The sequence below is a fragment of the Rhopalosiphum padi genome, chromosome 3 (genome assembly GCF_020882245.1).
Source record: "Rhopalosiphum padi isolate XX-2018 chromosome 3, ASM2088224v1, whole genome shotgun sequence".
In the NCBI taxonomy this organism is placed as follows: domain Eukaryota; kingdom Metazoa; phylum Arthropoda; class Insecta; order Hemiptera; family Aphididae; genus Rhopalosiphum; species Rhopalosiphum padi.
The window spans coordinates 43,329,590-43,389,880 of record NC_083599.1 but is presented as its reverse complement, the minus strand read 5'-3'; the positions used below and the strand labels follow the sequence as shown (position 1 = coordinate 43,389,880).

Sequence of the window (60,291 nt, the reverse complement as noted above, 5' to 3'; positions counted from 1 at the left end):
CACCTTCATGGGACACTCCAAGGATGTCCACAAAAATTTTTACAGACTTTCCGAAAGCGCTTTTCAGGTAAATAATTTTAAATACCTGTCAACTCCTAATACATTAGTATATAATATTTGCATATTACATTTATGGTAAATTAATAATAATTTCAACAGTAGACATTATTTTTATTGTTATACAATATAAATATTTTATTTTGTAAAGTGTATGCAACACTATTATGAACATAATATATTAATATGTATTTTTAGAATATATACTTAAAAAATAATTGTGTACATACTGTACATAAATACAATATATACCTATATGTATTTATTGTATATATTATACATAAAGATAATTACTATTAATTATTACATTAGTTTACTATATTTTTATTTTTAGGTTGCCAAAGTGAGCAAGCTCCTTTTGTTGATGGAAAAAGGAGAAGGCCACCATTATAGAGGCAAGAGTTTGGATGAAATCAACATAAGTGTGGACGAAGCAATATCAGACGAAGAAAATCAATCTGACAAAGAAGACTACGAAGAGCAGGAATTATTTGACAACGATGATGATAAAGAAATTGAACATCAAACTTCTCAAAGACCAAAAGATAAATTACATAATCCAAAACACCAGAAGCCATCTAAGCTAATGAAAAAAGTGAACATCATTCCATGGACTGATAAAGAAAAAACAACAGCCATTACATTTTTTAAAAAACATATAGATTTGAAAAAAGTTCCAAACAAAAAAGAGTGTGAGGACTTAATTAAACTCACTCCATCCTTATTTTTAAATAAGCCATGGAGAAAAATCAAATATTTCATTCATAACTATATAAATTCCCAGAAAATTAAATAAATAGTTGTATAGTTGTGTTATAATAATAATAAAAACTTATATATTTACTGAAGTTAATTTAATTGTTGTTATTATTTAATATATATATATAATAACCAATAACTACACAGGTTTCATTATTATAAACTAAATTATACTATATATGCAGTGCCATGTGGGCAAGGTATTGGATCACAGAGTTTTGGTATTTTTAATGTTGGATTACAACTACAACTACTTAACAGTATAATAATTTATTCAATTATATTTTCTCAGTAGCTTTTCGGCCCAATCCAGGCCTGTATGTATATTAAAAATTATGTTAGTGTATGTAAGCGTTTGCCTAATAAGTAACAATATTTATAATATTTTATAACCAGTTACCAGTATAGTATCCAGGTATTCATGTCCCCCCCCATAAAGATATTTATATGATATAAATATATTTTTTATATAAAAAAAATCTATGAGTGTACCTATTAATAATTACGTTTTATTAATCATAAAGCTGATAAATAATTGTATAGTCTGTCTTTTGTTTTGTTTCAACACAAAATAAAATCAAACTTTTATTGCTGTAGAATGTTTGGGATAAATAGACCGGTCACTTAATGCGTAATTCAGATTGAATTCAACTTGGCAACAGCGCATGGATCTCATAAGTTCTGTTTTTTCAAAATTTAAAGTTAGTATGGATCTCATATGATAATAATATCAAAAAATAGATCTTACAACATACCAAATGTTTAGAGGAACACTCTGGATCTCGAAAAGGAGGTTGTAGATTAAATTAAAATTGAGTGTTCTTGTATTGTAAATACCATTCTGAAATCAGAAGTTGTTTTTAATAACTATGCCCTTACTCCAACTTAAAAATTCGGATTATAAATGATGGATCTCATAACAACGTTAACCCCATACAGATCTCTAATAGTACGCCATACCTGTATGTGTGTGTGTGTGTGTGTGTGTGTGTGTGTGTGTATATAAATATTCTCTCCGTCGTGGTGTGTGTATACGTTATACGCATACGTTCTAAAAAAATAGCACTAGGTACACTATTCTTGAAATTAACGATAATGATTAACGACGGGCAATGAGGTCGTAATACAAATGAGAGACAGTCGATCAACAGTCTCCAGTCTAATATTATAGATGGCATATAAAAGTTCGTAGGGGGGAATCACAGCAATAATGGTTTTTGTATAGAGTCCGTGAGACTTGTCTCATTAGTAATATTTGCCATTGCCCATTAGTATAAACGTAATCGGTGTGTATATTTGTAAGTGCGTCGTAAGCTTACCGTGTTTTTAATAAATTTAAAAATATGGAATTAAAACATTGTCCATTAGATGAGTTATTGGACAAAGATTTTCATTTATTTACTTAAGATGAAAAATGTAAATTAAAAAACAAAAAGCCTACTCCATATTTAGCCATTGAATATATAGACGGAAAATTTACCCATAAATTTCAAACCAGTTGGTATAATAAATTTACATGGCTTAGTGGCTGTGATAAACGCAACAAACTTTTTTGTTTTATTTGTGTATTTTTTCGAGGTGAAAAAGAATGGAGTTTTGATGGAATATCTACTTTGAAAAATATAATAAGAAAAGCGGAAAAACATTCAATTTCGAAAACACACCTGAAAAATCAAGAACAATTTCATCTTTTATGGAAAATTCGTATTGAACATGCTATCTCAGAAGGTCGTCGACTAGAAGCACAAAAACATAACGAACAAGTTGGTATTAACAGACGAATATTTCTATTTGGGAAAACAAGAACTCGCTTTTCGTGGTCATCGAGAGAATACTGAGTCATTAAAATAAAGGTAATTATCTCGAGCTACTTGATTTACTCGCCCAAGAACAATTTCTTAAAGAGCATTTTATATCCTCGTCTATTTTTAAAGGCACATCGAATACTATTCAAAATGATTTAATACATTGTGTTACTACCCACACGGCATTTTTCAATGAAAGTATTTGAATAAATATTTGTTTTAAATTAAATTTTAAATATTTAAATTTTAAAATTTATTAAAATTTTAATAAATATTAAAAGAAAAATATTTAAATTTAAATATTTAAAAGCATTTAAAAAAATATAAAATAATTAATATTGAATTATCGTTAAATGTTAACATTTTATCAATTTATTAAAATAAATATTTAACAAACACAATTATTATTCAATGTTAAAAATTAATATTGATTTAATTTTTAAAATATATTATTTAATAAATAACAAAACCCAATTTGCATTAAATATATTAATTATATTTTCTATGCGAGTAGGTTTTTTTTTTCAATTTTTTATTGCAAGAATTTATAGGAAGTGTACCGTAAAAAAAATAAGATGTATGTATTATAATATTCAGTATTGTATGAGTTATATGACTATTTGTCATCTATTTAGTCGTGTACTACGCATATATTCCGCTATATATTATTGTACGTACAGGTATAATATGTTTGTAGAGTTTACTTTATTTATTAAAATTATAGAGCGATATGAGCGAAGAACATATTGCGTATCCATTACATTATATTGTTATAATATAATAATTTCGTATATTATATATTATTATGTCCCTGCAGTAGTGCAGTTTTCATAATTTTAATTTAATATTTAAATAATTAATTAACAATGATATATTATATAGGTAATAGGTATGGTTATAATAAGGAGTGAATGTAATAAAAATAACTTAAAATTATTATAATTTATTGGTCGGAGGTTTTATCTAAAGTTTACGTGTAAGACATAAAATATGGGTATGTACCTACATAGAATAGGTATTAGAATATACTAAATTTACCTAATCGGATTGTTTGCTCATAAAATCTCCTTTGTAAAGTCGATAACATAATATATTAGTTGTAAGTGTAAATAGTGTAATAGCTAGTGTACCATAAAAATAGTATTTAATATTTATAATCAATGGCAATATTAAAATATCCACACTAGTAAGTAGTAAGAAATTGGAATTGGGAAAAATATTGTTTAATTCTAGCTGAAAATCGCTACAGAACGCTCAACGTTAACTATGCGTAATGCCGTAATGCCGTAAATCATCGTAATGCCGTAAGGATCGAAGACCGAACACGACCAGACGCAAGCAAAAGCTGCCGCCTGCCAGCTGGTCTCATTTGTATCATCTCATATTATGTGTGAATACAACTACCCATATAAAACTGCACGTTTAATTTTGAGCGATTACCTATATTGTATTTAATTACGTTTTAAAAACGAAGATTCGAATCGCCTAGTGTGTAATCAGCTCTATTATAAATTTAACCGGGTATTTTGTCTGATATTACTTTACTTATAATAACACACTTTGGGCATTACTATTAATATTATATTGCATGTTTTTGTATAATAGTAACTATTGTAATAATTATATACGATAAGACCGGTTGGTATATAGATATAAACTTCAACGGTTCGAAACCATATTTATATTATTATTATTGGTCTTTCCCCGAAATACGAACACAGTATTATAATATTACATAGCAATAGCTAAATTTAAGTAAATGTTGGTAATTCTTCAGTTGTTTGTGTTAGTTCGTGGCTTCGTGCACTCGTCACTCGTGTCCCTGGCCTCTGCGTACTTGCTAGGTTTAAGTAATAATTTTATTGTTGTTCGCGTGTATATCGGTATCAACATTTAACACTATATTGTAGGTATATAAACGGTTTTTCTTTATTTCACTACGTCGTTGTCGTCGTCGTATAAGTGTACCGCGTCCGACCCGTCGTCGTCGTATATTAACTGCGTTTAGTGCATTATTTTATTTTTTTTTTTTGTGAATTTATGTCATTGAAAATAAGGTAAGTATTACTGTTACTAAGTAATAAGTATTATACTTAGATACCTATAATATAATGTAATGTATAGTCAGTACGTAAAATACTCAAATGTATTTTGATTATTGGCAGAAGCTTATTTATTAATACCTGCCTATAGCCTATAATAATTTGATTTTTAAATATATTATACTGTTGGTACTTAATACTTATGCATTTTAAGTTGTACCTACTTGTATTACACTTTAAAATATAATATTATGTACTTATCTAATTTTTAAAGTGGTAGTATAATAATTATTTATTCTACCAGTTTTGTATTATATTTAAAAATGTTTTTATTATCTGCTGTGTTTGTATTTTATTAAGTCTAATAATTTACCTATTGTTTGGTATTGAACCCTGTATTCTATATTTCTCAATTCACTATTACTTTTACAGTTTATTTGAAATTCATTGTATTAGAACTTCTAATTGTATTCTTTGAAAAGCATATTCTATACTTTATTATGTCATATTCAACCATTAGCAAATCTACTAAGCGCAGAAGGTATTTAGAGGAATTAGAATTGATAGAACTGGATAATGAAAGTATTCATAGTGAACCAGAAAGTATAGTTCAACCAAATGTATCTAGTTGTAGTGCCAGTTTAAATCTAAATTCCGAATCAAACTCTTTACTGTTACCAAATCTAATTCATAATTTACCTCACTTTGATAGTAATAATATCTGTGATGATGAATATGATGCAATTAGTTTTTCATCCAATTCTGATATTGAGGATGAGGATAAATTAAGTTTTACTAATGAATATCCAAATGAACATCACTCCCTAGATAATGAAACAGATTCATCAATTTTACACAATTTAGCTAAATGGGCCGTATCTTATAATATTTCTCAAGTTGCTTTGAGTGCATTATTGAAGGTTTTAAAAATGCATAAGTGTCATAATTATTTTCCTGTAGATGCCAGAACTATATTAAAAACCAAGTCATCTGTTCAACCTTTGCAAGTACAGACAGTGACACCCGGTAGTTTTTATTATTTCTCAATATGTAATAGTTTGAAGAGTATTTCTGATTCTGACTATGAATATTTTGTTGAAGACAAAATCAAAATAGTTGTAGGGATTGATGGTCTGCCCTTGACCAAAAGTTCATCTAGCTGTTTTTGGCCAATACTTGGATATGTTCGTCATCCTGTTTATAAACCTCATGTTTTTTTAATTGGGTTATATTGGGGTAAAGATAAGCCTCTCAACTGCAATCCTTTTTTGTTAGAATTTGTGAATGAAACAAAAGCATTATATGAAACAGGGTTTCAAACAGCATTTGGTATAAAACAAGTAATTATAGATACTATATGTTGTGATTTACCAGCAAAGAGTTTCATCTTAAAAACTAAAGGACATACTGGTTATTATTCGTGTACTAGGTGTTTAATAAGTGGTTTTTATTTTGAACATAGAGTCTGTTTTCCCGATACAGATTGTATTACTAAGAGAACTCACTTAGATTTTTTAAATAGAACTGATGAAGAATTCCATATGACTGATGAAGTTTCTATTATCACTGAAATACCTGGTATAGATATAGTAAATAGTATTAGCATTGACTATATGCATCTAGTTTGCTTAGGAGTGACAAAAAAATTAATTTTGTTGTGGCTTGGATGCATTAAAAATGCACCTGTTTCGGTTAGATTGCAAAGTAAAAAAGTCAATGATATTACTAAAGAACTACTTTTAGCATTGAGACTTTCAGTATGTAGTGATTTTTCTAGAGTTCCTCGGGGGTTGAATGAAGTTAATAGGTGGAAGGCAACTGAATTTCGTCAATTCCTTCTTTATACTGGCCCAGTTGTTCTACAAACCATTTTAAATAGTGAATACTACTTACATTTTCTTTCTTTACATGTTAGTTTTCGAATTCTTTTAGCACCAAATGTTAGCACAGACCTTGTTAATTTTGTTGAAAAATTATTAAAATATTTTGTAGACAAATTTCGTGAAATATATGGTAAAGAATTTATGTCACTTAATGTACACAACTTATTGCACATTGTTGATGACTATAAGAAATTTGGTGCCCTCGATAGTTGCTCATGTTTTCCATTTGAAAACTACATGAAAACTCTTAAAAAAATGATAAGAAAACATGAGAAACCATTGGAGCAGGTTATAAAACGATATCATGAATTTCAAATGTTTGGTGAGTATGAATTGAATGCAAGGTCTGGGTCTAGTATCAATATAAAATATTTAAAAATATATAGCGGTGGACCATTGCCTGAAGACTGCATAAAACCGGAATTTAAAATTGCTATAAAAGATAATATAAAAATTAATATAAAATCATTTTCTGATGCTTACATAGGTTATACTTTTGAAGGCAAACTTAATATTTTTAAAGTTGTTAATATATGTGTTCATAAAAGTAGTAAAAAAAAAGTATTTGTAGCTCAATCATTCAATACAATTCATCCGTTTTATGAAAAACCAATTAATAGTATGAAAATAGGTATAGCTATTGTGAATGAACTGTCTAATCACCTTATTACAATTAATATAGAAACTTGTGATTTTTCAAAATATGTTATTCTAAACAATAGTCTTGGTAATAAAGTTGCTTTTCCTATTTTACATTCATCTAATAACTAGTACAGTAATTAAGAGGTTGTAATTAAATTGTCTATATTATATAATTTAGTTTTTTTGTAAATATGCTCTTAATTTTAAATATTAATATATATAGTAATATTGTAATTAAATTATTTTGAATACCTATTATAATATGATAAAATACTTTATTACCCTATTATAGTGGTTGAGCTTGAATAGTTACTTATTATGTTTTGTTATTTTAAACATTTAATTCTTTAAAATGATATTAGTATTTTTAATTTGTTCCTGATATTTATATTTTAAAATTATGAATTTTGTTGACATAATTTATTTTTCATATCTGCCACTAGTTTTGTTAATTTATTAAAACTTCAGTTGTTTTTAGTTTTTACAAGCATTGAAAAAATGGCCACATATTCTGTTGTTCATTTTTTTGGAGATAATAGTGTAGCAGCCGTTCCAAGATTTTGGTATTCAGATAAAAAAAGTACTTGCGCATGGCCAAAAAAACCTCACAATACCAAAAAATTGATCGAGCAATGTAGCATACCCAACAAAATTGAATATGAGTATTTAGAAGCAAGAGTAATGAGCTCAGGAATAGGTAATAATTGTGTAATTACAAATATAATGTTTATAAGTTAAAATATTTTATGTGTGATTTTTACTTTTGATTAGAATCTTTAGCAGCTGCAAAACAAAAAGCTAAAAAAGCCATGTACATTTCCGATCTTGATGAAGATGAAATTAAACCTAAGACTAAAAAACTTAAAACATCAATTGATTGCCCCGTTTTTTCAGGTAAATATAATAGTAAATAATTAATTAATATTATTTATTAACATATATACTTCATTTGTACAAAGTTATCTATGTATTATCTATTGAAAAAGCTATATAGTGTTCTAATATTATGTATATCAATAGAATATAATATGATTTATACAGTAGGCATTTTAATTACTAATTAAATTTCTATGAATAAATGATTTATAGAAAATTATATTGCTCCTGAAAATCTGTCCGAAAATTCTCTACATTTACCTGGAAGTAATATAAAGAAATGTGAAACTGTAGTCAGTCAACCTTTTGCTGCTTCAAAGCAGCCTTTAATTGATAAGTCACCTGTTTCAATTAGTGGTTGGTCACCATCACCTCTAAAAGCTGCTGCTAAAGGTAACTTATTATAAAATAATAACTAATAAGCATCCCCAAATAAATTGTCTATAAATAATTACTAAACTTTGACTGATTAATATAGACCACATAAAAAATGCATCTACGGATAAAATATCATTAAAAACAATCGATTCATGTACTAAAAAAGTTATCTCCACTACAGGTATGTTCCAAAATATCAGTATTAAACGATAAACAATATATAGTTAATAAAGTGTGCAAATGGTTAATAATATTTCAATTGATTTTCTTTTTAGTTTCAAGAAAACTTGAATTTGGTGATTATAAAGACAAACCATGTAAATATTGTAAATATATTTACAAATATTAGCGTGATATATTTTTATATAGTATAAGATTTAGGTGCTTACAGTATATTACATTTTTTTTTTAATTTACAGACAACAAAAAAATAAATTTTGACATGCTGTCAGATGAAGAATCTTTTGGAACACCAATTATGAAAAATAAAGTTTCTCCATGTACGTTTATGCGAATTATTTGAAATCAATTATTGGATATATAATAATAATAATATTTATTTATTGTTTCTAGTTATAAACAAAGTTACACATAATAATGAACAAACATTAAAGTCCAATACCAATGACCGAAAAAAAAGTAAAAACAAGATTAATATATACCTAGTTATAATCACGGCATTAGAAGATCTACTAAGACCGTGGTTATAAATTAGTTAATTAAAATAACATTTTTTACATACAAAAATATCTGATATTCTATAGTGATATTATAGTGTTTTTTTTTCAATTGCATTATTATAGGTTGTACACCATTACAAACAATTGATAGCGGTTCTCGAATCTGTAGTAATTCGGCAGTTGATAATGGTTAGTTTATAGTATAATGGGTCTATCAATACCTAATAGCAATTCAAACTGTATTACTTTAAACTTCAAACTTATTATAGGTACTCAAAAAATATTGAAGTCTATATTAAAAAATATGGTATACATTCAAACTGACATTAAACATCTAAGTATGCAACAAAAAGAAATTCTATCTAAACTAGATAGTACATCAATGTTAAAAAACAGTATTAAGTGTTCATCTAACAATGAATTCTTAGACAACTTCAACTGGCCAATAAATGAACTTGAATATCTTGAAGTTATCGAAGAAAAAATAAAAGATCAAGATATGCGTGACTATTTGGTATGCAAATAATTAATTAACATTTTTTTTATAAATTACAATAAAATGTTTGTTTTAGGTAAATGACTTGTCACATTTGGGAGGAAATTCTATAAAAGCTATTATAAAGAGAATAGTTTATAAATTATTTACTGATGTCTTACTATCCAATTTTTCATTTACTGGCAAAAAGGGGAAACAGAAGTTTTGTAAACTAAATTTATGTTCTGTTATTTTTGGTAAGAATAATACAGTTAGGTATCTAATTATTAATATACATTTAATTTGACCTGAACATTAAAAGCTATTAATGTAATAATATATCATTACTGTTATGATAGCAGTTCTAGATCATAAACTTTTTTTATAACTTAAATTACAGATATATGTACTTGATTTTAGATGCTGTTAAAAATCAAACCAAGGTGAAGAATGTCGACCAAAATGAAATGGAGGAACGATTGAAATACCATTTAGCACAAGCTCCGTTTAATGTAAAAAGATTAAATGATAAAATTAGTGAAAGTGTATAATTAATGGTTAATAAGTATTTTATATTGTAATAATTTTATTATATATATGAATAAAATTAATATATAATAAATTGTTCATACATCAAAGTAATAAAATTGTTTATTTCTAAATTAAATTCTTCAATTTTCTAGTAAAATATTTAATATTATAATGTTAAAGTGTTCAAGAGAAGGGAGGTGTTATACAAATCTTAATAAATGGGGTATAATTAAAAATAATGAAATAATTATTTCCAAGTGCGTAATACTGATACATTTTTGAGGGAGTTTGAACCCCAAAAAACCCTTTCTAATGTATGGTTTTGTTAGTATTATGTATTTATAATATATTTTCTGTATAATAAATGAATACATATCTATAAGGTCTAAGGTTAATGCAATATTAAAATATAATATTGCTGAGGTATTACAAAGCAATTTTAAATAAAATTTAGTTTTTAAAGTTGGTTCAACATTACAAAAGGGTTCAAACAATGAAATTTAAACTTTAATTAAGATTTAATAAACATTTATTCAAAGAATTTTAAATGTTGATTTAATATATCTTTATTCAATATTTAATATTTAATATTTAATAGGCTTTTATTAAATATATCTATGTTGTGTGGGTAAAGTTTTAATTCTAAAATTTTAAAAGAAATTAAATCTGCAAGTTTTGTGTCTGTACAAGCAGATGAAACTACCGATGTTTCATGTCGATCACAAATGAGCCTAATATTTCGATATGTTATAGATCAAAATATTTTAGAAAGATTTATTGTTATTTTTTATGTATCTAAAGACAAAACAGCGTCGGGCTTAGCAGCAGTGATAAATGCTGAAATTATAAAATGGGAAATAGGAAATAAAATTGTAAGTCAAACTTACGATGGAGCTTCGGTAATGGCCGGTGGAAAAAATGGTGTTCAAAATTGAATAAGACAAATATACCCAAATGCGTTATTTATACATTGTTATGCCCATCAATTAAATTGAGTGTTGCTTCATAGTGCAGTTTGATTGTATTTACGACTTAATAATTTTATTTTATTTATTATGTACTTTTTAATTAAAATTCAGTTCATTTTTTTAGGCATATACATAAATTAATTTGGTGAGACCAACAAAAATGCAAAAATAAAAAATTAAGGGACACCCAAACTTACATATTATGAAAAATATGCATTGTGTAAACGTAGATATTCGTAAATATTCAACAAAAGTACTTCAGATTTTAACGAAGTATCAAGTATATATCAAAATATCAAATACATTTATTTATTTTATATCCATAAATATTTGTAATAAATACATGTAATTTATACGTCAAGTACGTGTTAAATACCAACGATTAATCTTGGTTAAATAGTTATTTTTTGAACTAGTGGTAAATTATCTAAATATTAAATAAAAAACGTAATTTGTTGTTAATAATACAAAACATATAAACATAATATTCGTATGTATGTTTACTGGATAGTTAATACATCAAAAATATAGATTCTTATATGTCTATAATAAGTGGTTCATTGTTTAAATTGCATAACGCGGACACTTTGTACTATTATATACATAAAGTTTATATTAATGTATATAGTAAAAACCTAAGTGTTAAGTGTATATAATGTAAATTATTATTTATTACAATGTAAAAATTAAATATAAAAAAAATTAAATTTATTAAAAACGTTATAAAATATAGTTTATTACTATTAGTCAAAATAATTAATTCAAATCAATTGAAAATGTGTGCAATATAAATATAAATAAAAATAATATAGAAAAATAATCTATGTCAAAAACGAAAAATAATGTTAAAACCGACATATGTATAATAGATGGAATTTAAAAATTCAAAATGTTTTGGTGCTGGTTGCATAAAGTTAATAGTTTATTATTTTCACTGAAATTAGATTTTTGTTTCTTATTTAGCCTATCGCCAAATTCGTCCAATTGTATGCCCGCGAAACTGTCCAAAAACTCAGAGAATGTATAAGATACATATAGATTTACCAAATAATATATAATAATAAATATTGTTTTCTATTCATTTTGTTTTATTTCAATTTGAACAATAACAATGGCCAATTTTATAATTTTCCACTTCATAATTTTAGATATTTTTAATGTGAGCCTAAAAACTGGAGACAAATTCAGCGAATGCTTAAAATCTGACATAAACCAAATAACGACACGATCAGTACTCGTCTTTATGTGTTTACTTAAAAAATATATTCAGAATTAAGAATTAAATAAAAATCATAAAATTAATCAGTTCAATTATGGTTATTAATTATTATATTAATATATATTTAATATACTAAAAATTTTAAAAATTATAAATGTTATCATATTTCAATTGACCATATTAGTAATATGACATTAACCAATAGTAAAAAAATGGTATATTTTATGTATAACCATGATTCATGAACCACATATACATTACAATGGTTGATAAATAGATTAAAAATACTCTCCAAGTCTTAAGGAATTTATTGCTATAACTTTTATAAAAAATAGAGTCCAGTAGATAGTCCCTGGTTAAATGGAAAAAAATTATTATAATTTAATATATTAAATAAACAAATTAAAATGCATAGAAGCTTAGGTAGATTGCATACAAATTAAAACAGATCAATAATTAATCATTCAATATAATTTAATACATAATATTGATTTTATCTGTGTTTTTTTTTTATTTTTTTCTTGTTTGTATGTCTACAATACATAATACATACCTATGTTACATGTATACATATGTGCCGTTGGTGGAAATAACTAATAAACAGCGTCATCTTTACCGCAGTAGACTATAAGTGGCCAATGAAATAACTCTTATTAAATCTAATGTTTATTAATTATTTTCTAGAATTCTAGATAGTTCAATTTTTTTTTCTATTTAATAACAAAAGTATAAATAAGATTATATTATGCTACAGTTGCATAATTTTATAAGCATCTAGTACCTACCTAATTAAAAGATTATTATAAGATAACAAAATTATTATATTTATTATCTTATTATAACCATAATTTAATGGTCAATATTGTAAAATTTAAATAATACATTAATAAGCCTAACATAGTTCAACATTTTGTATATTATTTAATAATTAATTGCTGCTAACTTAATTTCTTATTTTTATTCTTTATTCAGTCTTTAGTAAAATTATTATATTAATTTTCTTATTATTTCCGTCGAAACGTGAAAATGGTTTAAACCGGGAGTCACCAACTAATTTCTATGGAGGACGGAGGTCCGTTTTGAAACTTACCTAACTGGCCAGGGTCCTCAACAGTTTTAATGATTTTTACATACGTTGTAATAAATACCTTTTTTTTTTTTAATTAGTATTTATATTTATCGATTTATTTATGTATTTACCAAACTATAATAGGTAAAATAATAAGTATACACTTTAACACATAGTTTTTATTTATTTATATTTTAAAAATTTTAAAATCTACTCCATGGCATTGTAAAATTGTGTTCAAGTTCAGCAGCCCGCCAGTTGGTGACTCCAAATCTAGATTACCTGACTATGTATCTGTAGTTTATTCAAATTCCCATTTTTACTTCTTCATTTTTTTTCCACGCCCACTGAAATAGCTATTTGAGATTTACACCTGTTTCCGGTCATACAAGAATGATATTAAACAAATTGATTTCTATAATGTATTATCAACATAATTCGATATTAGAAAAAATATTTTTCATAATCCGTGAACGGCGAGAACCGAATGTACACTTTCTAAAATATCAATAACACACAACATATAGTATATGGAATTTACCACCAGATTTTATAATTCCAATGTTAACGTTAATAATAAAGAAGCATAACAAATTTTTAAGCTAATATTGTAACAAATTCACACTATTGTTTCTGTGGACGTAATAGGGGAGGATGGGGCTCAGGAGAGTTTAGAAGTGTTACTAAGTTAATTAATTTTAATACTATAAATTCTAGTTTATAGGTTATCTTTATTATTAATTGTATAATTTATAATATTTATATAGCCAAGTTATAATTATTAATATAATAATAGTAATAATATTATGTTGGTAGAGGTTTTTATCGGAATTTTGTTTTAACGTCCCATAAACAGTTTATGGCTTAAATAATAACGGCTTGCCGCTGTGTTTTACAAACTGCATCGTCGTCTGAATTTCTACATCACGCGTTGAGCAGCGAACGTGTGCGTGCGGGTACACATTCTTTACACATATTATTGTTTGGTGAGCGGAGGGCCAGGTAGTAAGCCTGTGACGTTATTACTAAATGCAGGTGGTGGTGGAAAACATCTACCACCACTACCGCTATCGAAGTGGCTTATAAAATGTTTTGCGGAGGGTACATCACGATCAGTGCGCATTCCATTGACCATTTTACTTTGTTCACTAGTACACCGGTCTTCCCAACACGTTTCTTTAAACCAAATCCAAATATTTAATTTTATTCACGCCATTTGTTTACTGATATTATTGTTTTCATTTTCTCGACCTGCATTTACTAAAACGCAACACCATGACGTCAATAATTGTTGTACTGATAATAACCATCACTATTACCAGTGGCGGGGCCAAGGAAAATACTTTGCCAAGAGGTGAGTACATATATTAATTTTAGTATTTCATTTTTTGTTAGAATATAATTATAAAATTATTTTTGTTATTATTTATGAATACATTTTTACAATTTTGATTTTAAACGTAGTATTTTGATGAATGTACCTATTGTTTTTGTGATGAAATGGCTTTTTTGTGGTGTTTTATCACTTTATGAAGCACTAAAAACGGTTAGATTTTCTACTTCAATATATTATCTGGTAGTAAAACGAATGTAATTATTAATCATCGTTTAAATTTAGAAATTCAGTCTATACATACCATATCTATATAATATACCTATTACGTATATATATATATAAATGAGTCCAACCATATATCATATTCTTTATGGGTGTACATAAAACTACTAAAAACTAATTTCAATAAATGTTTTATCAATATTTGTCGGGATGCGTATGGCTACAGCTAATTTCAAATTTCGGTTTCTAAAGAAAGATTTTTGAATTAATGTTGTTCTTAATCACGAAAATAATGATTTTCTTGTTATTTTTTGGTTCCTTTTGGTAACGGGCGTATATCGATTGCGTCGAAATGACCTTTATACCTGTAAAAAATCTATCTTTTCCGCCAAACTTGTTTATATATTGATTCCGCTGAACATTTTTATTTATTGATTCCACCGGTTATTAATCCGCTGAATGTTTGTAAATTATTTATTTTAATAATAACAAAATGTAAAAGCTTACATTTTAACATAACATAAAAAACTAATTTGCACTTCACTCGTAACAAAATTACGCGTCAGTTTTTATACATCTTAATTAATATAATCTATAATGTTGTAAAAGAGACATATTTTATTACATTTGGTAATAATGGTACAGTGGTATTATTAAAAAAAACCAATTCAAATATTGTCGTCCACAACAAAAAATATAACACAATTATACAGATATTATGACAAAAAAGCAATTAAATACAAAGTAAAATGTATTAAAATAGTAAAACAATAAAATTGAAATACTTAGTTTTTTTATAAAATACTTTATAATTTATTTAAAACACCAAAAAGGCAAAAATAGGTAGTACAGTATAAATAATAAATAATAATTAGTGTATTGTAGTGTTAAGTTGATTTATTTTTTAGAGTAGTTGTTCAATGTCAGTTTTATATACTGAATTAATTTTTTTATTTAAATAATCGTCAAAATTGTTGCTGTATAAATATTTTTCTTCATAATTTTTGTTTTTTCTTATCTTATTACTGTCCATCCCTCTTATTATATAAGAATCAGTTTTTTTCTTAAATTTCATACAAAACAAAAATATATTTGGGTGTGGTTTGTTGAATTGCGTATTAAGTTTCGAATGGAACGATTCGCAACTGTAAGTAGTTCATCAATATAATTATCACATATATATGTATAATTACAGATTTTTTTTATCTTTTACATCAAGAACGTCTGACATAAAATCTTCAATAAAGCTTTTACTTACTTCTTCTACATTTAATTACGGCAAACCAAATATTCATTTCAATCACTATCCAATTTCGCTGTTGGCATTCTTGTACCTATTCAAATATAAACCTAAAATATAGTTAACGTATATATTTAAATGCAAAAATAAAAATAATTAGTAATTACCAAAGTTTTGTATATGTCGCCACCAATTTTGAGTCAGATGATATCTGCATCCAATTATCTTAATTTGTGGCTATATAAATTTCGCTCCGACATGTATAGCTTCTTCAAAGTCAGCAATAAGTGTAGTTAGCTTCAAATGTGCTAAGCGTTTCTTTTTAATGCACTTGCATATGTATTTACATATTTATCTGACAGTAAAAAGTACGACAATGGAACATAATGTTCATTTTTAAAAATCTGGATAGTTAATAGTAGATAAAAATATTTAGGGCAACTATAAAATGTACCATATATTATATAAATATTTTGTTACATGAACAGTCATTTCAAATTTGAAATTGTAGAGTAAAATAAAATATTGTTTGTAGAGTCTGCATCGAGAATTTCTTAATCTTAATTTCCTATTGTTGTAATCTTCCGATTTATCATTACTTCGATGACTTCAGAAATGTTTTTTCAGTTTTTTGGTAACGTTGGATAAGAAGATCGACGAGACTGGTACAAACATTGATATATTATCTATATTATTTACATCAGTACCACTAAATAATTTTTATTGTTCAGAATATTTTTGGATTTCTTTGTTAATGATTTTTGCTGGTCTTTTTATTCATCTACACATTTTCGTTTTAATTGATTTGAAAATATTTTTTTGTTTCTAACAGATTCGGGTTCATTTTTGTGGTTATGTAAGTTTCCATCTTTTACGTTTGTCTTAATATCACGAACAACCGGAACAACATATATTTTTGCAGTACACTTTTTATTAACACATTGCCATTTATAGAAATCTAAGTATTTAACATATGCTTTATTATAAAAGTTATAATCGTTATATAAAAATATAATATTAATTGATTTTTCCATTCTCAATAACGATTTCAAAATTCATTTTTAAACGGTGCAATTAAGACGCGAACAAGACTAGAACTGTCACTAAATATTCATTATTTGGACACAGAACATATTGAAAAATGAACAATATTTAAGTTTATGGTCGATAAGACGTGTGCTTATTTTTATTTCTAATAATACCAATGTACCTACAATCTACATGTAATACAATATGTCTCTTATCGATACAACTTTATAGATTATATTGATTAAGATGTTGGAAGACCGACGCGATAATATGCGATAACTACGTAGATGGGCGATTGTGAACTCCGCCAGTTTTTTTTCTTACCTGAAATGGGTATATGCAAACTACACCAAATCAAAAAAATTCGAAATCGAAAAATAAATGATAGTGTTACAAGATACTATAAATAGGTACACTAATGGAGTAATACAAGACTTAGAATATTTATAAATTGTATTACATCATTTTAGTTTAGATACATGACATAACTAATAACTATATATTTTTGGATAATTAAGTACAGGGCCTCCACATACAATATCGGGCGCCTGTACTAAATGTTTGTCCGGGCTCTTTATAAGACTTTATAAAAGTTACAAATAAATTTCAACGGGCCCCTGTACTCAAGGTCCATCAGCTCCCCCTTCTCCTTGTGATGGCCTTGATTAGGTATAACGATTATCTATATGATTTTTTTACTATGATTTAAATATTTAATCTTAATGTGAACAATATGATAATACATTATATAATTTTTTTTTTAATAATAACATATTCATTTTATACTACTACTTGATTGAGAAAATCTCTTCTAAAATAAATGTATACTGTTAATTTATAAAACTATTAATATTATATTATAACAAGAATGTATACCGTGACTTTACATGTGAATAAATAGACCAATAATCTAGGCTTTTTCAAAATACAATTTTGCATCATACAATAATTATTTGAATATATTAAGAATTATACTTATTTTTAATGGAATTATTTTTAGATTATAAATTATTTATTACAATCAATATTTACTACAACACCCATCATCACTATTATTTACCTTTTTCCACAAATTAAAATTATAGTTAGTTGTTTTTAGTTAATTACACAAATATTTTGAGTAATTAACTTTTTTTACAAATAATTTTTCTAGCAAGACTCCTGCTTAATCCATCATAAAAATCAAATGAACTGATTTCCTTTATTTACTATGTATTACAGTTGCTCCACCAATCTATGATAGTTGCCCGTCACTTGAATCTGCGGAATATCAAGTAACCATGATAGATTCGGTCAAATCTTTGGTTAGTGGTTGTGCCTACATCAGCTACAATTATTCTCTGAACTCAGTCTCACAACAATCATTAAGACTGTGGTTTGGTACTGTAGAGTATAACAGCCAAAGTTGCCATTATCAGGGTACGTATAACAAATAATAATTTTGGTAAAATACAGGATTCTGCACTGTGACCGTGATTAGGAAAACTTTTCCTGTTTAATAATAATAAAACTCGTAGTAACGTGAGTTAATTAATTAACAATTTAAATTACCTAGGCAATATTAAATTTTCCAATATACAGTAGAACGTTGATTATCCGCACCACAAAATTGTAGTACAAATTTATTTTGTGTTTAATTTAATTTAATTTAGTTTTATCGTGGATTCGTGTATAAATTATGAAATGCGAAATTATTTTATTATCTACTGCTGTTCACTCAAATGTACCATGTACGTCATACAAACGGTAAATTAGTTTTTAACTTAATTTGATTCTCCGTAAAATATAATATGTTATATGACAGTTAAATATAGCTAAAAAATTCAATATCATACTTGATGGTGCCGCTCTTTATTATATATATATAAAAAAAAATAATAATCGCGTAGTTAAAAATGTATTTATAGAATAATTTCACATAAGACTAAAATAATTTGTGTCAATAAAATATTATTATTTATTTATAAATGCCTATTGGCTATAGAGTACAGATATAATAACTACATGATGCAAGTTATTTAGGCAAATATAAAAGAGACAAGTTACAAGGAGCAAAACATAAAACATTTATGACAATATTAATCAAAAAATATAAACTACAAAACACAACTATAATGTAAAGCAGGGGTTCCCAACCTTTTTATCATCGAGTACCACCAGATACTTTTATAATCAATACGCGTACCACCTCGATTCTAAAACTAAATTAGGAGTCAAATTTTTTTAGCGTATATTTTTATTATTCATTCAATTCTTTACATTTTTATTATTCCATATTTATGAAAGTAAAAAATCATATTTTTTAGTTAAATCTAAATATTTAAATTTTAAATTACAATTTTCAAATTAATAAAAAAAAATAATAAATATAAATAATAATAAAATAAAATAAATAAAATTAATGTGATATTTGTTGTTGTTTATTTTTTACAAGAACATCAATATCAGGCTGAATGGAACTAATTTTCACTCTTAAGTCACTTTGAATATCGAGCCTACTTCTGTACTTATTTTTCAAATACAGCAATTCAGAAAATCCACTCTCACACAAATAAGTAGTGACAAATGGGGTTAAACATTGTAATGCTTGCTTTAAAAGAGTTGGGTATTCTATTTTTGTTGACATCCAAAATGAAACCAATGTTTTGTCTTTAAATGTGTCTTTCATTGAGCTGTCACTTACCATATCAATGAATGGTTCTTTGTCTTCCACGTCTTCTGGAACTTCTTTGTCTGAGGATTCTAATCCAATTTTTCTTTGAATAGTCTTCAGAAAAATATTTTGAAAAATTCATCCTCAGTGCTTCCAAATGTTTAAATATGTTAGCATTTAAATCTTCCTTCAGACAGAGTTCATTTTCATCAATAAATGAGGAAAGATTAGGAAATGCAGAAATGTCTTTTTTTTTTAATTGCGATTGATATAGATCCAATTTTCTTTTAAAAGAATTTATTTTATCATAAACGGTGAATATTGTCATATTTATGCCTTGTAAACCCATATTTAAAGTGTTGAGCTTATCAAAAATATCAGCCAAGTAGGCTAATCTAGATAACGTGAATTCATCGTTGTTGAACAAATTCTTCATGTCATCGTCTTTTTCAATCAAAAACAAATTAACTTCAGATCTCAGCTCAAACAATCTATTTAAAATCTTGCCACGAGATAACCATCTCACTTCAGTATGAAATAGCAAAGTATTAAATTGCCCTTCCATTTCTTCGCATAACAATTTGAACAGTCGAGAATTGAGGGCTCTAGCCTTAATGAAGCTTATGACCTTTACAGCGCATTTCAAAACAGAGGATAGTTGGTCAGGCATATTTTTGGAAGCCAAAGCTTCTCTATGTATCTACAATGTGTGCTTTTGCAATATGGCGCAACTTTCTGTACTCTCGATGCGATAGGCTTGTCAATTTTCCACACATAGCTTGGGCTCCGTCTGTACAAATGCCAACACATTTTTCCCAAGGCAAACCTATGGTTGAAAAATAATTGTCGATGATTTTAAAAATATTTTCAGCGTTCGTGTTTGATTCAAGTGGTTTATAAAATAAATACTCCTCATTTAATACATTGTGAAAATCATACCGAATGAAAACAAGTAGCTGTGCCATATTTGTTATATCTGTACTCTCATCTACTTGGAGAGAAAAATTGGAACACATTTTTAGTTGAGTAACCAGTATTTCTTCAATATTTGAAGCCATAGTATCAATTCTTTTCTTAACAGAATTGTTTGATAGTGGAATTTTATCCAATTCTTTAGCTACTTTTTCTCCTAAAACCGTTTGTACCATATCTTTAGCTGCAGGTAATATCAGCGTTTCACCAACTGTATGAGGCTTTCCATCTTTAACAATCCTAAGGCTGGCTAAATATGATGCTCCTAAATATTTACTGTCAATGTTAGTGAAATGAGTCATACAATTGGATTCCTTTTTAAAAAATTCCGTTTTTCTTTGAAAAAACTCAATTGGTTTATTTTCCGTTTCGGGGTGTTTAGTTTGTTGATGACGTTTTAAAAGCGAAGGTTTCATACTTTGGTTTGAAAGTGTCTCTTTACATATAACGCATAGGGGAATAGGGTTTTCACTATTTTGTGTTTCCGGTTTAATCACAAAGCCAAATTTCAAATAATTTACATCGTACTTACGATTTGGCTGTGTTTTTGATTTTTTACTAGGATTTTCAATGGAAGTAATATCTTCACCACACTTAAGAAATCTCTTCATAATTAAATTTTACGTACAAATTAAATTTAAAATAAAAGTTCTGTAGAATAAAACCACTAAAATATAGATCATTTAATACGACATACAATACGTATAGCGACACACTAAAATAACTCATTGACATTTCTTACGTATATTTTCCAATAATCGTTATCGCCAATTGAGTGGCCATAACCATATTATATAAAATATAATATAAATAACACAAACGTTAAAACTATAAGAATGCGCTTTATCGATAAGAACTATAATTAACTTAAGAGTTTATCATTATCTAAAATTCTAAATTGCTACGATTACAAACCCCATGTTATCGACATTAAATTTATTTTGATAAAATAATAATTTTATAAAATTAGCTAATATTAAATAAACTAAACTATATAATATTGAATGCAAATAGTAATAAAAAAATTTCTTCGCGTACCACCTACGAGCCTTCCTGGTACCACGGGTTGGGAACCTCTGAATTGTAAAGTATATGTTAAATAAAAAAAAAAATTATGAATATAATTTGGAAATATTTATCTTTTAACTTATTATGAATTTTGTTTTCTATTAATAAAACGATACCATCAGGTTAAATTAAACTTATAATATTATGGAGGTTACTCCGCTAATTTAATTTAACGATTTAATTATAGTACATTTCATGAAATCAGAGACTCGACAATAGCGCGACAGGTGGTTTATAATTTCTTTAAACGCACTATAGTAATAAATATATCTTATTTATGGTTGTAACTCTCTTAATATAACTTATAATTTTTTTAATCGTCGTGGGCACATTATTTAGGAATGGAATATTTTAATTTTTACTGCATGGGAAAATTACCTTCGCCAACAGAAGACACCAAAGAGGGACGTATGAGGTATATACGGTTATATGATGCAGATGCTAACAAGGCGGGAAACTCAGATCACAGATGTGCTGTAAGTATATTTAATTTAAATTTAATATGATTTAATAATCAGATTGATTATCCCATTTTTCAATTCAACAACAGAATTAGTCTATTTGACTAAAAACGTGATTTTCTCTAATTTGAACTTACTTAAATGATATCGGTTAATATTATTTTTATTCATCGCAGTTGTACAAGACAGGCATCGAAAACGCCACTACATTTCGGATGGCGGTTAGCGAGAACACTTCGTGTGATGGCCTGTTAAACATACTTTCCCGCCCAAAGATGAAGATTCCCGAGTATAACAAGGGATCCATGTTGTTATTGTTTAACAAGACCAGACTCAACACGTTGGTAACATCACCTCTGCCTGATACGACAATCACTGAGTCAATGGAGTCAATAGCCATCTCTGTTGAAGGAGACTTCCTTCAACATTTTGGAAATCGACTCAACCAATTTGGTGGCTCTTCCGCCTTGAGTACAGCGGTTCAGAATAAAACTAAAAGGTTAGTCTCATAGCAAAAACGTCTAATCAATTGTTTATAATATAAATAGTATTGTTGTAGAATATAATATAGTACTGAGTAGCAACCAAACTTAACATACTAGAAAAAAAATAACACTATAGTGTTTAAATATAGTTACAAATAAAATAAGAAATATTATTTGATCACTTTTATTTTATTACAAAAAGATAAAAATGTTTTTGTACTATTAAAGTATTATTATTTTGCCGTTTTTATTAATTATTTAATCAGTATTGTTGTTTTTTATTTTTGTATACTCAAAAAGGGAACAACGACATGCCTTACCTTACGCATTTGCTGGAGTTGGCGGACGTGGTTCAGTAATGTTCCTCTATAATTCGCAGTCGGCTATGAATGAAAATGAAGATACCGCAAATACAACCACAACAACGATGGATAAAAATAGGTTACGTGAATCATTGGAAATCGAACATATTCAAAAAAGGCGAAGGCGCTCAGTATCAAACGTTAAGTCAACATCCAAAATCGATGTTCCAGTGCTGGCAGGCATTAATCCTTTTTCTTTAATTCTTGTTAATCGTGGGCACAATAATAAAACGGGTTCTATAAAGCCACTTGGATTATGGGACCAAATTACGAAGTTATTTAAAGATTGATTAGCTATTTTATTTGAAGTATTTGTTGCAAATCGGCATAATACTATTTAAGATTTTATCTTTTGTAAACTTTTTCTACAATTCAAAATAAAAATTTTCGGAAATAAACAAAATGGTTATTTTATTTATTTTGTAGTGAGTATTTACAAACATTTATCATCAACTTTGTCTAGCGAGAATAAAATTAAATATGGACGTATTATTCTGTTTATTGTGATAATAATATTAAGACAGTGTACCAAGGTCGTAACTGGAAATTAATTTCGAGGGTGGTGGAGTTTTAGAAAACCCACACACACGTGAATATATTTAGAACTATTTATAAAATTTAAGTTCAATATTTATTTTTATATATTTTTTCGTTCGTGTGTGGCGTCCGTAGCATGCACACTGGTTTTGCTACGCTCCGTCATTTCATTCAACATTACATTATTTTACTTACATTTTTTGCGCCTAAAAGGTTCAATTAGTGTTAAAATGAATATTCAAGTGTCAGTTATATCTTATTCATGTAAAACTTGTTCTTACATCAATATGTGAAGATTTTCTGATCTAAACGTAACGTATTAATATTTTATATTTTAATTTTTATATTACACATTACAATATTAAATATTGTCGCTAGTGCTATTGCTATTTGTTATCGCTTCGGTCACTCCGTCGTCGTTATCGCGCGCCGCGCGCGGCGGTCTATAGAGACTTTGCCCCATACCTGCAATGCCACTATCTCCTACACTCCCATTCAAGGACAAAGATAAAATTAATAATTCTAAATTAATTACTACTAAGAAAATTAACGGCGACTCCAGTAATCAACGCACAATCAAATTTAATAAAAATAAATCAGCTGCTTTGAACACCTCTGATAAAATGGACACTACAAATAATGTTAACTCATCGTCGGGCGAATGGACTACATCTACTACAAATAAAACTAAAAGAATTCATTCAAATTCTTCCGATCCGAGTTCACCACGATCACCGATAAATAAAAACAAAAAACTATTCTTTTCCACAAATCGATATGAAGTTTTATCGCAAGACGATCCTCCGTCCGCACATCCGTCGAATGATAACAATGATAACAATACAGTTCCTATTCAAAATCCTACAGATACTATGAATGTCACACCAAAAGTTCTGCGACCACCTCCAATTTTTGTAAGAGGATTATACAACTTTCCTGACCTATGCACTAAGCTTATCAAACTCATCGGAGTAGATAATTTTTGTTGCAAATCATCGACAGATCGAGTGAAAATAATGACAACAAACCCAGAATCGTATAGAGCATTGGTTCACTTTCTGAAAGACCAAAAAGCAGAATTCCATACTTTCCAACTTAAGGAAGACAAACCATTACGAGTTGTGATTCGAAACCTCCATCCAACTACACCAACTGAGCTGATTAAATCTGAACTCGAAATGCGTCTATTTGAAGTTAGGCAAGTCTCAAAGGTTCTCCATAAGGTAAACAAACATCCATTACCTTTATTTTTTGTGGACCTGATCAGTCCAACGACATCTACAACCTCACGTCATTACTTCATACGTTAATAAAGGTGGAAGAGCCATACAAGCCCAAAACTATAAACCAATGTTCAAACTGCCAAGATTACGGGCACATTAAATCTTATTGCGGTTATCCAGCACGCTGTGTCCGCTGTGGTGCTCAACACATGACGTCCGACTGCCCAAACTCCAGAGATGCTCCTCTCAAGTGCGCACTTTGTTCCGGTGATCATCCTTCAAACTACAAAGGCTGATCAATCTACAGGGATCTCCAACGACGTAAAAAACCAATGTCAAATAATAAGGTAGCTAATAATTTTAATCCTAAAAATATACATGTACAAGAAACACAACCAGTGAAAGCCTCCTCGACACACCCACCCACTGCAAATTATACCTACGCCCAAGCTACTTCCAACTCCAACGCCAATAATACAGTTTCTCCTCCTCCAGATATTAATTTACTATTAGCGAGTTTCATGAATGAGTTTAAACAATTAATAAGCCCATTAATAACTCTTCTCACTAAAGTAGTTTCAAATCTTTTAGATAAAGAATAATGACCTCTTCTACAAGTAACTCTATCTTAATTCTCCAATTTAATGCCAACGGTCTTAAGAATCACATAAACGAATTGCAACTAGTCCTTCAGGAAAAGCGCATAGATATTGCGCTAATTTCTGAAACTCGTTTTACTAAACACTCCTACGTTCCCATTACTGGATATAATCTTTTGAAATCAAACCATCCGGACAATACAGCCCATGGAGGTGCTGCGATTTATATTAAGTCCTCCCTGCAGTATCAGTACCTCACGAACTTCTGCCAACTCTATTTACAATCATGTGCCATTCTACTTTATCTCAATAACATACCAACTAAAATAGCAGCAATCTATTCCCCTCCAAGACATAATATGAACATACAAAATTATGTTGATTATTTTAGTACCCTTAGTCATAATTTTATAATAGGGGGTGATTACAATGCCAAGCATATTAACTGGGGCTGTCGTGCAAATAACCCCAGAGGTTTGGTACTTTATAATTACACAAATCTGAAAGGCTACAATATTCTAGCTCCACCAGGACCAACATACTGGCCTACTTCCCTACGTAAAAAGCCTGATATACTAGATATCTTTGTCTCCAATACACCATCAAACTTATTCCTCACGACTGGAAATCTTCTTGAACCCACCTCGGATCACTCAGCCGTACTTTTAACAGTAAGTGCTTCACTACCTAAACTATTTCATCCGAATACAGATAGGCGTAGATTTCACGATCTAGTTGATAAAAAATATAGATATGAAAGTTAGTCTCAAATCACCTCAAGAAATTGACGATGCAATAAATAAGTTCACAAACGTAATCCAATCAGCAGCTTGGGAGGCTATACCTACTCAAGCGCAGCTTTCAAATAATTCCTTCTCAATTCTAGAACATATCCGCATCCTGATAGCTAACAAACGCATGATGTTAAATATGCTATACAGAAATACAGCCGTGAGAAATCTCCAGGCTATGATTTAATAACTGCGGAAGTAGCCAGGTGCCTCCCAAAAAGAGCGATCATTCTCCTAACAGTCTTATTTAATGCTGCACTAAGATTGACATATTTCCCTCTACTTTGGAAATTTTCAATCATCATTCTATTCCATAAACCAAAAAAACCTCCTGATCTACCTTCTTCCTATCGACCTATAAGCCTCCTGCCCTTCTTCGCAAAAATTTTTGAAAGACTAATACTAAAAAGAATCCTTCTTTGCATTTACTCTAATAATGTACTTCCTAATACTCAATTTGGTTTTCGTGCCAATCACTCTACAACACATCAGCTACATAGATTAGTTGACGCCATATCCCTTTCACTTGAAAAAAAAAATACTGCTCATGCGTATTTCTCGATGTGTCTCAAGCGTTTGATCGAGTCTGGCATGAAGGCCTTCTCTATAAATTAAAACTTTTTCTGCCACCAACATACTACTTGCTGATAAAATCATATCTAACCGACCGTCACTTCCAAGTCAGGTTTGGTTCTTCCGTTTCAAACATTGCAAACATTAATGCAGGAGTCCCACAGGGTGGCATATTCTCGCCAATTTTATATAATATATATGCCGCTGATCAACCTACCTCTCTAAATACAACTGTAGCCGAGTTTGCGGATGACAAGGTAATTATAGCTATGCATGAAGATCCAATTTCTGCTTCCCTAAACCTTCAACACCACCTTAACCTATTGTCAAACTGGTACGATAATTGGAGAGTTAAAGTAAATCAATCTAAATCACTACCTTCACTCTTCGCCTTTCTCCCTGTCCTGAAGTTACCTTAGCCGATATACCTATACCTTCAACTCAATCTGTTAAGTATCTAGGACTAACCATTTATCGTCGCCTTACCTGGGCGCAACATGTAAAGGAAAAAAAACTCGCCCTAAATGCGCGTATCCGGTTGCTCAAAACACTATTAATTAACAAACATACAAAATTAAATATCAAACTGCTTATTTATAAATCCTTAATTAAGCCTATGTGGACATATGGGCTCCAACTGTGGGGTAATGCCAAAAAATCCAATCTTAACAAAATACAAACCGTTCAAAATAATATCTTACGCTCCATCACAAATGCCCCCCCTTATATCTCTAATTTTACTCTCCACACCGACTTAAAAATGAAAACTATACACGAAGAAGCTAAAACATATTACAAACGTTTTTTCAACAAACTGTCTGGTCACTCAAATCCTCTGATATCCGGCCTAGCCACTCGCACAATTCCTGGAAACCCTCCACGGCGTTTAAAAAGAAACTGGTGTAGAGATCTTCTAAATGAATAACGAAAAAAAAAAAAAAAATGATAATAATTAGAAAAAATATATAGTTACACATATATTTAAACAAAAGAAAGTGCGATCACTGGATGGCTTCTTCCCTCACCCTATTCATGTTTTTTTTTAATATAATGTAGCACATATTCTTATTATGCCTTTGGGTATAGATTGTATATTTTCTAATAAAAAATAAAAAATAAAAAAAATATATTTTTTCAAAAACATGTTCCTATTGACCCAGCAATGTACATAATTTCTTGTGATGTAAGTTTTGAAATTGTTAATTTTAGTTAAGTATTATTTTAAAATAAAAAGGTGATTACAATTAGAAATAGCAAAAATAGACGACACGCGTGGACCGAGTTGATTGTGAACGTGATGGTTACATAGTATATACCGAATCTCCAACTTTGAGTATACTATTTAAATGTATATTTAATACAAAAAGCAAAATATTACCTTATTGATAAAGTTCTTTGATGTTTATTCGCGCTCTCTAGTCTAATTTAGAATAACAATGGTTAAAACATTGTAATATTTTGTGTTAAAAATATTTTAATTTTAGAAAAAATGTTCTAAGTTTATTTTAGTATTTCATTGGGCTCATAACTATTATAAAAAATTAAATATACACTAGTTACTAACAGTAGATACATAATCTTATTAAAATTAAGATTCAGCTGTTACAGCAATAATATATTATTTTCTTAAAATAAAACAATGACGATTAACCCAAGTAATCAATTGTGTACAAATTGGGACATCAGTTATCTAATATGTTTTTTTAAAATTTGGTATCGGGCGTTTAGTAGAATATAACATTGTCCTGTTGTAAGCACACTAGGTCTGAAGAGGTTATAATAATTTTGTTTTAACTCGAAACCCACCTATAGTGGTTTTACATAGCAAGTCGAGGGATGTTTTCGATTGTCCTAGCGAGCGAGTGACCGCGTCTGGCGTATTTGAAAATACCATTAATTCAAATTTGTTATAATAGTTTAGCCAAATTCTGACTTCCTTGTCGTTTTCAGCATACTTAACATGTACGTTAAAACAAACAAAAATTCAAAAAAAGAGTGTTAGTAAAACAGCAAAGTTTTAATAGCACGATGAAATAGAGCTTTGTACGAATGCGTAAAATACCGATTATTGCTAAGTTCATAAGCCAATAACTTAAAAACTATTGATTTCCGATAGTTCATTTTTACACCATATTTTATAAAACGTTGATTTACCTAGGTTTCGAAAAAAAAATAATTGAAAAATTCATTATAAGAGCGTTGTGCGCATACGCAAAACACCAAAATCTCAATTTTCGCAAGGCTTACTCAAAAACTAATGTTTTGCACCATCGTTATAAACTCGATAAATACGTAGGTTTTCGAAGGAAAAATTGAATAATTCAGGTGGGCGCTAAACTAGATGTTCCAATAGCAAAAATAATATGTAATATATTATTTTATACTAAGTTTATAAATTTCTAAATGCATCATAAACAATATTATTTAGAATCCACAGCATATAGATTGTTCAACGTTCAACCATAAGATTATCGACGGTATGATGAATATTGAATTAGTGTCTTATTACGCCGTAGAGCGCTGTCGGCGTGTAATTAGTATCGATGGGTAACGTTGAGCTCGCTGCATTCGCCGTTAGTAACAGCGGCGCAACGAGCTAGTCTAGTTTTTCTATTCACTAAATACTAATCATTTTGTGATTGACCGTTGTCCGCTCTGTCCGCAAAATGCGTATTCCATGGCTCGCTGGTCTCTGATGATGGATGGTGCTGCGCAGCGTGTTTATGCTTTACCGAGTTGTTCTCATATGCAATCTAATATTTAATAGTATCATTGATTATTAATACTAGAATCAATTTTTTACCAACTACTTATAAATTATTGAACATTCAAGAGAATTAATGTTGTAGTAATGCATGTGGTTAAATACCTGGCTTCTACGAAAAAACGGAACTTGTCCATACCTATATTATTTGTTGTTGGTCGGTAGTGTTAAAAGAAATAATGCAGTATTCTTGAACGCAACAATTAGTGAACAACTACACTGTACTAATGTTGACGTGTCTAAGTAGTATGGTTGAATAGCATAAGAGTTAATACCTACTTGTATTAGTTTATTTTAATTGGACAGATTTATATACTATTTGGTCTGAACAATTTGTTACAATAGTTTATAAATAAGACTGTTGTCACTCATGAATTGGCGTATATCCGTGTAAGATATAATTTTAGTAAGGACATGCAACGGAGCCGTTTATATTATATTAAATTATATTTAGCTATGATTTAACAAAACAGCATTAATGGCGAATTAATGTCATCTACTGTTTAACAAATGCAGCACTATTTTATTTATTACCTAGATCATATATGAAAGAATACCACGACCACGTACCTATTGATTCCAAAAAATCATTTGTAGCAACGATCACTTATCGTAGAGTTTTAATAGCTGTACTATAAATAATAAAGAAACCTAAGGATTGCATTTTTTGGTACAATGTTCATATCAGTTGCCTGTGTGTCATATTGTATGCTATTTCACAACTACCGATTTCTGAGAACATTCTACGTGCTATAATATAATATAGTTCTCATGATCGGAAATTAAGGGGTTATGAATTTAATAGCTACCTACTAAGCCTAGTGCAAAATAATGAATGTATTTTAACATGTTTAATAATGTTGAGTATTGTAGTAAACTGGTAATATAGGTAAGTGGTCCTCATTAACTTCTGACATATGTGATATATCTGACCACGTGATTTCTAAACGTGATAATTAATAACTATTATAAGACTCAGTATTTAAATTTAGTTAAAAGAATTAACAGAACTGGATTTCTCCGAATAATTGGATGTACAGATTAGATATACACCCATAAGTATTATACTTGTGGTAAGTGTTCATTCATCAAAATATTAAAATTTATTTTGAAATAAAATTCATGTTTATATAGGTAATTATTCTATTAATCCGGAATTGGTATATAATATATATCTATAATTGATAGTAATTTAATCTAATATCATGTGTTGATACAAAATGGAATATCTAATTTAATACATTTACACAGTAAAAGTTACTAAATGAAGGTATTAAATAATAGAAATTTAACAGTTGTTCAATAATTTAGTATCTACTGGTACACTATACACATTTTAAAGATTAGTTGAAATTTGTGGAAAATTATGATTTTACAGTAAAATGTATAAATTGCAATTTTATGTTTGTTTCCAAATTGGGTATTATAAGCATACATAAAGACAGTTCAACACAAAAATAACTACAGAATGCTCTTTCATAGTTTCACTAAAAACCCATTTTATTAAATTGAATAAAGTAAAGATCTACTAAACCAACAGAAAAATTATATATTATAGTAATATTTGATTACTAAATAAATTAATAATTAATGTTTCCTGGAAGAATATTCAAATTGTAAAAGTTTTTATAACAAATATTTTTACAATCAGTCATGAAAGTTATGAGATTGTTGAAATTAATATAAATATAAAGATAAAAAGATAAACCAATCAAATGCTTAAAATTTAAATTTAGCCCTTAAGGAGAAACAAAAGGTAAATGAAACATAACAATGATCTTTAATTGCTCTAATAGTAATCGCTAACTATATTTCATAAGTAACTTCATATTTGTATTATAACTAATTAGTCCCAAAAATACTTTTATAATAGATTTTGAGTGACCAATATGGAACAATATTGATATATTCATTAAATTCTGAAAAAAAAATCATTTTATATTTTTGGTGTTAACATTTATTAATGTGTTCTTTGAAAAACCTGTTAATTATTCACAATATTAACTTTTCTAAATAGGTATAATGACATAAGTAGAACGCGGATTTTTAAGCACTACAAAGTATCAAAATATGCCGTAAATATTCAGCCAAAAGCGTAAAAATATACAACAATATTGGAAAAAAATTGGCCAGTAACTTCAAACTACTATGATTTGTAAGGATTACTGGCAAAAATCCAAAAATATGCAATTGCATAGAAATCCGCCTTATAGACAAAAGTAAAATAGGTGTTATAATTACATCGAATCGTTAAATCGTAATGAGTTTATAAATGTTGAGCTTTTGAATATGTTTCAAATTTTTTGAATATATTTAGTCATTTTTTACTATGCACAAATACTTTTGATATGGAATATGTATTGAGTGTCTACAATGTAATTTATTGAAAATAATTAGTTTTTTAACTAATTTATTTGAATTGAATTAAATGTTTCTAGATGAATAAGTTATTTCATTGAAATTTTTGAAAAATTAACTTGATTAACAATTTAAATTACTAATTTAAACGAAAAACATAGTTGTTATAGTAGTTATTTAGTTTTAATTAAAAATTGTTTTATGGGGTTTTTAAGAACCATGAATATATTATTCACAATGTAAAATAATATAATAAATATGAATAAGTTAATATAAGTTCATTTCAGTTAATTGTAATTATATTTATTTTGTCTTTTCATTACTTATAGCCTATAGGTTGTTGCATTAAGTAAAACTGGGAAAATTTTAAGATTTGTTGGTTCATTTATCATTGCACTTTTTGTTTTACTCAAATAAATTTGTTTAAGTTTTCCAAGATAATCATAAATTATAACATACTACATAATATGTGTGTTAAAAAATGTTTGTATTTGACATATTCCTGGAATACTGACATTCTCCAATTACCATTTGGGTTATTTTTGCTTTTATGTAGTTTTCTAGCTTAAGTAAGTTTGAATAGATACTTTTGTGAGTATTTTTAAAATTATAACAGTCTTTACTAATCTGTAAGAGTCACTTGTTAAAACAATCGGTTTTTCTTTATCTAATCGTATAAGACGCTCTTTTGTTCCACAGATTACGATATATTTTAGTAGTGTGAAAATTCTTTGAAAATGTACAATTTTCTTCTTCTTTTTATCTAGCTGTTTTGAATATAGTAATTCGATCATGAAGAGCTAATAAAAGCATGTTCCTTTTGGATTTTAATCTTCATATGTATCTAAGTTCAGTTTTACATCAGATACATCTTATTGTAATGATAAAAACCATTCAACATTAATCAATTATACTATGGAGATATAGTAAATTGATGTATATAATTCTTGAATTTGATCAATTTCCGGAATACCAATAAAACATATTTATACAATACTAACTTTTTCCAATTACCACTGGGTTATTTTTGCTTTTATGTAGTTTTCTAGCTTATGTTTGAATTTCTTAAAATATGAAATTAATTAATTTAAATACAATGGATATTCCAGATTTAAATAATTTCATCTCTCAATTAGTTTTAATACTATCAACTCGTCCTGGTACCACCTCATGACTCCATTCATGAGTCTTCCGAAAGTCATTAGAGTATTAGACCGTTTTTGTGACCGAAAGGAAAAACTCGGAATTGAAGAAGACCTCTACGTATCCGGAAAGCTGTATATTTTCGTGGTGGTACTTGCCAGTATTCGCTTCATAAATCAAAAACACCAAACATTTTCGTGCCTCACATTTGCCTAATAATTGTCTTTAACTCCGGCATCGGGTACGCATTGGACACGTCAAGTCGTTAAGCCATCTATAGTCAACACAGAAGCGGAAGGAAAGATCCGTCTTTTATTCTTTTCCAATACTACTGGGGCCGGCCTACAGTGGTAGTACTTGGTTCTACGAGCCCCAGGAGTTCCATATCGCGCACCATATCATCGATAGCAGTATGTTTCTGTTGAATATATGGTTTTAGCGCGATTAATCTTTAAGCACAATTTCGAGTTCAACTAAGTTGGTACGTCCTACTTTTTCACTGAATACTAACACGTATTGTTTAATACTTTGATGAGTTTCGGTGTCATCCCCAAATTCTAATTGTTCCAGGTCGGTAGGTAGTGGGTGATTGAGCTTTTCAGCATGTTGAGTGTTGACCCAAGGGATTTAATTATTTACAAAGAAGTCGTGTATGCGTCGAAATATTAGTTGCTTAAGAAGGATGGTTGCTTCGAATTTGATGTCGAATGCGCCAATCCTGCTTCTAATGTGTAGTTACCACTGGATATTGCAGTATGACCATCCGCCATTTTGACTTAATTTGTTGGTCCGCGGATTGAGTTCGAAAAATTGATTTAAAACGGTATGGAATATGTATAAAAATAAACCATTGGTTAGGAGCCTGGGTAAAGATCAGACCTATAACCCACCCTCCAGGATGAGAATTATCTCAAATCTCTGGTTAATTGAAGTGAGGTTATAACAGAAATTATAGACTGTATAGGCGATGTATCTGGGGTTCCGAATCATTTCTTTCAAGCTAGAGCTTAGTTCGTACACTAACTAAAGTATTCATCACGGAAGTCTTCATTATTACGAAACTACACACAGATTTGTGGTATTTACTAGTTTTATACATGTTAGATTTGGATAGATTTATTATTAATGCTAATAATAAAATAGTCATGACAGCTATTGTCCTTCATACAAACGTTCCAGCATTTAGGTTCCTGTAGTGTCTTATAATCATTTTATATTTTTAATTTCTATACTTTGTTTTATTAATGGCTTGTATAAGTTTGCTCATGAAAATTTAACTGGATAGAAGGAAGTGTAAATATATAGCCTATTGTTAGTATTCATTGACCGTGGCCACGATCGTGCTGTATAGATCACGTTCCTGTGAATTTTCTTAGATACTTTTCCTTGAAACAGAAGTTTAGTAGTGAGTTTGACTGTTTGATAAATGGGATTGAAAAAGCTAAACTCGCATGAGTGAGCTGATGCTTAAACTGCCGTTTCCATAACATAACTAGAGTTAATGTCAAGTCAATAAAATAAGTAAATGCTTGAAGTCCCAAAACTTTGTCCATGACAGTAATTTACCTAACAGCTTTTCTGTCCCGGGGAAAAGGGTACCTATAATAGTTTTCTGGAAAGGGACCAACAATAACCGGGAACCACACGAGGGGGTGATATAGGGATCTACATATTGTGAATAAACAGAACTTAGATATACATAATAATTAGGCATAGAATTAAACATACATTTATAGAAAATATACATATTTAAAAGAAAAAAAAATGTTATGTTTGGACAATCAACCTCTACCTTTTTTTTTGTTTTCTATCAAACCTACTGACTTTGACTACCGGATCTACAGCAGCAAATGTTGATAGCAAACTAACAATTTTTGTGTCTTTCCATGTAACAGCAACAATATCAATACCTCTGACTTTTGACACACAATGAGCAGTTGTACCTCTTGGCTTTTTCATTAGTAAGGAATGTTCAGGCAACATTACATTTTTAATCTATTTCTCCTAACAGTTCCTAAAGATAGTATATTTTTTTTTTTTTAGATAAACTAGTAGTGGTAATGTGGTATTCATCGCAAACATATACTAAGAAAAGAACCCGAACACCAAGACTATCTAAAACTGATAAAAATCCTAAACTAATAATACATGAAGCATGGCTGTATTTTACCAAATTACTTTTAAAAATAAACTAAATCGATGTAACGTAATTTTCACAATCGTGCGAGACCAGTCTGAACAAAGTAGAATAAATATAACAACGAAAAAAAAAACTATACCCTCACGATCGTGCCTTGTTGGTCTGTAAGGGATAATCCTTCTAATGAATAAATCATACATCATTAGGGTCAATTTATTTTGTGCTTTGAATTTTTTTTTAAATGATCAGAGTAGTTTAAAATATTATCTTGAGTAACATTTATCACAACAAATTTTCTACATGTCTTAGGAACTATATTTTGATATGTAATAGGTAAAAACACTCTTTCTTAACGCTTTTTTTGTTTTTCAATGTGACCAAAGTTTCTATCACATGGTAGGAAACTGTGTTCTGGTTCTGGATAGCTATGAATAATTTTCGATGTACCCTATTTCTTTGTTTTTGCCACAGTTTATAAATATTGAACTAAAGAATGGTTCTTGTTCTGTGTAGTATGTATCACTGAGTAGTGACGTAGTATCCGTCCGACAGCAATACCCTATCCTCAAAATTTGTCAAAACTCGTTCTTACTGTATACGAAAGTCAGTATTATTATTTATTCATATTGTTGTTTTGCTTTTAAATTGTTACGTACTGATCGCGTTCGAAGGATCGATCATTCACCTTGAGCTCAAATATCAATCCGTTTTCCATTCATCATCAGTTCAGTTTGCAAACAGTCGACGAATTGTACACTATGGCATACAAACTGGTATCCGGTGTAATCCAGCAAAGATGTTTCCACTCATCGTCGGCCGTATTTGGTGCAAGCAATGTAGCTATGAGCAAGTTTGACTCCAATCCCCTGCCATACGAAACTCTAGAGAAGCGTATCAAAATTGTTGCCGATAGATTAGGAAAGCCGTTGTCTTTGGCAAAAAAAGTGCTTTATTCTCATTTGGATGATCCTGTTAATCAAGATATCAAGCGTGGTGTATCTTACAATTAAGGCCTGATCGTGTGGCAATGCAAGATGCTACTGCTCAAATGGCTATGTTGCAGTTTATATCATCAGGTTTGCCAAAGGTTGCTGTTCCTTCCACGATTCACTGTGATCATTTAATTGAAGCTCAAGTAGGTGGAGTTGAGGACTTGAAAAGGGCTAAAGAAATGAATGAAGAAGTTTACAACTTTTTGAAAACCGCTGAAGCAAAATATGGAGTTGGATTTTGGCACCCAGGATCTGGAATTATTCATCAAATTATTCTGGAAAACTATGCTTTTCCTGGGTTATTGATGATTGGTACTGACTCCCATACACCTAATGGCGGTGGACTTGGTGGCTTGTGTATTGCAGTTGGCGGTGCTGTTGATGTGATAATAGCAGTCATTATGACCAGTTAATTGAAATTGATTTGACAACACTGGAGCCTCATGTTAATGGACCCTTCACACCAGATCTTGCACATCCTATTTCATAACTAGGAAACAATGCCAAGAAAAACGATTGGCCTGTGGAAGTCATAGTTATTCTTATTGAAAGCTGCACTAATTCAAGTTATGAAGACATGTCGAGATGTGCTACAATTGCAAAAGAAGCCTTAGCTCACGGGCGTAAATAAAAAATTCTATTTAATGTTACTCCTGGTTCTGAACAAATTAGGGCAACAATTGAAAGAGATGGAATTACACAAATATTGAGAGAATTTGGTGGTACTGTATTAGCTAATGCTTGCGGTCCATGTATTGGTCAATGGGATCGTAAAGATGTCAAAAAGGGTGAAAAGAACACCATTGTCAGTTCGTACAATATAAACTTTACTGGACGTAATGATATGCCAATGCAGCAACTCATGCCTTTGTCACCTCTCCAGAGCTAGTTACTGCTTTAGCCATTGAAGCGCGTTTGGACTTTGATCCCACAAAAGATTCAATCAAGAGAGCTGATGGTAAAGAATTTAAATTAAGTAATCCATTGGGTGATGAATTACCCGCAAAAGGATTTGATCCCGGTCAAGATACTTACCAAGCGCCACCTGCTGATGGATCAGCTGTGAGTGTGGTAGTAGACCCAAAATCCAATCATCTCCAATTATTAGAACCATTTAAAGTTTGGGATGGAAAAGATTTGGAAGATCTTACAATACTTATTAAAGTGAAAGGTAAATGTACTACTGATCACATTTCTGCGGCCGGCCCATGGTTAAAATACCGAGGTCATTTGGACAATATATCAAATAACATGTTCTTAACGTAAGTTATTATAACTTTGTCCTTATCAAAATAGATAAAATACAATTATTTTATTTATTATTCTAGTGCAACCAATTCAGAATAATGAAATGAATAAGGTACAAAACCAATGTACTGGAGACTAGGGTGAAGTTCCAGACACAGCCAGAGCATACAAAGCTAAAGGTATATTATGGATAGTGTTTGGTGATGAAAACTATGATGAAGGAAGTAGCAGAGAACATGCCGCTTTAGAACCACTTCATTTGGGAGGACATACGATCATTGTTAAATCTTTTGCCCGTATTCATGAAAACAATTTGAAAAAACGAGGAGTATTAGCCTTGACATTTTCCGATACTAAGGATTATGATACAGTTCAACCAACTGATAAAGTGTCTTTAGTCAGACTTGATCGATAAACTCCTGGCAGGCCTTTGAAATGCATATTGCGCCATACTTACGGAAGTTGTGACGAGATATTACTTAATCAGACATTCAATTTGTTAAGTCCAGAGTAGTGCATTAAACCGAATGAAGCAATTAGCTGCTTCTTCTAAATAAAATACTGATTCATTCATGTTAATTTGTATCATTTATTTATATTTAATAACTCATAGTTGATATTTTAAATTGAAACAAAAAAATAACTGCTTTTAGGCAAAGAAATCATTAGATTTAGATCCATTGCTACTATTGTTTTATATAAGTATTATAATTTTTAATACATTAAATATATCAATAAAAAAACTATCTCACGGTCCCGTACCATCATCCAGCACTTTGATGAAACTACACGTCTCACAATGCTTGTATAACGGTCACCACGTGGGTGATGACCATTAAAACCATCGGTGCCGAATTTTATAGACGACAACCTTGACGGGCAGTCTTATTCCGACAATATTCAATGTACATTTATCCTAAAATATATTAATGTATTTCTAACTATAATAATACTACACAGGGTGATTTTTTTATCGAAGAATACTCATTATTTCTGAAAGTATAGACGTTTTACCAAATTTTTTTTTCTAAAAATTTTAGTTGCATACTTTTCTACATTTGTATAACACTTAATTTTTTTCACCCTTTTATGTTATTGGTCAAACTATTATCAACTTTTGATTTTCAAATGGCAACCCATAATAAAAATCTTATAAAATAATAAAATTATTTTTTTTATGAATTATAACGTTAAAATTTTCATTTTTTGTTATTCCATTAGCGAGATACAGTGCCTCAAAGTTTGGTGGTTTCTCATAAGTAATTGTGCTACTGTTTATAGGTAGGTACCTACATAGTATTTTTCGTTCGTAAAGACCAGAAGTTATAACTAATAAATACGATATCGTTCAACCTTCAACCCAAGGTTTTTGTACCTGCTATTTTGAAATGGTGATCAAAAATGTCTTGTAAATATTATGGTGGTGGGTATCCATACGATTACAGCGCTATCTAGTTATCTTTATTATCTATGTTACTTAATAGATTTTCTATTTTATCATGGTAAGTGGTATAAGATGGTTTAAGTGTGGTTTATGAGTTGTATTAGATGGTCTATGATAATTACACATTTGAAATTATAATATTTACGTTATTATCATTTACGTGTCATGGTGGGGGGCACGGGCAGTTGGACCCCGTGATAACAACCAGATTTATTATCACGAAATTTTAATTTTCAAAATATATTTACTTACCACTGGTGACACCTGTTCAGCAGAAATTAATAAGTCATATCATACTTTGCTCTCGTGCACAACTGTAGCTGCAACAATGTGGATGTCATGATTCTGTAAATTATTGAGATATAACGAATTATTAAAAATTGAAAAACTGATTTTAGTGTAGAATCGCTTGTAGAATATTATGACCTCTGTGATAAATTGTGGTAGGACCACCAGGTGGCCGAGAAAACGTGAATGAAAATTGAAAATTAGTTAAGTAAAATAATAAGTAGGGAAAATCTTGATTATAGGGATCGTATTCGTATAAGTAGACATTTGATAAATATAAGGCCCTGCTGGAAATTCCAGCGTGGGCCATTCAAAAATTATTAATATTATGAAAGTAATACAATTTAAGTAAAATAATATATATGTTTACATACCACTAGTGACACCTGTTCAGCAGAATTTACTAAGTTTTATCACACTTAGCTCTCATGCACAACTTTAGCTGCAATAATATGGATGTCATGATTCTGTAAATTATTGAGATATAACGAATGATAATTTAATGATTAATTTCTAAAACTGTCATTGTGCAATGTGCATGTTGCACAACAATTCCACAAAATGGTAAAGAATTATTAAAAAATTAATTACACATACATTTAATCCTCAGCTAATTTTAAAGAATGATTTGGTTCAACACCATCTAGTGATGTAGTCAATAGTCATAAATATTAAAATTATATGATATTTTTGTACTTAAGATTATATCAATAAAAAATATTCAATGAAACCCAAAAGGATCATAAACCAACGTATAACAATATAATAGAAAACATAGAAGCTACTCACAACAATTAAAACCTAAATGACCAAAAATATTATGTTTGTGAGGCCATTGGTTAATCTGTGTAATGTCTAACTATTGATGCAACTAGGTCTAAAATATTAGAGGAACTGCAGCTGCACAAATAGATGCCTATTTTAATTTTCAATAGTAATAAACTAATAACTGTACGCGTAGGTCTAGATACTTTTTTTGGTATACTAAAAATACTGAATGCATTTTAATCACCAATTTTATATTTATACAATTCATTTTTGAATAACTCTATATGTCACATTTTATTGCTTAAATTATTATTCATTCTTAAATAATCTTAATCATTTGTGGGTAATAAAATACATTTTGAGGGTGCTAAGTCTCCTCCTTGTTGTTTAAATGTGTGTAACAAAAAACTTGTAATTATATTGTATATTTCTAATAAGTATTGACAAAAGATGTGTGGATTTTTCAAGAACAATTATTTGTAATATTTTTTGACTTAAATGCAGTTTCAAAAGCATACATACTTATTAAAATCGATTGTAAATTATATTATAATACATATATTTTATATGTTACTTATTTTTGTCATTAAATACGTGAAAAAAATTATTCAATTATACATTAAATAGTCAAAATATATTTGTTAAGCTATATGAATTGAAGAATACATTATTGAGTAAAAAGATGTGACATGTTTACTTTAGTGAACAGATTCAGTATTTCATATTTCTTGATTATACAAAATTAAATTAAATAACTTAATTAAAGTTTATATATTAATACAAGTCTTAAGTATGTAATCTAGGTTTGAATACAAAATAATTATTTATAGGAATAAAAAAATCCTTAGGTTTAGATAGATCACATATTTAATATCTGAACCAGCCGCAGAAAATGAACTCCTGAGAAAACGCCGAATTCTATCATTTAATATGGAACGCAGACCTGAAGTAGCAGCTTCCTTATTATTAAATGAGGGATGCACTTTATGTTTATGAGAAAAGAAAAAAATAACTTTAAATAAACCTTTCATATGTAATAAATTTTAACACTATAGAACTTACATGATTTGAGTTATGAAGGTTTGAATGTGTTTGTTGTAGATAGCATGAGTTTAACTTGCTTTTTGTAAATACAATGCAGTACTATGCTTTTACATCTATGAATCAATTACACTTGCATGTGTTAAGTAAAGATTTTGTGGCAGAGATATGAAACAGAATCACCAGTGGAATTAATTTAGTACAAAATTAATAATTTGTGTTCTGTATCTATAGTGAACTTAACATTATTTAATTATACAGAAACTAGGTACTTAAAAAAGTTCAAAAATCCAAAATATTAAAATTTCATCGTTCACTTAAGAATTTAACCTAACCGCAATTATTAATTGTCTGCATTCGAAGTGGTAACCTTATAAACCATGGTTAATAATTCATTATCATAATTTATAATATATGATAATTGATAAAGCGAATTTTGACGTATGTTCGATAGCAAGGTGGTGCAGGGTTCCCAAACGCATGAAAATCTACGAAATATATTAAAATCATATTTGACCGATAGATAGCGCAAAACAACAGCAATAAAAATCAATTTAAACAATATCCAACAACAGTTTGGTAATTTTTTAAAAATAGTTACAAGTCCGTCGGCACTTTTTAAGCGATATGAAAATTTCGGTATTGACGAGGAGAATAATAATATGCAATCAGACGCGGCTAGTCGTCCCGGAAAAATATCAGGAGCTTACGAAAGCCCGGCCGCTCGTTGAAATACGAGGTGCGCCGTCGACGAGTTTGGTAATTTTTTAAAAATACTTATAAAGTCGGGACCACTTTTAAAACGGTAGTTGGCTTTGGAAAATCTGAAATATTTGACAGCCGATGTATGGATTATCTAATAATATATAAATGTGAAAATGAAAACCTTTGAGTGATATGTTCTCGGAAACTACTGAACCGATCGTTATGATTTTTTTTTTAAATTGAAGAGCTCATTGCGGAGAAGGTTTATGGCTTTTGATCGATTCTCTAACTTTAAAAACAAAGGAGTTATCAATTATCATAAAAAATGACCAGTTACGTAGACTGGGTGGGTGAGGTTCGCGGTACGGCAACGGACGGCGGCTAGACGTGGCCGCCCAAACTTCCCCTTCCATATCACCGTTGCGCGACGTGATAGTTCATATCGTTATTCGTTGCTAATGGAAAACTATAATTATAATTATTTAATTATTATATTTTAACTTAAATCAATACCATAGATTAAATATAAAAAATAATATAATCTATGTTAATACAAAAATAACACAATTTCTCGGATACTATAGTATTATCTAATCAATAATAACTCAAGTGCATAAAATAATATAATCTATGTTAATACAAAAAAAACACAATTTCTCGCATATTCTATAGAAATTCACCGCATTATAGTGAACGAAGGACGCACCGACCGACATTTTAAGAGAAGCTTCGTAAAAGTCGGAACGCTGCTTAATGTTTGTGTATCGACTATCGATGAATTGTCGAATATTCAAGATGCCTGCATTTAAATAGTAAACAGTACTAATAATAACTTATTAAAAGACTTATTAAAACACAATTTCTCGCATATTCTATAGAAATTCACCGCAAATGGTAACGCAAATGTAAATGGTAATACATGGCTTTATTTCATTTGTCACGAATTTGTTTCCGGGCAACGCCGGGTAATTGATCTACCTATATACACTTACAATAAGTTGGTTATTTTTTTCTACACTACAAATTCCCTAGAAATAATTTATATGGCAAAACAACGTTTGCCGGGTCAGCTAGTATTTATATATGTTTGAAATTAAAATACTTATATTTTTCAGCTTATTATTTTGGGCTGTACATATTTATAATTATAATTTATCCTCGATCCACACATAACAGTGTAAATATTTAATATTTCATAAGTAACTTCATATTTGTATTATTAATAATTAGTCCCAAAAATACTTTTATAATAGATTTTGAGTGACCAATATGGAACAATATTGATATATTCATTAAATTCTGAAAAAAAAAATCATTTTATATTTTTGGTGTTAACATTTATTAATGTGTTCTTTGAGAAACCTGTTAATTATTCACAATATTAACTTTTCTAAATAGGTATAATGACATAAGTAGAACGCGGATTTTTAAGCACTACAAAGTATCAAAATATGCCGTAAATATTCAGCCAAAAGCGTAAAAATATACAACAATATTGGAAAAAAATTGGCCAGTAACTTCAAACTACTATGATTTGTAAGGATTACTGGCAAAAATCCAAAAATATGCAATTGCATAGAAATCCGCCTTATAGACAAAAGTAAAATAGGTGTTATAATTACATCGAATCGTTAAATCGTAATGAGTTTATAAATGTTGAGCTTTTGAATATGTTTCAAATTTTTTGAATATATTTAGTCATTTTTTACTATGCACAAATACTTTTGATATGGAATATGTATTGAGTGTCTACAATGTAATTTATTGAAAATAATTAGTTTTTTAACTAATTTATTTGAATTGAATTAAATGTTTCTAGATGAATAAGTTATTTCATTGAAATTTTTGAAAAATTAACTTGATTAACAATTTAAATTACTAATTTAAACGAAAAACATAGTTGTTATAGTAGTTATTTAGTTTTAATTAAAAATTGTTTTATGGGGTTTTTAAGAACCATGAATATATTATTCACAATGTAAAATAATATAATAAATATGAATAAGTTAATATAAGTTCATTTCAGTTAATTGTAATTATATTTATTTTGTCTTTTCATTACTTATAGCCTATAGGTTGTTGCATTAAGTAAAACTGGGAAAATTTTAAGATTTGTTGGTTCATTTATCATTGCACTTTTTGTTTTACTCAAATAAATTTGTTTAAGTTTTCCAAGATAATCATAAATTATAACATACTACATAATATGTGTGTTAAAAAATGTTTGTATTTGACATATTCCTGGAATACTGACATTCTCCAATTACCATTTGGGTTATTTTTGCTTTTATGTAGTTTTCTAGCTTAAGTAAGTTTGAATAGATACTTTTGTGAGTATTTTTAAAATTATAACAGTCTTTACTAATCTGTAAGAGTCACTTGTTAAAACAATCGGTTTTTCTTTATCTAATCGTATAAGACGCTCTTTTGTTCCACAGATTACGATATATTTTAGTAGTGTGAAAATTCTTTGAAAATGTACAATTTTCTTCTTCTTTTTATCTAGCTGTTTTGAATATAGTAATTCGAAAGCTGTATATTTTCGTGGTGGTACTTGCCAGTATTCGCTTCATAAATCAAAAACACCAAACATTTTCGTGCCTCACATTTGCCTAATAATTGTCTTTAACTCCGGCATCGGGTACGCATTGGACACGTCAAGTCGTTAAGCCATCTATAGTCAACACAGAAGCGGAAGGAAAGATCCGTCTTTTATTCTTTTCCAATACTACTGGGGCCGGCCTACAGTGGTAGTACTTGGTTCTACGAGCCCCAGGAGTTCCATATCGCGCACCATATCATCGATAGCAGTATGTTTCTGTTGAATATATGCTTTTAGCGCGATTAATCTTTAAGCACAAATTCGAGTTCAACTAAGTTGGTACGTCCTACTTTTTCACTGAAGTTAGAGTTTAATAAATCATTTAACTTACTAATTGTTTTTTTGCTGGTTGTTGCTGCGGCCAGTAAGGCAGCAGCCACAACGGCTGTAGCAGTACTCCGACTGCCACAGTTGGATATTGCATAATTATTACAGTGGGCAGAATAAAATTATTATACATCTAAAATAATTTATTACATTAATTTAAAGAAAACTGGGAAGCACATATCGAGGGGGAATGTACTAACAAAAGTCCGGTTTATTTATTTATTTATTATATACAGTCGAATCGGGATAACTCGAAGTTGAAGGGAAATAAAAATTCGCTTCAAAATATCTAACTTGAATTATATAACTAATGTTTCTAGGGGAATAAAAAAAAAATCGAGTTGTCAAGTCACGCTCATAATCAGTAACAAACAGTATTCTATCATAATTTAATGGTAGAATATAATAATCACTGAAGAAATTGCTTACTACACTTTTGTAGAGTATTTGAAATGTCAAGAAATATCGCAAGTCTCCTGACACTTGAGGACGCGTCTTATATGTACCGTCTATTCCAACCATCACTACTGTAGCCAACTGTTCACGATACCTTTCAATTGCAGAAATATTTGCAAAAATAATTCCAACACTTACTCCATTTACAATCAATTCTTGGTTGAAAAATGCAGTTGCAGGAATTTGAAATGTGGAAGCATAATTTGCATTCCGGGGGTCTTTCAACATTTCTGAAAGGTCGTGCATGTCCTGAGGTAACCGTGGGCGCCTTGACTGTCTCGTCCCTTTTGCCCTTGATTGTGATTGGAGGAATGTATAGCGAATGGCAGCTTCGGGATGCCTGCCAAAAGTATAAAAAAAATTATCATATAATTAGCAAAATGTATATATTTGTATTTTACCCCTATAATTAAGTCAACTAACTTACCTAATTATTTCGCTATTATATAGACGTCGAATTGATTGAGTTGTGATAGTCCGATCAACAGCTCTCTCACCGAGAGCATTCCTCAGGAATGGTACATTTAAATCAATGTCTCCGGGCTCATGATTGTGTGGGTTTACAATCAAGATGTGGTTGTCCATCTCATTTCTACTGATGGATGCTGTACCATGACATATACGACGGTTGACTTTTTTTTCTAGCTCACATATCAAAGTTATTCGATTGATGAGTACTTTTTTTTGATAATATTTATATCCAAAATTGTCCACATAAAATTTCGAGTTGAGTCGAATGCCGGGAATTATCCTATATGTCCCTTGGTGCAGCTTCTTCTTCATATTCATTTTGTGCTGGTGCTTCTTCTTCCTCTTCATCTTGCGCTGGTGCTTCTTCCACATCTTCGTCTTGTGCTTGTGCTTCTTCATCTTGTGCTTGTGCTTCTTCTCCATTTTCTTCTTGTTGTGCTTGAATCTGAACCACAGGCAATTGTTTGACGTAGGTGTGATCCAGAAGGTGGATGTTTGGGACACCAACTTCTTCTTGATTTGCGGGGATGACGTAGGTGTGATCCATCAGTGCCATTCTAAAAAATCATTGCTGAAAAAAAACTTGATAAAAACTAATATTAAATACAAAAAAATAAAAATTATAAATATAATTGAGTTGGTCTTAAAAAAAAACCGTTTTTTTTTTTTTTTTTTACTGGCTGGTAAATTGCAGTTGAGTCGTAGGTAAATAGCGGGTAAACAGCAGTTGAATTGCGGGTAAATTGCAGAGAGGTCTAAATAAAAAAATTTGATTAATACTTAATAGTTATAGTAATATTTAATACTTAGTAATTATCCGTGGCATTCTGACTACCGTGATAGAAAACTAAAAATAAAAGTTTTGTATCATATTAAAGTATCATATTCAAGTCCGGTTTATTTATTTATTTATTATATACAGTCGAATCGGGATAACTCGAAGTTGAAGGGAAATAAAAATTCGCTTCAAAATATCTAACTTGAATTATATAACTAATGTTTCTAGGGGAATAAAAAAAAAATCGAGTTGTCAAGTCACGCTCATAATCAGTAACAAACAGTATTCTATCATAATTTAATGATAGAATATTGCGTATCACGGCGAATAACGCAGAGTATATATCTTCTGTCTCACTTCCCAAAAGGACATAGACCATTGGAAATGCCTAAATTGTAAAAGAAAAAAAAAAAAAGACCATTATATTGCTTACAACAGTAATAACGAATATCACTGAAGAAATTGCTTACTACACTTTTGTAGAGTATTTGAAATGTCAAGAAATATCGCAAGTCTCCTGACACTTGAGGACGCGTCTTATATGTACCGTCTATTCCAACCATCTCTACTGTAGCCAACTGTTCACGATACCTTTCAATTGCAGAAATATTTGCAAAAATAATTCCAACACTTACTCCATTTACAATCAATTCTTGGTTGAAAAATGCAGTTGCAGGAATTTGAAATGTGGAAGCATAATTTGCATTCCGGGGGTCTTTCAACATTTCTGAAAGGTCGTGCATGTCCTGAGGTAACCGTGGGCGCCTTGACTGTCTCGTCCCTTTTGCCCTTGATTGTGATTGGAGGAATGTATAGCGAATGGCAGCTTCGGGATGCCTGCCAAAAGTATAAAAAAAATTATCATATAATTAGCAAAATGTATATATTTGTATTTTACCCCTATAATTAAGTCAACTAACTTACCTAATTATTTCGCTATTATATAGACGTCGAATTGATTGAGTTGTGATAGTCCGATCAACAGCTCTCTCACCGAGAGCATTCCTCAGGAATGGTACATTTAAATCAATGTCTCCGGGCTCATGATTGTGTGGGTTTACAATCAAGATGTGGTTGTCCATCTCATTTCTACTGATGGATGCTGTACCATGACATATACGACGGTTGACTTTTTTTTCTAGCTCACATATCAAAGTTATTCGATTGATGAGTACTTTTTTTTGATAATATTTATATCCAAAATTGTCCACATAAAATTTCGAGTTGAGTCGAATGCCGGGAATTATCCTATATGTCCCTTGGTGCAGCTTCTTCTTCATATTCATTTTGTGCTGGTGCTTCTTCTTCCTCTTCATCTTGCGCTGGTGCTTCTTCCACATCTTCGTCTTGTGCTTGTGCTTCTTCATCATGTGCTTGTGCTTCTTCTCCATTTTCTTCTTGTTGTGCTTGAATCTGAACCACAGGCAATTGTTGGACGTAGGTGTGATCCAGAAGGTGGATGTTTGGGACACCAACTTCTTCTTGATTTGCGGGGATGACGTAGGTGTGATCCATCAGTGCCATTCTAAAAAATCATTGCTGAAAAAAAACTTGATAAAAACTAATATTAAATACAAAAAAATAAAAATTATAAATATAATTGAGTTGGTCTTAAAAAAAAACCGTTTTTTTTTTTTTTTTACTGGCTGGTAAATTGCAGTTGAGTCGTAGGTAAATAGCGGGTAAACAGCAGTTGAATTGCGGGTAAATTGCAGAGAGGTCTAAATAAAAAAATTTGATTAATACTTAATAGTTATAGTAATATTTAATACTTAGTAATTATCCGTGGCATTCTGACTACCGTGATAGAAAACTAAAAATAAAAGTTTTGTATCATATTAAAGTATCATATTCAAGTCCGGTTTATTTATTTATTTATTATATACAGTCGAATCGGGATAACTCGAAGTTGAAGGGAAATAAAAATTCGCTTCAAAATATCTAACTTGAATTATATAACTAATGTTTCTAGGGGAATAAAAAAAAAATCGAGTTGTCAAGTCACGCTCATAATCAGTAACAAACAGTATTCTATCATAATTTAATGGTAGAATATTGCGTATCACGGCGAATAACGCAGAGTATATATCTTCTGTCTCACTTCCCAAAAGGACATAGACCATTGGAAATGCCTAAATTGTAAAAGAAAAAAATATTTAGACCATTATATTGCTGACAACAGTAATAACGAATATCACTGAAGAAATTGCTTACTACACTTTTGTAGAGTATTTGAAATGTCAAGAAATATCGCAAGTCTCCTGACACTTGAGGACGCGTCTTATATGTACCGTCTATTCCAACCATCTCTACTGTAGCCAACTGTTCACGATACCTTTCAATTGCAGAAATATTTGCAAAAATAATTCCAATACTTACTCCATTTACAATCAATTCTTGATTGAAAAATGCAGTTGCAGGAATTTGAAATGTGGAAGCATAATTTGCATTCCGGGGGTCTTTCAACATTTCTGAAAGGTCGTGCATGTCCTTAGGTAACCGTGGGCGCCTTGACTGTCTCGTCCCTTTTGCCCTTGATTGTGATTGGAGGAATGTATAGCGAATGGCAGCTTCGGGATGCCTGCCAAAAGTATAAAAAAAATTATCATATAATTAGCAAAATGTATATATTTGTATTTTACCCCTATATTTAAGTCAACTAACTTACCTAATTATTTCGCTATTATATAGACGTCGAATTGATTGAGTTGTGATAGTCCGATCAACAGCTCTCTCACCGAGAGCATTCCTCAGGAATGGTACATTTAAATCAATGTCTCCGGGCTCATGATTGTGTGGGTTTACAATCAAGATGTGGTTGTCCATCTCATTTCTACTGATGGATGCTGTACCATGACATATACGACGGTTGACTTTTTTTTCTAGCTCACATATCAAGTTATTCGATTGATGAGTACTTTTTTTTGATAATATTTATATCCAAAATTGTCCACATAAAATTTCGAGTTGAGTCGAATGCCGGGAATTATCCTATATGTCCCTTGGTGCAGCTTCTTCTTCATATTCATTTTGTGCTGGTGCTTCTTCATCCTCTTCATCTTGCGCTGGTGCTTCTTCCACTTCTTTGTCTTTTGCTTGTGCTTCTTCTCCATTTTCTTCTTGTTGTGCTTGAATCTGAACCACAGGCAATTGTTGGACGTAGGTGTGATCCAGAAGGTGGATGTTTGGGACACCAACTTCTTCTTGATTTGCGGGGATGACGTAGGTGTGATCCATCAGTGCCATTCTAAAAAATCATTGCTGAAAAAAAACTTGATAAAAACTAATATTAAATACAAAAAAATAAAAATTATAAATATAATTGAGTTGGTCTTAAAAAAAACCGTTTTTTTTTTTTTTTTTACTGGCTGGTAAATTGCAGTTGAGTCGTAGGTAAATAGCGGGTAAACAGCAGTTGAATTGCGGGTAAATTGCAGAGAGGTCTAAATAAAAAAATTTGATTAATACTTAATAGTTATAGTAATATTTAATACTTAGTAATTATCCGTGGCATTCTGACTACCGTGATAGAAAACTAAAAATAAAAGTTTTGTATCATATTAAAGTATCATATTCAAGTCCGGTTTATTTATTTATTTATTATATACAGTCGAATCGGGATAACTCGAAGTTGAAGGGAAATAAAAATTCGCTTCAAAATATCTAACTTGAATTATATAACTAATGTTTCTAGGGGAATAAAAAAAAAATCGAGTTGTCAAGTCACGCTCATAATCAGTAACAAACAGTATTCTATCATAATTTAATGGTAGAATATTGCGTATCACGGCGAATAACGCAGAGTATATATCTTCTGTCTCACTTCCCAAAAGGACATAGACCATTGGAAATGCCTAAATTGTAAAAGAAAAAAATATTTAGACCATTATATTGCTGACAACAGTAATAACGAATATCACTGAAGAAATTGCTTACTACACTTTTGTAGAGTATTTGAAATGTCAAGAAATATCGCAAGTCTCCTGACACTTGAGGACGCGTCTTATATGTACCGTCTATTCCAACCATCTCTACTGTAGCCAACTGTTCACGATACCTTTCAATTGCAGAAATATTTGCAAAAATAATTCCAATACTTACTCCATTTACAATCAATTCTTGATTGAAAAATGCAGTTGCAGGAATTTGAAATGTGGAAGCATAATTTGCATTCCGGGGGTCTTTCAACATTTCTGAAAGGTCGTGCATGTCCTTAGGTAACCGTGGGCGCCTTGACTGTCTCGTCCCTTTTGCCCTTGATTGTGATTGGAGGAATGTATAGCGAATGGCAGCTTCGGGATGCCTGCCAAAAGTATAAAAAAAATTATCATATAATTAGCAAAATGTATATATTTGTATTTTACCCCTATATTTAAGTCAACTAACTTACCTAATTATTTCGCTATTATATAGACGTCGAATTGATTGAGTTGTGATAGTCCGATCAACAGCTCTCTCACCGAGAGCATTCCTCAGGAATGGTACATTTAAATCAATGTCTCCGGGCTCATGATTGTGTGGGTTTACAATCAAGATGTGGTTGTCCATCTCATTTCTACTGATGGATGCTGTACCATGACATATACGACGGTTGACTTTTTTTTCTAGCTCACATATCAAGTTATTCGATTGATGAGTACTTTTTTTTGATAATATTTATATCCAAAATTGTCCACATAAAATTTCGAGTTGAGTCGAATGCCGGGAATTATCCTATATGTCCCTTGGTGCAGCTTCTTCTTCATATTCATTTTGTGCTGGTGCTTCTTCTTCCTCTTCATCTTGCGCTGGTGCTTCTTCCACTTCTTTGTCTTGTGCTTGTGCTTCTTCTCCATTTTCTTCTTGTTGTGCTTGAATCTGAACCACAGGCAATTGTTGGACGTAGGTGTGATCCAGAAGGTGGATGTTTGGGACACCAACTTCTTCTTGATTTGCGGGGATGACGTAGGTGTGATCCATCAGTGCCATTCTAAAAAATCATTGCTGAAAAAAAACTTGATAAAAACTAATATTAAATACAAAAAAATAAAAATTATAAATATAATTGAGTTGGTCTTAAAAAAAACCGTTTTTTTTTTTTTTTTACTGGCTGGTAAATTGCAGTTGAGTCGTAGGTAAATAGCGGGTAAACAGCAGTTGAATTGCGGGTAAATTGCAGAGAGGTCTAAATAAAAAAATTTGATTAATACTTAATAGTTATAGTAATATTTAATACTTAGTAATTATCCGTGGCATTCTGACTACCGTGATAGAAAACTAAAAATAAAAGTTTTGTATCATATTAAAGTATCATATTCAAGTCCGGTTTATTTATTTATTTATTATATACAGTCGAATCGGGATAACTCGAAGTTGAAGGGAAATAAAAATTCGCTTCAAAATATCTAACTTGAATTATATAACTAATGTTTCTAGGGGAATAAAAAAAAAATCGAGTTGTCAAGTCACGCTCATAATCAGTAACAAACAGTATTCTATCATAATTTAATGGTAGAATATTGCGTATCACGGCGAATAACGCAGAGTATATATCTTCTGTCTCACTTCCCAAAAGGACATAGACCATTGGAAATGCCTAAATTGTAAAAGAAAAAAATATTTAGACCATTATATTGCTTACAACAGTAATAACGAATATCACTGAAGAAATTGCTTACTACACTTTTGTAGAGTATTTGAAATGTCAAGAAATATCGCAAGTCTCCTGACACTTGAGGACGCGTCTTATATGTACCGTCTATTCCAACCATCTCTACTGTAGCCAACTGTTCACGATACCTTTCAATTGCAGAAATATTTGCAAAAATAATTCCAACACTTACTCCATTTACAATCAATTCTTGGTTGAAAAATGCAGTTGCAGGAATTTGAAATGTGGAAGCATAATTTGCATTCCGGGGGTCTTTCAACATTTCTGAAAGGTCGTGCATGTCCTGAGGTAACCGTGGGCGCCTTGACTGTCTCGTCCCTTTTGCCCTTGATTGTGATTGGAGGAATGTATAGCGAATGGCAGCTTCGGGATGCCTGCCAAAAGTATAAAAAAAATTATCATATAATTAGCAAAATGTATATATTTGTATTTTACCCCTATAATTAAGTCAACTAACTTACCTAATTATTTCGCTATTATATAGACGTCGAATTGATTGAGTTGTGATAGTCCGATCAACAGCTCTCTCACCGAGAGCATTCCTCAGGAATGGTACATTTAAATCAATGTCTCCGGGCTCATGATTGTGTGGGTTTACAATCAAGATGTGGTTGTCCATCTCATTTCTACTGATGGATGCTGTACCATGACATATACGACGGTTGACTTTTTTTTCTAGCTCACATATCAAAGTTATTCGATTGATGAGTACTTTTTTTTGATAATATTTATATCCAAAATTGTCCACATAAAATTTCGAGTTGAGTCGAATGCCGGGAATTATCCTATATGTCCCTTGGTGCAGCTTCTTCTTCATATTCATTTTGTGCTGGTGCTTCTTCTTCCTCTTCATCTTGCGCTGGTGCTTCTTCCACTTCTTTGTCTTGTGCTTGTGCTTCTTCTCCATTTTCTTCTTGTTGTGCTTGAATCTGAACCACAGGCAATTGTTGGACGTAGGTGTGATCCAGAAGGTGGATGTTTGGGACACCAACTTCTTCTTGATTTGCGGGGATGACGTAGGTGTGATCCATCAGTGCCATTCTAAAAAATCATTGCTGAAAAAAAACTTGATAAAAACTAATATTAAATACAAAAAAATAAAAATTATAAATATAATTGAGTTGGTCTTAAAAAAAACCGTTTTTTTTTTTTTTTTACTGGCTGGTAAATTGCAGTTGAGTCGTAGGTAAATAGCGGGTAAACAGCAGTTGAATTGCGGGTAAATTGCAGAGAGGTCTAAATAAAAAAATTTGATTAATACTTAATAGTTATAGTAATATTTAATACTTAGTAATTATCCGTGGCATTCTGACTACCGTGATAGAAAACTAAAAATAAAAGTTTTGTATCATATTAAAGTATCATATTCAAGTCCGGTTTATTTATTTATTTATTATATACAGTCGAATCGGGATAACTCGAAGTTGAAGGGAAATAAAAATTCGCTTCAAAATATCTAACTTGAATTATATAACTAATGTTTCTAGGGGAATAAAAAAAAAATCGAGTTGTCAAGTCACGCTCATAATCAGTAACAAACAGTATTCTATCATAATTTAATGGTAGAATATTGCGTATCACGGCGAATAACGCAGAGTATATATCTTCTGTCTCACTTCCCAAAAGGACATAGACCATTGGAAATGCCTAAATTGTAAAAGAAAAAAATATTTAGACCATTATATTGCTTACAACAGTAATAACGAATATCACTGAAGAAATTGCTTACTACACTTTTGTAGAGTATTTGAAATGTCAAGAAATATCGCAAGTCTCCTGACACTTGAGGACGCGTCTTATATGTACCGTCTATTCCAACCATCTCTACTGTAGCCAACTGTTCACGATACCTTTCAATTGCAGAAATATTTGCAAAAATAATTCCAACACTTACTCCATTTACAATCAATTCTTGGTTGAAAAATGCAGTTGCAGGAATTTGAAATGTGGAAGCATAATTTGCATTCCGGGGGTCTTTCAACATTTCTGAAAGGTCGTGCATGTCCTGAGGTAACCGTGGGCGCCTTGACTGTCTCGTCCCTTTTGCCCTTGATTGTGATTGGAGGAATGTATAGCGAATGGCAGCTTCGGGATGCCTGCCAAAAGTATAAAAAAAATTATCATATAATTAGCAAAATGTATATATTTGTATTTTACCCCTATAATTAAGTCAACTAACTTACCTAATTATTTCGCTATTATATAGACGTCGAATTGATTGAGTTGTGATAGTCCGATCAACAGCTCTCTCACCGAGAGCATTCCTCAGGAATGGTACATTTAAATCAATGTCTCCGGGCTCATGATTGTGTGGGTTTACAATCAAGATGTGGTTGTCCATCTCATTTCTACTGATGGATGCTGTACCATGACATATACGACGGTTGACTTTTTTTTCTAGCTCACATATCAAAGTTATTCGATTGATGAGTACTTTTTTTTGATAATATTTATATCCAAAATTGTCCACATAAAATTTCGAGTTGAGTCGAATGCCGGGAATTATCCTATATGTCCCTTGGTGCAGCTTCTTCTTCATATTCATTTTGTGCTGGTGCTTCTTCTTCCTCTTCATCTTGCGCTGGTGCTTCTTCCACTTCTTTGTCTTGTGCTTGTGCTTCTTCTCCATTTTCTTCTTGTTGTGCTTGAATCTGAACCACAGGCAATTGTTGGACGTAGGTGTGATCCAGAAGGTGGATGTTTGGGACACCAACTTCTTCTTGATTTGCGGGGATGACGTAGGTGTGATCCATCAGTGCCATTCTAAAAAATCATTGCTGAAAAAAAACTTGATAAAAACTAATATTAAATACAAAAAAATAAAAATTATAAATATAATTGAGTTGGTCTTAAAAAAAACCGTTTTTTTTTTTTTTTTACTGGCTGGTAAATTGCAGTTGAGTCGTAGGTAAATAGCGGGTAAACAGCAGTTGAATTGCGGGTAAATTGCAGAGAGGTCTAAATAAAAAAATTTGATTAATACTTAATAGTTATAGTAATATTTAATACTTAGTAATTATCCGTGGCATTCTGACTACCGTGATAGAAAACTAAAAATAAAAGTTTTGTATCATATTAAAGTATCATATTCAAGTCCGGTTTATTTATTTATTTATTATATACAGTCGAATCGGGATAACTCGAAGTTGAAGGGAAATAAAAATTCGCTTCAAAATATCTAACTTGAATTATATAACTAATGTTTCTAGGGGAATAAAAAAAAAATCGATTTGTCAAGTCACGCTCATAATCAGTAACAAACAGTATTCTATCATAATTTAATGGTAGAATATTGCGTATCACGGCGAATAACGCAGAGTATATATCTTCTGTCTCACTTCCCAAAAGGACATAGACCATTGGAAATGCCTAAATTGTAAAAGAAAAAAATATTTAGACCATTATATTGCTTACAACAGTAATAACGAATATCACTGAAGAAATTGCTTACTACACTTTTGTAGAGTATTTGAAATGTCAAGAAATATCGCAAGTCTCCTGACACTTGAGGACGCGTCTTATATGTACCGTCTATTCCAACCATCTCTACTGTAGCCAACTGTTCACGATACCTTTCAATTGCAGAAATATTTGCAAAAATAATTCCAACACTTACTCCATTTACAATCAATTCTTGGTTGAAAAATGCAGTTGCAGGAATTTGAAATGTGGAAGCATAATTTGCATTCCGGGGGTCTTTCAACATTTCTGAAAGGTCGTGCATGTCCTGAGGTAACCGTGGGCGCCTTGACTGTCTCGTCCCTTTTGCCCTTGATTGTGATTGGAGGAATGTATAGCGAATGGCAGCTTCGGGATGCCTGCCAAAAGTATAAAAAAAATTATCATATAATTAGCAAAATGTATATATTTGTATTTTACCCCTATAATTAAGTCAACTAACTTACCTAATTATTTCGCTATTATATAGACGTCGAATTGATTGAGTTGTGATAGTCCGATCAACAGCTCTCTCACCGAGAGCATTCCTCAGGAATGGTACATTTAAATCAATGTCTCCGGGCTCATGATTGTGTGGGTTTACAATCAAGATGTGGTTGTCCATCTCATTTCTACTGATGGATGCTGTACCATGACATATACGACGGTTGACTTTTTTTTCTAGCTCACATATCAAAGTTATTCGATTGATGAGTACTTTTTTTTGATAATATTTATATCCAAAATTGTCCACATAAAATTTCGAGTTGAGTCGAATGCCGGGAATTATCCTATATGTCCCTTGGTGCAGCTTCTTCTTCATATTCATTTTGTGCTGGTGCTTCTTCTTCCTCTTCATCTTGCGCTGGTGCTTCTTCCACTTCTTTGTCTTGTGCTTGTGCTTCTTCTCCATTTTCTTCTTGTTGTGCTTGAATCTGAACCACAGGCAATTGTTGGACGTAGGTGTGATCCAGAAGGTGGATGTTTGGGACACCAACTTCTTCTTGATTTGCGGGGATGACGTAGGTGTGATCCATCAGTGCCATTCTAAAAAATCATTGCTGAAAAAAAACTTGATAAAAACTAATATTAAATACAAAAAAATAAAAATTATAAATATAATTGAGTTGGTCTTAAAAAAAAACCGTTTTTTTTTTTTTTTACTGGCTGGTAAATTGCAGTTGAGTCGTAGGTAAATAGCGGGTAAACAGCAGTTGAATTGCGGGTAAATTGCAGAGAGGTCTAAATAAAAAAATTTGATTAATACTTAATAGTTATAGTAATATTTAATACTTAGTAATTATCCGTGGCATTCTGACTACCGTGATAGAAAACTAAAAATAAAAGTTTTGTATCATATTAAAGTATCATATTCAAGTCCGGTTTATTTATTTATTTATTATATACAGTCGAATCGGGATAACTCGAAGTTGAAGGGAAATAAAAATTCGCTTCAAAATATCTAACTTGAATTATATAACTAATGTTTCTAGGGGAATAAAAAAAAAATCGAGTTGTCAAGTCACGCTCATAATCAGTAACAAACAGTATTCTATCATAATTTAATGGTAGAATATTGCGTATCACGGCGAATAACGCAGAGTATATATCTTCTGTCTCACTTCCCAAAAGGACATAGACCATTGGAAATGCCTAAATTGTAAAAGAAAAAAATATTTAGACCATTATATTGCTTACAACAGTAATAACGAATATCACTGAAGAAATTGCTTACTACACTTTTGTAGAGTATTTGAAATGTCAAGAAATATCGCAAGTCTCCTGACACTTGAGGACGCGTCTTATATGTACCGTCTATTCCAACCATCTCTACTGTAGCCAACTGTTCACGATACCTTTCAATTGCAGAAATATTTGCAAAAATAATTCCAACACTTACTCCATTTACAATCAATTCTTGGTTGAAAAATGCAGTTGCAGGAATTTGAAATGTGGAAGCATAATTTGCATTCCGGGGGTCTTTCAACATTTCTGAAAGGTCGTGCATGTCCTGAGGTAACCGTGGGCGCCTTGACTGTCTCGTCCCTTTTGCCCTTGATTGTGATTGGAGGAATGTATAGCGAATGGCAGCTTCGGGATGCCTGCCAAAAGAATAAAAAAAAATTATCATATAATTAGCAAAATGTATATATTTGTATTTTACCCCTATAATTAAGTCAACTAACTTACCTAATTATTTCGCTATTATATAGACGTCGAATTGATTGAGTTGTGATAGTCCGATCAACAGCTCTCTCACCGAGAGCATTCCTCAGGAATGGTACATTTAAATCAATGTCTCCGGGCTCATGATTGTGTGGGTTTACAATCAAGATGTGGTTGTCCATCTCATTTCTACTGATGGATGCTGTACCATGACATATACGACGGTTGACTTTTTTTTCTAGCTCACATATCAAAGTTATTCGATTGATGAGTACTTTTTTTTGATAATATTTATATCCAAAATTGTCCACATAAAATTTCGAGTTGAGTCGAATGCCGGGAATTATCCTATATGTCCCTTGGTGCAGCTTCTTCTTCATATTCATTTTGTGCTGGTGCTTCTTCTTCCTCTTCATCTTGCGCTGGTGCTTCTTCCACTTCTTTGTCTTGTGCTTGTGCTTCTTCTCCATTTTCTTCTTGTTGTGCTTGAATCTGAACCACAGGCAATTGTTGGACGTAGGTGTGATCCAGAAGGTGGATGTTTGGGACACCAACTTCTTCTTGATTTGCGGGGATGACGTAGGTGTGATCCATCAGTGCCATTCTAAAAAATCATTGCTGAAAAAAAACTTGATAAAAACTAATATTAAATACAAAAAAATAAAAATTATAAATATAATTGAGTTGGTCTTAAAAAAAAACCGTTTTTTTTTTTTTTTTACTGGCTGGTAAATTGCAGTTGAGTCGTAGGTAAATAGCGGGTAAACAGCAGTTGAATTGCGGGTAAATTGCAGAGAGGTCTAAATAAAAAAATTTGATTAATACTTAATAGTTATAGTAATATTTAATACTTAGTAATTATCCGTGGCATTCTGACTACCGTGATAGAAAACTAAAAATAAAAGTTTTGTATCATATTAAAGTATCATATTCAAGTCCGGTTTATTTATTTATTTATTATATACAGTCGAATCGGGATAACTCGAAGTTGAAGGGAAATAAAAATTCGCTTCAAAATATCTAACTTGAATTATATAACTAATGTTTCTAGGGGAATAAAAAAAAAATCGAGTTGTCAAGTCACGCTCATAATCAGTAACAAACAGTATTCTATCATAATTTAATGGTAGAATATTGCGTATCACGGCGAATAACGCAGAGTATATATCTTCTGTCTCACTTCCCAAAAGGACATAGACCATTGGAAATGCCTAAATTGTAAAAGAAAAAAATATTTAGACCATTATATTGCTGACAACAGTAATAACGAATATCACTGAAGAAATTGCTTACTACACTTTTGTAGAGTATTTGAAATGTCAAGAAATATCGCAAGTCTCCTGACACTTGAGGACGCGTCTTATATGTACCGTCTATTCCAACCATCTCTACTGTAGCCAACTGTTCACGATACCTTTCAATTGCAGAAATATTTGCAAAAATAATTCCAATACTTACTCCATTTACAATCAATTCTTGATTGAAAAATGCAGTTGCAGGAATTTGAAATGTGGAAGCATAATTTGCATTCCGGGGGTCTTTCAACATTTCTGAAAGGTCGTGCATGTCCTTAGGTAACCGTGGGCGCCTTGACTGTCTCGTCCCTTTTGCCCTTGATTGTGATTGGAGGAATGTATAGCGAATGGCAGCTTCGGGATGCCTGCCAAAAGTATAAAAAAAATTATCATATAATTAGCAAAATGTATATATTTGTATTTTACCCCTATATTTAAGTCAACTAACTTACCTAATTATTTCGCTATTATATAGACGTCGAATTGATTGAGTTGTGATAGTCCGATCAACAGCTCTCTCACCGAGAGCATTCCTCAGGAATGGTACATTTAAATCAATGTCTCCGGGCTCATGATTGTGTGGGTTTACAATCAAGATGTGGTTGTCCATCTCATTTCTACTGATGGATGCTGTACCATGACATATACGACGGTTGACTTTTTTTTCTAGCTCACATATCAAGTTATTCGATTGATGAGTACTTTTTTTTGATAATATTTATATCCAAAATTGTCCACATAAAATTTCGAGTTGAGTCGAATGCCGGGAATTATCCTATATGTCCCTTGGTGCAGCTTCTTCTTCATATTCATTTTGTGCTGGTGCTTCTTCTTCCTCTTCATCTTGCGCTGGTGCTTCTTCCACTTCTTTGTCTTGTGCTTGTGCTTCTTCTCCATTTTCTTCTTGTTGTGCTTGAATCTGAACCACAGGCAATTGTTGGACGTAGGTGTGATCCAGAAGGTGGATGTTTGGGACACCAACTTCTTCTTGATTTGCGGGGATGACGTAGGTGTGATCCATCAGTGCCATTCTAAAAAATCATTGCTGAAAAAAAACTTGATAAAAACTAATATTAAATACAAAAAAATAAAAATTATAAATATAATTGAGTTGGTCTTAAAAAAAAACCGTTTTTTTTTTTTTTTTTACTGGCTGGTAAATTGCAGTTGAGTCGTAGGTAAATAGCGGGTAAACAGCAGTTGAATTGCGGGTAAATTGCAGAGAGGTCTAAATAAAAAAATTTGATTAAAATTGGTTTCATAAATATGATAAAATATCTAA

At 30.5% G+C, this 60,291-nt stretch overlaps 4 protein-coding genes and 1 pseudogene across 7 annotated transcripts; 3 read left to right on the top strand and 2 right to left on the bottom strand.

The window, feature by feature from the left end:
* Window positions 1-4,519: 4,519 nt before the first annotated feature.
* LOC132926669 (uncharacterized) lies at window positions 4,520-10,155 on the top strand. Of its 4 annotated transcripts, none has more exons than XM_060991062.1 (12): window positions 4,520-4,678; window positions 7,667-7,885; window positions 7,960-8,082; window positions 8,278-8,457; window positions 8,543-8,623; window positions 8,718-8,768; window positions 8,862-8,942; window positions 9,016-9,081; window positions 9,246-9,311; window positions 9,392-9,636; window positions 9,695-9,854; window positions 10,018-10,155. In XM_060991062.1, exons 2-12 carry the CDS (start codon window positions 7,687-7,689, stop codon window positions 10,146-10,148), a joined length of 1,383 nt encoding a protein of 460 aa, XP_060847045.1. In that variant the 5' UTR covers window positions 4,520-4,678; window positions 7,667-7,686; the 3' UTR covers window positions 10,149-10,155. The 4 variants fall into 4 exon arrangements, with proteins under 4 accessions (XP_060847045.1, XP_060847046.1, XP_060847043.1 ...); XM_060991063.1 differs by having other exon boundaries at window positions 7,657-7,885; window positions 8,718-8,759; XM_060991060.1 differs by having other exon boundaries at window positions 7,657-7,885.
* A 4,315-nt stretch (window positions 10,156-14,470) lies between these two features.
* On the top strand, window positions 14,471-23,502 carry LOC132925062 (uncharacterized). Its single transcript, XM_060989488.1, has 5 exons — window positions 14,471-14,738; window positions 18,433-18,630; window positions 22,244-22,380; window positions 22,542-22,864; window positions 23,151-23,502. Exons 1-5 carry the CDS (start codon window positions 14,660-14,662, stop codon window positions 23,500-23,502), a joined length of 1,089 nt encoding a protein of 362 aa, XP_060845471.1. The 5' UTR covers window positions 14,471-14,659.
* Window positions 23,503-36,098: 12,596 nt separating this feature from the next.
* On the top strand, window positions 36,099-38,137 carry LOC132925061 (probable aconitate hydratase, mitochondrial; annotated as a pseudogene).
* An 11,378-nt stretch (window positions 38,138-49,515) lies between these two features.
* LOC132925060 (uncharacterized) lies at window positions 49,516-51,601 on the bottom strand. The gene is given in 4 exon segments (XM_060989487.1): window positions 49,516-49,707; window positions 50,397-50,763; window positions 50,851-51,079; window positions 51,082-51,601. Coding segments are annotated over 4 exon segments (1,002 nt in total). The 5' UTR covers window positions 51,296-51,601.
* Window positions 51,602-58,565: 6,964 nt separating this feature from the next.
* LOC132925059 (uncharacterized) lies at window positions 58,566-60,087 on the bottom strand. The gene is given in 5 exon segments (XM_060989486.1): window positions 58,566-58,606; window positions 58,799-58,925; window positions 59,008-59,374; window positions 59,462-59,690; window positions 59,693-60,087. Coding segments are annotated over 5 exon segments (978 nt in total). The 5' UTR covers window positions 59,907-60,087.
* Between the last annotated feature and the right edge of the window lie 204 nt (window positions 60,088-60,291).

Coding starts and splice junctions, on each gene's coding strand:
- LOC132925062 (XM_060989488.1), top strand. CDS start 14,660: ATGACGTCAATAATTGTTGTACTGATAATAACCATCACTATTACCAGT. Junction 14,739..18,432: donor GGAAAATACTTTGCCAAGAG/GTGAGTACATAT, acceptor TATGTATTACAG/TTGCTCCACCAATCTATGAT. Junction 18,631..22,243: donor CCAAAGTTGCCATTATCAGG/GTACGTATAACA, acceptor CACATTATTTAG/GAATGGAATATTTTAATTTT.
- LOC132926669 (XM_060991062.1), top strand. CDS start 7,687: ATGGCCACATATTCTGTTGTTCATTTTTTTGGAGATAATAGTGTAGCA. Junction 8,458..8,542: donor TCTAAAAGCTGCTGCTAAAG/GTAACTTATTAT, acceptor TGATTAATATAG/ACCACATAAAAAATGCATCT. Junction 9,082..9,245: donor TACCAATGACCGAAAAAAAA/GTAAAAACAAGA, acceptor GCATTATTATAG/GTTGTACACCATTACAAACA.